Raw genomic sequence first — 68588 nt, forward strand, 5'->3', positions numbered from 1 at the left:
GGGGGTGGCCCTAAAAAAACATAAACCAAACCAAAACAAAAAGAAGCTGCGCCCAGGAGCGCAGGGGTTAACCCTGGCAGAGCTGTAATCACCGTGCAGAATGCAGAACAAATGCCTCCCAGCTGGGGACTAGGCTCTGCTAGGTGGGACTGGCTGCCTGGAGTTCAGGAGGCCCCCTCTCCTCTCCTGCTCTGAGGAACCCCGGCCCCCTGCGTCAGAATCGCAGCTCAGCTGCTCCTTCGACTCACCCTGCAGCCTAGGCAGGCCTGGGGCCTGTGGGAAGAGGCAGTTTCTGGACAGGGAGTCCTCTTCGGAGGTAGGGAGGAAGGGGCAGGGCATGGCAAGAGGGGGACACTTTCCCGACGGGGATGCAGGAATGCCAGTGGCTGCCCACCAGTCTCCAGTGAGGTTTTGGAGTGGGATTCTTGAGCCCAAGGAGTTGGCTTGGTTGCATCTGTGGGCTCCCATCCCAGCTCCTCCCTTGGAAAGATCCATCCTTTCCATCCCAAAGTCTGGCTCAGCTTTTGGTCAGTGTGTGCATCTGCTCACTGACCCATTGACTGGTCTTCTCAGGCCTCTGTCTCTTGAGTGTCCGCTGGTCTATCCACCCTCCCACCACCCACACTCCTATCCCTCCATCTACCCTCCCTTCTTTTTTTTTTTGTCTTTTTGCCTTTTCTAGGGCCGCTTCTGCAGCATAGGCAAGTTCCCAGGCTAGGGGTCTAATCGGAGTTACAGCTGCTGGCCTACCCCACAACCATAGCAATGCTGGATCTGAGCCACATCCGCGACCTACACCATAGGATCCTTATCCCACTGAGCGAGGCCAGGGATCAAACCCACAACCTCATGGTTCCTAGTCAGATTCGTTTCCACTGAGCTGCGACGGGAACTCCATCTATTGTTCCTTCCACCCACTCATTTATCCATCTGTTGACCTGCTATGCACACTTACCCAATCACCTAACTGCTCACTCACTCTTCAGTCTGCTTATACCCCATCCATTATCCATCTACCCCCCCATCCATCCATCTACCCACCCAATGCCTGCCTCTTCCCATCTGTTCCATTCACCCACCCATGTATCTACCCCCACTCTATCCACCCAGCATCCCCTGACCCACCACACACCTGCACCTGTCTACACTCCCACCTGCCCCTCCACGCACTCACCCAATCATTTTCCTGTCCATCCTGTGATGACCTTACATCAACCCACCCCTGGCCTCCGCTGACCAGTGTGAATTCCTGAGTGTATCCTCATCTTTCTCACAGGCACACACCTCCATCAAAGGGTTGCTCTTGGGCAAAACATCTTTTTTTTTTTTTTTTTTTTTGCTATTTCTTGGGCCACTCCCGCGGCATATGGAGGTTCCCAGGCTAGGGGTCGAATCGGAGCTGTAGCCACCTGCCTACGCCAGAGCCACAGCAACGCGGGATCCGAGCTGTGTCTGCAACCTACACCACAGCTCACAGCAACGCCGGATCCTTAACCCACTGAGCAAGGGCAGGGACCGAACCCGCAACCTCATGGTTCCTAGTCGGATTCGTTAACCACTGCGCCACGACGGGAACTCCCAAAACATCTTTGAAGGCTTCTTTGCCATGTCACCCGCTCCTGGAGGCCCTCCTTCGGGGTGAACCTCTCCCCTGCTCCTGGCCCATGCCAGCTTGCTCTCCAATGAGATGGTGATGCCTGAGCTCCCAGCCCATTTGGGGAAAAGGAGTCTTGTCACCCCAACGGAACGGCGAGCACCATGAGAGCAGGGACCTTCCTCCTGGGACCGGCTCCAGGAACACCCTCCATGGGGTGGAGCCCTGGCAAGAGCTCAGACACACCTAGGTATTGCAAAGAGGGGGGCAGCATTGGTTTTTTTTTTGTTCTTTTTTTTAGCCATGCCCTCGGCATGTGGAATTTCCCTGGGCCAGAGAATGAACTCAAGCCACAGCAGTGACCTGAGCTGCAGCAGTGACAATGCTGGATCCTTAACCTGCTGGGCCGCAAGGGAACTCCAGTGTTGGTTTGTGCTTCAGACTAGTTTCCCAGCTTTGGGAGACTGGCAGCAGGCTACCTCCATGTTCTCGCTTCTATGACCCAGCATGCATTTCCAAGTCAAACAAACCCAAGTTCATATCCTGGCTTTGCCTCCCTCTAGCAGAGTGACCTTGGACAAGCCCTTTCCTCACCTGGGCCTCATTTGTGATAAGCTATAAAGTTCCTTACTTAGGAGTTCCCACTGTGGCTCAGTGGTAGCAAATCCAACTAGTATCCATGAAGAGGCAGGTTCGATCCCCGGCCTTGCTCAGTGGGTTAAAGATCTGGTGTTGCCGTGAGCTGTGGTGTAGGTCGCAGACAAGGCTTGGATCCTGTGTTGCTGTGGCTGTGGTGTTGGCCAGCAGCTACAGTTCCAATTCAACCCCTAGCCTGGGAACCTCCGTATGCCTTGGGCCCCCCAAAGCCAAAATAAAAAAATAAATGAAGTTCACCACTGACCCGTAGTTAATGGCCAGTGAAAAGGGGCTATGATTATTACTGTCATTAGAATTTTCCTTGTCCCAGGAGATGATTTCATCTAACACACATTAAGTAAGTGCCCGCTGTGGGCCAGGCCCTGGGCTGGGCACCTTGCGAAGGGGCAGTGGTAAGGAAGGCAGTCCCCGCTCTCAGAGACATGTCTGGTCTGGTGGGGAAGACAGAGGCTAGAAATTGGTGGGGCTAAAAGGCTAAGACAGTGGTCGATGGGGCCAGGGAAGCAGAGGACTGACAGAGGAAGTCCAGGAAGGCTTCCTGGAAGAGGTTGCATTTGAGCTGGCCCTTGTGTCTTGGGGTGAGATTGCCCGTGGTTGGAGCTGGGGAGAGAGCTGGTCTCGAGAGGGTAGGGGATAAGCTGGGAGCATCTCCTGGGCTTTAAATGGGAGAGAGGCCTTGACCACTGGGCTTGAGGCGTGGGAGGTCCCTCTGCGGCATGGCTGAGGCTGGGCCCCTGTCCCTTCCCTGGCAATGGCTGCCCTCCGGTGTCACAGCCCTTGGGGTGCCTAGGGATCTTGTTGGGGTTTCTCACTGGCAGAGACCTACAGTAACTTGGCCCTAAGTTTTTTTTTTTCTTCTGGCTGAACTTGAGGACAGAAATGTGCTCTGAGAGGAGCCAGGGGCTAGAGACCCTTCTGGAAGGGATCTTCAGCCTTTCCTTCCTAGTTCCTGCTCCCTCCTCAGAGCCCCAAGAGCCAGTACTTGGTGGGGAGGTTCAGGGCCTCAGCGGGCTTCTCAAAACACTGAGGCCCAGAGAGGGTAAGACTTGCCGGGGCTGCACAGCGAGTCAGCAGTGGAGCTGGAGTCCTTGGCGGCTGGAGTCCATGGCTGCCTTCTGTGTGGGTGAGCATCTGTTGAGTAGCTTCTGTGTAGCACTGCCAGCCTAACAGGACAAAGTAGACAGACTCACAGAGAGTTAAGGCTCAGGCAGAGCACAAACTTAGCGGGGCTTCCAGGAAGGCTTCCTGGAGGAGGTGGGATGAGTTTCTGCAAAGGCATGTGAAGCTGCACAAACCAGAAAGTGCGAGAGCTGGCCTGGGTACGCTAAGTGTCTGTGTCTGTGTGGGTGGGGGTGGGTAGGTGGCATGGGTGTGTGTGGCATGGGGTGTCAGCTGGAGTGATGACGGTGTTGCCAGGGCATCAGGTCCTGGCCTGGGGCTGGCGAGTGGCTTGGGGGCTGGGTGATGACAGATTCGTCCCGGGCTGTCCCCGCTCAGTCATTTCTCGAGGTGATGCCGGGGTGTCAGTGGGTTCTTGGGTGCCGCAAGGTCAGGATGAGGGTTAATCCCAAGGGTATTTTAGAGGGCGTGACTGTGAGGCCCGTAGGGAGAGCGAGGCTCCCAGAGGCCAGGCAGCTGTCAGGGCCGGAAACGCCTCTGGAATTCCAGGCTCTGGGAAAAGGGCCGGCCGCGTGGAAGAGTTTTCTCAGCCGGAGCCTTCCAGGCCAACTCAGCTCTGGTTCCTTGTTCATTGCTCCGCAGGGAAATGGGGGAGGGGAGACTCCCTCCCCCACTCCCCCCCTGCCCCCGCCCCCAGGCTCCCTTTCTCCTGGAGAACAGGACAAGAAGTTGGACGGGGGCTGAGGAAGGATGTGGGGTCAGTTCCTCCCCCACCCCTGAGGAAGACAGTCAGATGGATGGATGGAGGGGGGAGTGGGGGGTCGGAGGTCCCCGTAGCTGCAGGGGGTGGGGAAGGCGGGCCAAAGGGCCAGGTGGCCCTGTCATCCCAGAGGAGATGGGGCTGGCTTCTTCAGAGCTGGGCTAGGTGGACGGGGACTGGGATGGAAGGGCCGTGCTGGGGAGGTGGTCCTTCGGGACATCTTTGTAAGGAGGGGTGGGTATGGAGAGAGGAGGGGCGGGGGGGGGACAGGAAAAGTGTTTGAGGAGCAGAAACAATGGCCTATTCTCTGCTGTCCAGCCTGGCCTGGGAGATAGGCCGGTGGGCTGGAGGCCAGCCCTGCCTTGCCCTGGTCATCTCCAGCCTCCCCTCCTCCAGCAGAGCCCCGCCCTTGGGGCTTCGCGTGGCCCTGCCTGGGTGGGGTGGGGGCCCCTTCCTCACCCCCACAACCACGGGTGCATGCCTGGATGCATGGGTCTGTTTTCTTCGAACCAAAGCCACTTTGGTGGATGCAGGGCTTTTACGTACACCATCTCCTTTGTGCGGTGGACGCAGCAACGGTGGAGCCCAAAGCACTTCCCACAGCCCGCGGCCCCAGCCTCTGGTCTGTAGCGCTGGGCGTCGAACCCGGCACTCCTGGCTCTGAGTCCTGGGTTCGTCCCATGGCCCCTCTTCCCTGCTTCTTAGCTCCTGGTTTCCTCCTCCCTTTCCTGAAGGATGATAAGAGGAGGATGCTCAGGAGTGAGGCGAGCCGTAATTAAGCGCCTCCTAAGGGCTAGACTCCGGCACTTGAACTTGAGCTCTGGGCTTGCTGCTTTACTGTCTCTAATCTTTTCTCTCTTTTTTTTTTTTTGGTCTTTTTAGGGCCACACATGTGGCACATGGAAATCTGAGTTCGATTTTCTGCATGCTGTGGGCATGGCCAAAAAATAAACAAACAAAATAATGATAATAATAATAATAATTTCTTCCCGAGATGGAGCAGAAATCAACTCCCTATAAGCGCTGCTAAGGGCTCCTCCTTCCACCTCCTAGGACTGCCCCCAAGGTCCCTCTTCCAGATGTCTGCCCAGGAGTCAGAAGACCCGGCTTCACTGAGTCCCAGCTGTAGATCTTGGGTAAGGTCCTTAGCGTCCCTGTGCCTCAGTTTTCTCATCTGTAAAATGGGAGTAATAACGCCGGTGATCAAAGAAGACGGCTGGGAAAGAGGTTTTATAAACACAGGTCGGGGGTGTGAGTCATACTCATCGCAGATGTTCGGGCTCCTGGTACTTTTCTGAGCTGTTTCAGGAACTGAACCATCGCGTCACAGCACACGCACGAAGCACCTCCTTGCCACCGGGCAGCGGGGCACAGCCATTGCCTCTGGACCCAGGAATGCGTCCCCCAGCTCGCAGAGGGGAGTCCCAATGGCCTGCAGAGTTTCTGTGCAGAGTAAGCTTTAGGAATTCATAGACCCTCCGATGACACCCTCATGGGTAGAGTGGAGGGTCTCACCCAGAGAGGTGAAGTCACCTACCTGAGACCCCACAGCACCTCTCTGCAGGGTGATTGACCAATTGATTGTCACCAGGCCATTCCCCAGTCAGGCCCTGCAGGGGTTAACTGGGCTGGGGGCCACTCAGACAAGCAGGAGGGAGGGGCTCATGGGGAGGCAGAGGTGGGGAGTGGGTGGCCCGCCCCCTCTAGGCCTCTGACTCCACCTCGGTGGGCAGCTTGAGCTCCCTCCAGCCTCTTGTTGACTCAGCGGTCCTCTCTCCTGCCAAGGCCTGCTGGCCGGAGCTCCCAAGGGGAGGGTCAGGCTGCATTCTTCTCGGGCTGGAGCCTGAGGGGTGGCTGGCACCTCCTGGTGGAGTCTGTGTGCTGGTTTGTGGGTGCTGGGCCAGATGCTGGGGTGAGGCAGGGGGATGGAGCAAGCCTGGGTACCGGGCTACTTGGGCACGTGGCTCAGTTTGCCATGCCTGAGCTAGGTAATGATCTCAGCAGGCTACTGCCACCATCCTGTGGCCACCCCTGCCTCAGTTTCCCCATCCATGGAATGGATGCCATGATAATAAGCCTGACCAGCCTTGTTTCATAGCTGTTGGGAGGATCAAGAAGAAAACGAGTTTGGCCGGAGTGAACGCCCTTTGTAGTTCAAGGACCCAGGCACGTTGGCTGGCCAGCCAGCCGGGCATTCTTAGGTGGAGTAAGCTGCAGGCATACAGGGGCGGCTCTTAGCTGTGGCAGGAGTCTGCCTGACATCTCTGTCCCCTCCCCGCACCTGACTCTAGCAACAATAACCCCTCCTTCCAAGTGCACAGCTCCAGAGAATTTACCATGATCTCAGGCCACTCCCGCTCCCCTGCCTCAGGGCCTTTGCATCACCATTGCTGCCATTGCTTCTGCCCAGGACACTCTTCCCCCAGGGGAATGACAGGACGCTTCCTCAGAAGCCCACCAGACCACCCATCTAAATTAACTCGCCCCCAACCCCTCATCCCACCAGCAGCCTCCCTTCCCCTCTGTGTCCTTCAAGACTGACCTGACCTTGTTCAGACTGAGGCCCGGGATCATCTTCCCCCAAGAGGTCGGGCTCCGTGAGGGCAGGGACCACGACTACCTCGTTCATCTCCTCGTCTGGAGATGGAGCACAGCTCTCCACAGTAGTTATTATTATTATATCATTATTATTATTTTGGCCACACCCACAGCATGCAGAAATTCCCAGGCCAGGGAACCCAGACCACAGTAATGACCCGAGTGATAACACTGGATCCTTAACCTGCTGAGCCACTAGGGAACTCCCAGGGTAGTCATTATTGTCCCGACTTACAGGGGAGAAGCCTGGGGCTCAGAGAGGCCAAATGAATTGCCTAAGGTCACACAGCCTGGAAGGAGCCATTCGGGGGCTCTTTCCAGAACTGCCTGTATCCTCTGCAGGCCCCATTTCTCACCCCCATGAGCTCCAGCCCATGCCCCCTTCTTTTTTTTTTTTTTTTTTTTTTTTTTTTTTTATGGAAGTTCCCAGGCTAGGGATCGAATCAGAGCTGCAGCTGCTGGTCTACACCATAGCCACCGGATCTGCGCCTGCGACCCCAAGCAGGAACTCCCCAACACTCCTTCTTTGCATAGTAAGTGCTGTTCACCTATCCTTTCTGTGAGATGTAGGGAAAGAGTCTGAAGATTCTTTTGCAGAAAGACTTCACCTCGGAATTCCTGCTGTGGCACAGTGGAAATGAATCCGACTAGGAACCATGAGGTTGTGGATTCGATCCCTGGCCCCGCTCAGTGGGTTAAGGATCCGGTGTTGCCGTGAGCCATGGTATAGTTCTCAGACATGGCTCGGATCCCGTGTTGCTGTGGCTGTGGTATAGGCCGGCAGCTGTAGCTCTGATTTTGCCCTTAGCCTGGGAACCTCCATATGCCGTGGGCGCGGCCCTATAAAAAGAAAAGAGAGATTTCACCTTTGGAAAGATTTGTTTTACAAAAGAAAAGCCACGGGATTTGACATACAGATCCAGTTGCTGCCAAAGCTGGCCGCTGGGCTAAGACCTTGGGCCCAGTGTAAGGGCATAACTCACCCTGCTCAGGCAGGCCCGAAGGCAGAGACGCCCTCCCAGAATTGCATCTAGAAGCCCTCCCAGAATTGCATCGGCAGCTGTGGGGTGGCCGGATGCCCCACCCCCGGGGCCTCTGGGCCCGGCGCCCAGGCCGCAGGCGGATCTGTGGCTGGCACTGCTCTTTCGGTTTGGGGTGGGAACACCGCAGGGATTTTAAAAATAAAGGGCCTTGAGACAGTGGCCTGGCCCGGGCGGCCGTGGGGCGGGCTGGGGGCCAGACAGGGACAATAGGGTGAGGATTCTTGGGGGCTGTCCACTCACAGGAAGCAGCCAGGCCAGGGGAGCCCCCTTTTCCCTGCCCCCCAACAGGGCTGCTCTCCCAGGAACGCTCCCTCCCTGTCTATCCTCAACATCCGTCTCAAATATTTACTGAGCACCTACTATGTGCTAGGCCTCGGTGACAGCGGGGTGGGACCTCCAGCCTCTCTTTCTTCTGACTAGGCTGCTCTCCCCAGAGCAGCCCCCTCCCCCTTGCTCGACCACAGGCAGGATTATGTACTGAGCACCTACTATGTGCCAAGCTTGTTCTGGCCTCTTTCCTTGCAGCCTATCTGCGCTTCTGTGCTCACACTCTCTCGGGCCTCTCCCGCAGGTCGGGGCCATTTCTGTCCGCCTCCCTCTCCTCTGGCTGGGCTAACAGGAAGCAGCCGGAGAGGTCAAGGGACCCTGGGCCTCCAGAGTCCAGCGTCTGCATACACAGGGGCCCGTCTACAGGGAGGGGGGAGATTTCCTGTTTATGAGAATCACAAGGACCCCCAGGGCGGTGCCTTGGACAGGCCTCCCGGGCAGCCCCTCTAGTCTGAACCTTAGTCCCGCCCTGGAGAGGCCCCCAAGCAGCCAGCTCCGACCCAGGCACTGCCCCCGCCCCAGGCTGGGGAGGGCCAGGAGGGAGGAGGAATGAGTCTTTGGAATGGCCTGGAATGTGGGAGTCCAGTGTCCACAGGAAGCATCCCTGGCTCCAGAGCCCAGCCTCCCCCCCCCCCCCCAACTGGGTCTGGGCGCCCCGCCCCCTTCTCCTCCCCTGACCCCGGAGCCCTCCCCGGCTTTGATGGTGGAGGGCCTGAGGGAACCGGGGAGGAGGCAGCCAGATGCCATCCTGCTCTCTCCCCCCGCCCCAGGGGCGGGGGCGGCACAAGGATCCAGCTCTGGCTTGACCAGGCTCTGGCGGCCTCATCTCTCATCTCTGGGTGGCGGTAACTCTTGTCAGCCTCAGCTTGCACCCACTGGGTCTTCCCCTGAGGCCTCCACGGCAGGAGGATGGGGCAGGGCTGCCAGGAGGCTTGGGGCCAGCTGGAGAAAACTGGAAGCAGGGAGTCCCCACTGTTGCTCAGCAGAATCAAACCCAGCTAGTATCCATGAGGACGCAGGTTCCATCCCTGCCCTTGCGCAGTGGGTTAAGGATCTAGTATTGCCACGAGCTGTGGTGTAGGTCGCAGACGCGGCTCAGATCCAGCGTAACTGTGGCTGTGGCGTAGGCTGGCAGCTGCAGCTCCAATTCAACCCCTAGCCTGGGAACGTCCACCTGCTGCACCTGCGGCCCTAAGAAGAAATAAAAGAAGAAAACTGGAACCAAGATGTCACTTTATACCTAGAAGATGTGTCCTTCAGGTCCCAGGAGCTTGCTGGGGGCTGGAAGGAGGGTGGAGCTGGTGCCTAGGGGGCCTGGGGAAGCAAACAGCCCTGCCCTTCTCACCTCCAGGCAGCCCCAGCCAATCCGGCCTGTAGTTGCCCAACAGGAGATACTGATCAAGGGCCCGAGGGTCATGGCCAGCGGAGGAGGCCGGGCAGAGGGAGACCTGCCCTTTTCCTCCTCCCCCACCTAACCCAGAAGGAGGTCAGCGACACTTGTCCCCCGCTCCCCTCCCCCACCCCACCTCCCAGCTCAGAGTACCTGGAGATTGGGCTGCAGGACACTATGTCATTAGTGCTTGAGGCAGTTGTCCCCTAGAGGGCAGTAGGGGCACCGAGGAGCCAGCTAACCCGGAGGAGGCTATCAAGGAGGGCTTCCTGGAGGAGGCCACTCTCAACGTGGAAGCCTAAAATCAGAGATGGATGGGCCTGGCCTGGGAAATGGCTTCATCAAAGGCATTGTATTTCCAGAGAAATGCTAGCGACAGGATGAGCCTGGAAAAAGGTGCGGATGAAGGATGGAGGGGAGGTGTGGGGGGAGTGGACGGGAGGGGTGGGGTGGGGGTGGGGGTGGGATCTTTTGTCTGGGCTTCAAAGCCTGGGCTTTCCTTGGCTCTGGAGCGCCCTCTTTTGCCCCAGGCCAGGAGGCAGAGGGGAGTTGGATGAAGGACGCACTGAGGCTGAGATTCGGAGTCGCTGTGTGGACACGTGAGGGCAAGGGCCTCTCGCTCTGTGAAGCTGCCAGGAAAAGATTGCAGGCTTTCTGACTCCTGAGAGGCCTGGTCTGGGCAGGAGCCTCTAGGCACTTCCCCAAGGCGCTGGGATGGCTTATGGAGGCCCTACTGGGTGGTGAAGACAGTCCTGGCTCTGCCAAGCTCCAGCTCTGTGACCTTGGGCTAGTCATTAACTTCCCTGGCCTCGGTTTCCACCTCTATGAAATGGGGTTAAGGAGAGGACCTGCCTCAGAGGGCTGTTGGTGGATGGAATTAAATCACTGGAGCATCTGGCACTAGTGAGCCTTTAACACCGGCTAAATATTATTGCTAATTGGGAAAAAGAGAAAGTTGGCTTTCTTCCCAAGGACATGTTGACAAGTGGGTGGGTGGAAGGTGTTTTACCAGAAGAGGCTTCAAAACAGATATGATACTCAGCCTCTGGGAATGCCAGGCTTGCCTGATTCAAGAAACCCCCAGGGGCTCCCGTTAAAAATACCAGCTTCCCACCTCCAGACTCTGACCTGGCAGGTCTGGGGTGGGACAGGCCCTGGGATTTGTTAGGAGGCCCCAGGCTTGAACCTTCTACCAGGCAGGTGTGGGGACCATTCCTCTCGGATGACAACAAAGATTCACTCCAAATGCTTTCTTCTCCGGGAAACAATTCCTTCAAAATACCCTTTAAAAAAAAAAAAATTGCTGTTGGAGTTCCCTGGTGACTCAGTGGGTTAAGGACCTGGCATTGCACTGCTGAGGCTCGGGTTGCTGCCGCGGCTCTGTTTTGATCCCTGGTCCGGGAACTTCTGCAGGCCGTGGGCGTGGCCCCAAAAATGGCTCTTTATGGAGTATTCGCTGCCGGTTCTAAATCCTTTCTGTATTGACTCAGACCATCTTCACAATAATCCCGTGATGCTTAGGTACTCAGTGTTGCTCCCATCTTACTGACAGGGAAACTGAGACCTATGGGAGCTAAGAAACCTGTCCAAGGTCACAGGGAACCCTGAGACTTATTAGGAGTCACCATGGGACGGGAACCTGGATGTGAACCCTTAACCATCGGATTGTAGTTTTCCATCTGCCCCAAACCCCTGGACGCTTCTTAAGGTTCCTCTCGGTGTCTCCGGGCAGAGCTGGGTAGCTACACTTTTTGCTTCTTTGTCCTCTTAAGGGTGTGACTTGTTTTTCTTCTTTTTAGGGCCACACCTGTGGCATATGGAAGTTCCCAGGCAAGGGGTCGAATCAGAGCTGCAGCTGCCGGCCTATACTACAGCGAAAGCAATGCCAGATCCGAGCCACATCTGCAACCTACACCACAGCTCAGGGCAACACCAGACCTTTAACCCACTGAGCGGGGCGAGGGATCGAACCCACATACATACTCAAGAATACCAGTCTGGTTCATTACTGCTGTGCCACAATGGAAACTCCTAAGGGTGTGACTCTTGAATCAAGAGATGGCCAGGAGTTCCCGTCGTGGAGCAATGGAAACGAATCAGACTAGGAACTATGAGGTTGCAGGTTGGATCCCTGGCCTCGCTTAGTGGGTTAAGGATCCAGCATTGCTGAGAGCTGTGGTGTAGGTCACAGATGTGACCCGGATCTGGTGTTGCTGTGGCTGTGGCTGTGGCTGTGGCATAGGCTGGCAGCTACAGCTCCGGTTCAACCCCTAGCCTGGGAGCCTCCGCATGCCACAGGTACGACCCTAAAAAGCAAAAAAAAAAAAAAAAAAAAAAAAAGGAGATGGCCAGTCCTTGGCGTTCCCGCTGTGGTGCAGTGGGTTAAGAATCCGACTGTAGTGGCTGGGTTTGTTGTGGAGGCATGGGTTTGATCCCCGGCCCTGTGAGGTGGGTTGAAGGATCTGGTGTTGCCCCAACTGCAGCGTAGGTCACAGCTGAGGATCCGATTCGATCCCTGGCCTGGGAACTTCCATAAGCAGATGCAACAGTTAAAAAAAAAAAAGAAGGCTGGTCCTGCTTCAAACCCCCTTGGGAGGCAGAAAACTGAGATTCAACTTCCTGTGCCCTGCTTATTTCCTGGGGGTGGTCTCCGGTAGTTCCATCTCCCAGAGCGGGTTTCCCTGACCTCTAAATGTGAATGCAGCACCTCCCTGGGTATCATCAATGAGTTGCCAGACTGAGGATGGGAAGGGAATTTGCCACCTGTTGGGGCTGTGGGTTCTTTGGGACCTGGGAGTGGCAGAGGTGGTGGTAGGCTTAGGAGTGCGGACAGCCTAGGAGTTGCGCAGACTCACCCGCACCCAGGGCTCGTCCTTCTCCAAATAGTGCCACCCGGACTCCAGAGGCTGGGAGGCTGTACATGGATGGGAAGGAGATTAATGGGGAGCCTGGTTTCTCTTTTCCCGCCTGACACCCCAACATGCCTTGGCTGGCAGGGGCTCGTGATTCACCAGCTTTGAGCCCTAGTTTCATCAGTAATCAGGAAACACACCACTAGAGAGCCTGGGGCGTTTTCTGGAGAGACTGATGCCCTCCCAGAAACTGGGGTGGGGGGGGGGCTAGGAGGAGGGAGCGTGGGGTGGGGGGAGAGAAGGGAAAAGGCCCCAGAGAATTTGCATAATGTATTCTTTTCTTTGAAAAGGGTGAGAAATCCCCAGGACCTGACATCCTTGGAAACCATTCACTCATTCATTCCAGTTGATTGAACCCCTTACCCTGTGCCAGTCACCCTGGCCTTAGAGAAGTAGAGTGGATTCCTGGTGGGGACGCTCCTGTGTCATTAGCTGATTCCTGCCCAGTGCAGTGAGAGGCGGGTTTACAAATTCAGAACCCACGGAGCCATTAATTTGGGGTTTTGGCAACAATCTGGAAGGTTCTAGCAGTTCTGAGGCGCCTACAGGAGGAATGACAGTGTGGCCTGGGGTCAGATCCTTCTGCTGCTTCTGAATGGTTTCACTCCCATCTGGGCCTCAGTTTTCGCTCCTGTGAACAGGGCACAGCAACGGAGCCTTTCTCCTGGGGTTGTTGGGAGAATTTAAAGGGTTAACACACGTAGCACATAATGCATAACGCATTTAGATCAGCCCATTGGTAGGACAGGGCGTGCCTGGCAGATGGGGAGAGGATTTGCAGGAGAAGGACAAGGCCTGTGCAAAGGCCCAGGGGTGTGCAGCATATGAGCGTGTGGGACACCAGTTCAGTGGGGTGACAGGAGGGGTGGGACATGTGAAGTACTGTCGTTCCCTGTGGACACTCTCCTTAGGGCAGTGGGGAGCTATGGAAGGCTTCTTTTCTTTTTTGGCACATGGAGTTCCTGGGCCAGGGATCAGATCTGAGCCACACTTGTGATCCAGGCCACAGCTGTGGCAACACTGGATCCTTTAACCCACTGCGCTGGGCAGCAGATCAAACCTGTGTCCTGGTGCTGCAGAGACACTGCAGATCCGCAGATCCCATAGCACCACAGTGGGAACTCCGCTATGGAAGGCTTTTTAAATTTTATTTTAATTAAAGTATAGATGATTTGCCATGGGAGACTTTTTTGGGGGAGTCTTTTTTAGGGCTGCACCTGAGGCATATGGAAGTTCCCAGCCTAAGGGTCGAATCAGAGCTGTAGCTGCTGGCCTACATCACAGCAGCTTGGGATCTGAGCCACATCAGTAACTACACCCTCCCTCACAGCAACGCCAGATCCTTAACCCACAGAGCAATGCCAGGGATCGAACCCGAGTCCTCATGCTAGTCGGGTTCATTACAGCCGAGCCATGACGGGAACTCCCTACATTTGGGAAGGCTTCTGAGCAGAAGAGTGACGTGGTGGAGCTGGGCACCAAGGCTAGAGTGGTGATGGGCTGGAGGGCCAGACCCGGGCAGGGGGACCAGCGAGGAGGTGGCACAGGGTCTTGGTGAGACATGGGGAGGCCTGAACTAGGGCAGTAGCCGTGGGGCAGTAGCCGTGGGGACGGAGTGTCCTGGGGGTGAGGGCCAGCTGGGCGGATACATGGTGATGCTGATGACAGATGAGTGAGTAGACACAGTGGGCTGAAGGGAATGGAGGAGTCTGGGGTGCTGGGGGCCACTGATTCTGAATCTACTAACCTACTTAGGAGAGGGTGTTTAAGGAGGGCCTTAAAGGGTGTATAGGAGTCGTCCAGGGGACCCCTAGGGAAAGGCTGCCCAGACAGAGGGCATCAAAGCAGAAGTGTGTAGAGGTGTGACAGCAGTGGGTTTGGTGAAGTTTGGGTTCACAGAGGAAACAGTGGGGTTAGGATTTGGGGGGCCTTGGTGCCACGCATAAGTTATGTGGGAGGAGGTGGAAAGTCAGCTGGCTGAGCAGCTGGAGAATTTAAACACCTCTTTCCTGGGGAGTTCCCCACAGGGCTCAGAGGTTAATGAACCCCACGAGTATCCATGAGGATGCGTGATCCATCCCTGGCCTCCCTCAGTGGGCTAAGGATGCGGCGTTGCCGTGAGCTGTGGTGTAGGTCACAGACTCGGCTCAGATCTGGCATTGCTGTGGGTGTGGTGCGGGCTGGTGGCCACAGCTCCGATTGGATCCCTAGCCTGAGACCCTCCATATGTTGCAGGGGTGGCCCTAAAAAGACTAAATAAATAAATAAATATCTCTATTGGTTTCCTGTGGCTGCTGTAACAAATGACTACACACTGGGTGCCTTCTGGTGTGTGTGTGTGTGTGTGTGTGTGTGTGTGTGTGTGTGTGTAGCTGTGGGTCGGTGTTACCACTCAACACATTACAAGATCCTAAACTGGAATCCCAGTGCGCCAGCTCAGATGGAGAGACTTTCCCCTTTGCTCTTTCTGGGCTCCCAGACCCTCCAGGCCTGCCTCCTCCGGCAGGGATGGGGCTACGCAGTTCACAGTTCCACCCCTTCCACGCCCAGAGCCCAGAAGTGTAAGTACACGTGTGCAAAAGAAGCTGCCTCCCTCCACTCCCTCCTTCCAGAAGCCAACGCCCTCAGAGGCGGGGACCTCGCTGGACCTGTGGAGGGTGAGCGCCACCTTGTGCCCGTTTGGGAGCAGCGCATGTGGGGGCTCCAGCCGGGTCCATGCGGTGCAGACAAGTGGTGCGAGGCGTCCACCTACGGAGCTGTCGGCCAGCCGCTCGGCACGCTCGGTTTTTTGCTGGTCTCAGTGTGAAATCGGGGTTATCGATCCCATTTTCCAGACCAGGAGACTCTGCCTCAGAGAGGCTGTGACTCGCCAAGGTCACACAGACTTTCTTGCTCACCCTCTGACTCCAAAGCCACACTGCAAAAACCAGCCAGGTGCAGGGGGCTGGGGGCAGGACCTGTCCACGTGGGCGGCCGCGCGACTTTTCAGGGTCTTCGTTTGGGCAGCTGTAAGAGGGGCGGGGGCGCACGTGACCCGCCGCCCCCCAGTCCTGGCCCCTTGCAGGGAAACCGAAGAACCCAGCCTTGCGTGGAGGGAGCCTTTGGACTTCGCTGCTTCTCCATGCTTTTCAAACACCGGTCTTTAAAAACAATGTAGGTTTTTATTGTTTTTCTCTAAACATTTTTATATGTGTGAACTATTTAATAGTTTTAAAAATATGCTTACTGGGGAGTTCCCCTTGTGGTGCAGTGGAAACGAAGGATGCCGGTTGGATCCCTGACTTTGCTCAGTGGGTTTAGGATCCAGCATTGCAGCGAGCTGCAGTGTAGGTCGAAGACTTGGCTCTGATCCAGCGTTGCTGTGGCTGTGGCTGTGATGTAGGCCGGCAGCTGCAGCTCCCATTCGACCCCTAGCCTGGGAACCTTCATATGTCATGCGTGTGGCCCTAAAAAGCAAAAATCAATAAAATTAAAAAAAAATGATTACTTGATAAAAATTTTTATGCAGGCTTCCCGTTCCCCCTGAAAGGCAGTAAGCTGATGTTAGTTTCTTCCATTTGTATATTTTTTCTTTTCATTCCACCCGGTGGCAAGCTGAAGTTCCCAGGGTAGGGATGGAACCAGTGCCACAGCAGCGATCCAAACTGCTGCAGTGACAACACTGGATCCTTAACCCTGCTGAGTCACAAGAGAACTCCTCAAACAGAATTTTTTTGCTGTATGTATGTGTTGCAAATATCCCCTCCCACTTTGCGGATTGTCTTTTCACTCTTCTAAATGTGTTTTTTCTTAAAGATAGTTCTTAATTTTAATATAGTCCATTAAATATGATTAGCTCTTTTATTTATGGTTTAAGAAAACTCTGCCTATTTCAAGATCATGAAGACGTTTTCTTGTGCTTTCTTCTAAGTCTTTGCTTTTTTTTTTGTCTTTTTACGGTTGCACCTGTGGCATGCAGCAATGCTGGATCCTTAACCCGCTGAGCAAGGCCAGGGATCAAACCTGCATCCTTATGGATACTAGTCAGGTTCTTTTTTTTTTTTTTTTTTTTTTTTGTCTCTTGTCCTTTTTCAGAGCCGCGCCCACGCCATATGGAGATTCCCAGGCTAGGGGTTTAATCAGAGCTGTAGCCATGGACCTATGCCACAGCCACAGCAATGCCAGATCTGAGCCGAGTCTGAGACCTATACCACAGCTCACGGCAACACCGGATCCTTAACACACTGAGCGAGGCCAGGGATGGAACCCAAAACCTCATGGTTCCTAGTCAGATTTGTTAACCACTGAGCCACGAAGGGAACTCCACTAGTCAGGTTCTGAACCTGCTGAGCCACAGTGGGAACTCCCTAAGTCTTTACTACTTTATTCTTTCGCATTCAGGTCTGGGATTTACTTGTATTTATTGTGCGGGCTGGGGTTATGTTAGGCTGAGAAACGGGCGCGTACCGCTTACTTCCTGAAACCTCTTACTTTACATGGCAGAGTGTTTGCTGATGTGATTAAGTTGACATCCTGAGATAGAAAGATTATCCTGGATTATCTATTTGGGCCCTAAATACAAGCACATAAGTCTTAAAAGAGGAAGGCAGAGGGAGATTACACACACACACACACACACACACACACACACACACACACACACGCCCTTATGAAGATGGAACAAAGAGATTCTCCCCTCACACCCCCACCGAGAATTTTTATCTCGTTGACCCAGCACCGTTTACTGAAAAAGATCGCCGCCCTGCAGTGTCATATGTGTGGGATTGTTTCTGGACTCTCTGCTGTTCCATGAGTCTGTTTGTCTATTCTTTTTTGGTTTTTGTTTTTGTCCTTTAGGGCCACACCTTTGGCATATGAAGGTTCCCAGGCTAGGGGTTTAATTGGAGCTGCAGCCGCAGGCCCACACCAGAGCCACAGCAACTTGGGATCCGAGCCGAGTCTGCAACCTACACCACAGCTCATGGCAACGCCAGATCCTCAACCTGCTGAGCGAGGCCAGGGTTTGAACCTGCAGCCTCATGGTTCCTAGTTGGATTCGTTAACCACTGAGCCATGACGGGAACTGTTTGTCTATTGTACCAATGCCACACTGTTTAAATTCCTGTCCTTCCAATAGTTCTTCATGTCTGGTATAGTAAGTTCTCTGGTTTTGTCCTTTATGGTGTTTTATAGAAATGGTATTTCCTTTATATCTCCATATGTATTTTATTTTATTTTTTTGGCCACACTTGTGGCATGCGTAAGTTCCAGGGCCAGGGATTGAATCCGTGTGCCACAGCAGTGACAATGTCAGATCCTTAATTTGCTGAGCCACCAGGAAATTGCATATGCATTTTAGAATCAGCTTGTTTGAGTTCCCACCATGCACAGCTGGTTAAGGATCTGGTATTGCTGTGGCTGTGGCATAGGTCATAGCTATAGCTCAGATTTGATTCCTGGCACAGGAACTTCCATGTGCTGTGAATACAGCAAAAAAAAAAAAAAAAAAAAAAAAAGAATAAGGTTGTTAACTTCAGAGAAAAAAATCAGATTCAATCTCTTTGAGATTGCACTGAATATGTAATTTGAGAAGAGTCAATATGTTTATAATCTTGAGGCTTCTAGTCCATGAAAATGGCATATCCTTAGTTTATTTAAATCTTATTAATTTCATGCTATGTTGTTATTTAAAAATTGAGATATAATTCACAAACCATAAAATTCACCCATCTAAAATGTGCAATTTGGGAGTTCCCATTGTGGCTCAGTGGTAACGAACCCAACTAATATCCATGAGGATTTGGGTTCAATCCCTGGCCCCACTCAGTGGGTTAAGGATTCAGCATTGACATGAGTTGTGGTATAGGTTGCAGATGTAGCTTGGATCCTGAGTTCCTGGGGCTGTGGCATAGGTTGGCAGCTGCAGCTCCAATTTGACTCCTAGCCTGGGAACTTCCATATGCTGTGGGTTCAATCCTAAAAAGAAAAAAAAAATGCACAATTTAGTGGGGGTTTTTGGTATACTTACAAAGTTGTACAATTGTCACCACTATCTAATTCCAGAATATTTTTATCACTCCCCAAAGAAACTCCATGCCCATTAGCAGTCACGCTCTATGAGCCCTCCCCCTAGACCTTGGCAACCACTAGTTACTTTTTGTCTCTATGGATTTACCTATTCTGGACTTTTAACATAAATAGGATCATAAAAAATGTGTTTCAATTCACTTAGCACCATGTTTTCAAAGTTCATCACATTGGAGGATGCATCAGCACTTCATTCCTTTTTTATAGCTGAATAATATTCCACTGTCTGGATATGCACCTTTTGCTCATCCACTCATCAATTGATGGGCACTTGGGTTGTTTTCCTTTTGAGGCTGTTGTGAATAGTGCTGCTGGATTTCCTGTCATCGCTCAGAGAAAACGAATCTGACTAGTATCCGTGAGGACGCAGGTTCGATCCCTGACCTCACTCAGTGGGTTAAGGATCCGGTGTTACGGTGAGCTGTGGTGTAGGTCGAAGATGTGGCTCGGATCTGGCATTGCGGTGACTGTGGTATAGGCCAGCGACTGTAGCTCTGATTGGACTCCTAACCTGGGAATCTTCATAGGCTGCAAGTGCGGCTCAAAGAAAAAATAAGAAAGAAAGAAAGAAAAAAAAGAATTCATGTTTACAGATGCTGCTGTGACCATCATGTGTACGTTTTGTGTGGGCATATGTTTCCAGTTCTCATGGGTATTTTATACCTAGGAGTGAAATGGCTGGGTCATGTGCTAACTCTCATTTAACTATTTCAGGAACCACTAAACTGTTTTCCACAGCAGCTGCCCCGTTGTTACGTTCCTACCAGCCACGTGAAAGGGTTCTGATTTCTCCGCAGCCTGGCCAACACTTGTTATTTTTTGTCATTTTCATGACATCCAACCTAGTCGGTGTGAAATGGGCTCTCCCTGTGGCTCCTATTTCAGTTTCCTAATGACTAACGCACAGTAATATTTTACAATTTTCAGTGAGGGCTTCCACCACTCTTGTTTGCTTTCTTCCTAGGAAGTTGATGTTTTTGATGCTCCTATAGATGGCTTCGTTTTTTATTTTATTTTGATTTTTAAATTTTTTATTACTCAGTGAATTTATTACATTTATAGGTGTACAGTTTTACCATCACAATCCAATTTTATAGGATTTCCATCCCACACCCCCAGCGCATCCCCGCACCCCGCAAACTGTCTCCTTCGGAAATCGTAAGTTTTTCAAAGTCCGTGAGTCAGTATCTGTTCTGCAAAGATGTTCATTGCGTCTTTTTTTTCAGATTCCACATGTCAGTGAAAGCATTGGATGTTGCTGTCTCATTGTATGACTGACTTGACTTAGCACGATAATTTCTAGGTCCTTCCATGTTGCTAAACATGCCGTTATTCTGTTCCTTTTAATGGCCGAGTCATATTCCACTGTGTATATGTGCCACATCTTCTTGATCCACTCCTCTGTCAATGGACATTTAGGTTGTTTTGATGTCTTGGCTATTGGAAATAGTGCTGCAATGAACAGTGGAGTACATGTGTCTTTTTGAGTCATGGTTTTCTCTGGATAGATGCCCAGGAGTGCGGATTGCTGGATGACATCGTAGTTCTATTTTTAGTTTTCTGCGGAATCTCCATACTGTTTTCCACAGTGGTTGCACCAATTTACAATCCCACCAACAGTGTCATAGGGCTTCATTTTTTAAAAAATAGATTTTATTTTTTTCCAGCAGTTTTAAGGTCACAGCAAAATTGAGTGGAAGTACTGAGACTTCTCCCATATCCCCTGTCCTCACAGGAACAGCTCACCCTATATCAGCACCCCACTGGGGCTGGCTTTTGTTTGGTTTTTGTCTTTTCTTTTTGCGCATCCCCGCAGCACCTGGGCGTTCCCAGGCCAGGGATCAAACCCCTGCCATAGAAGTGACTGGAACCGGAGTTCCCCATCATGGCTCAGGGGTTAACGAATCTGACTAGGAACCATGAGGTTGCAGGTTCGATCCCTGGCCTTGCTCAGCGGGTTAAGGATCTGGAGTTGCCGTGAGCTGCGGTGTATGTTGCAGACGTGGCTCGGATCCCGAGTTGCTGTGGCTCTGGTGTAGGCCAGCAGCTACAGCTCTGATTAGACCCCTAGTCTGGGAACCTCCATATGCCACGGGAGCGGTCCTAGAAAAGGCAAAAAGACAAAAAAAAAAAAAAAAAAAAAAAAGAAGTGACTGGAACCAAAGCAGGGATAACACCAGTTCCTTAACTTGCTGAACTACCAGGGAACTCCAATACCCCATTGTTTTAATCAGTGAAACTACAATGACATATTATCACTCTATGGGTTTTGACAAATGTCCAGTGACATAATCCAGCATTATTGTACTGCACAGAGTGATCTCATTGCCCTAAAAATCCTCTGTGCTCTGCCTGGCCATCCCTCCTCCCCTCCAACCATTGATCATTTTGTTTTCTCTATAGTGTTTTTTCATTTTTTTTTTTTTTTTTCCTTTTAGGGCTGAACTTGCAGCATATGGAAGTTCCCAGACTAGGGGTCGAATCAGAGCTGTAGCTGCCAACCTACGGCCCCAGCCACATGGATTCCAGATTCGAGATGAGTCTGTGAGCTACACCACAGCTCACGGCCATGCCGGATTCTTAACCCACTGAGCGAGACCAGGGATGGAACCCACATCCTCATGGATACTAGTTGGGTTCATTATGGCTGAGCTACAGCGGGAACTCCCAGTCTCCGTAGTTTTGCCTTTTCCAGAATGTCACATAGTTAGAATCATACAGTGTGTAACCTTTCCAGATCATCTCCTTTCCCTTAGTGGGATGCATTTAAGTTCCTTCCTTGTCTTTCCATGACTCGATAGCTCATTTCTTTGGGGCGCCGAATAATATTCCATTGTCTGGAGGCACCACGGTTTATTTGTCTGTTTGCCTACTGAAGGACATGGTGGGTGCTTCTAAATGTTGGAAATTATAAATACAGCTACGTAAATATCCATGTGCAGGTGTTTGTGTGGACTTCAGTTTTCAACACATTTGGATAAACATGAAGGAGTGAGTGGTTGCTGGATCATTAAGTAAGCTTAATTTGGTAAAACTGCCAAACTAGGAGTACCCGTCGTGGTGCAGCAGAAACGAATCTGACTAGGAAAGGAACCATGAGGTTGGGGTTTGATCCCTGGCCTTGCTCGGTGGGTTAAGGATCCGGTGTGGCCATGGGCTGTGGTGTAGGTCGCAGATGCGGCTCTGCTCCAGCATTGCTGTGGCTGTGGCATAGGCCGGCCGCTGCAGCTCCGATTGGACCCCTAGCCTGGGAACCTCCATGTGCCACAGGTGTGGACCTAAAAGGACAAAAGACAAAAAAAAAAAAAAAAAAAAAAAAAAAAGAAAAAGAAAAAAAGAGAGAAAGAAACTGCCAACCTGTCTCCCAGAGTGGCTGTACCCCTGTTTCATCCCCAAGGGCAATGAGTGACAGTTCCCGTGGCTTCATATCCTCAGCAGCATTTGGTGTCATCAGTGTTTGGATTTTGGCCATTTTAATAGGTTCTTGGTAGCCTTTCATTGTTGTTTTAATTTGCAATTCCCTGTGACACAGGATGTTGGGCATCCTTTCATATGCTTATTTACTATCTGTACATTTTCCTTAAGGGTGTGTTCAGATGTTTTGCTCCTTTATTAGTCAAGGTTGTTCATTTTTCTTCTTTCTTTTATTTGTTTTTTTCTTTTTCAGGCTCGGGATCCGAGCTGTGTCTGTGACCTACACCACAGCTCACGGCAACCCCAGATCCTTAACCCACTGAGCAAGGCCAGGGATCGAACCTGCAACCCCACGGATCCTAGTCGGATTCGTTAACCACCGCACCACAACGGGAACTCCTATCAGATATAACTTTTAAATATTTTCTCCCAGTCTCTGGTTATCATCTCATGCTCTTGACAGTGTCTTTTGCAGAACACAACTTTTTGTTGTTGTTGTTGTTGTTATCCTCTTTTTTGGCTGCCCAATGGGAAATGGAGTTTCCCAGCCAGGAATCAGATCTTCGCCACAATTGCGACCTATGCTGCAGTTGTGGCAACACTGGATCCGCACTGTGCCAGGCTGGGGATCGAACCTGCTTCCTAGGATGGCAGAGAGGCTGCTGATCCTGTTGTGCCACAGCAGGAACACCACAAGTTTTTGATTTTAATAAACTCCAGCTTTTCAATTACTCTTTTGTGAATTGTGCCTTTGGTGTCGTATGGAAAAAGTCATCACCAAACCCAAGGTCGCCTACATTTTCTCTTATGTTATCTTCTATGACTTTAATGCTTTTGGTTTCAAAATGTTGTTTTAGGAGTTCCTGTCGCGGCTCACGAACCCGACTAGTATCCACAAGGATGCTGGTTCGATCCCTGGCCTTTCCCGGTGGGTTAAGGATCCAGTGTTGCCGTGAGCCGTGGTGTAGGTCTGACACCATTCAGATCCTGCATTGCTGTGGCTGTGGTGTGGACTGGCAGCTCCACCTCCGATTCGACCCCTAGCCTGGGAGTGTCCCTATGCTGCCAGTGCAGCCCTAAAAAGACAAAAAAAAAAAAAAAGTTGTTTTATAGGTGTAGCCAGTGGAGAGAAATAGAGCTAATTTTGTATAACGACACCAATTTCTAGTGACTTCACCACCTCCTGGATGTGAATCTAACAGAAATGCATACATACGTTTATCAGGAGACGGGCATGTGAATATCTGCAGCAGCGGTATTTGCAACAGCACCCAAACAGGCACTACCCAGATGCCCATTAAACAGCATATTCACCCAACAAAATACTGTTCAGTAATGTGACTGGATGGTCTACACATACACAACATCTACAAAGGCACGTACCTCTATGGAAGAATCTCACTGACGTGGTGAATGAAAGATTCCAGAGACAAGAGCAGGTGCTGGATGATTCCATTTCTGTGAAGAACAGAAATAGGCAAAACAGATGGTGACAGAGGGCAGAAGAGCCCTGGAGACGGTCTGTGTCTTGATGGGGGTGATGGTCACCTGTTTGGTCAAAATCCATTGAGCTCCCACTTAAGATCTGGGCACCTTATGGTGCTTCATACCAAAGTAGGTTTTTTTTTTCCTTTTTCTTTTTAGGGCCACATTTGGGGCATATGGAGGTTCCCAGGCTAGGGGTCATATCGGAGCTGTAGCCTCCAGCCTACACCACAGCCACAGCAATGTGCGATTTGAGCCAAGTCTGTGACCTGCACCACAGCTCACGGCAACCCTGGATCCTCAACCCACTGAGCGAGGTCAGAGATCGAACCTCTGTCCTCATGGTTACTTGTTGGATTCATTTCTGCTGAGCCAAGACGGGAACTCCCCGAAGTAAGTGTTTTTTTTTGTTTTGTTTTGTTTTTGTTTTTGTTTTTTTTTGTCTTTTTGCCATTTCTGGGGCCGCTGCCATTCCAGAGCCACAGCAACACGGGATCCGAGCCGTGTCTGCAACCTACACCACAGCTCACGGCAACGCCGGATCGTCAACCCACTGAGCAAGGGCAGGGACCGAACCCGCAACCTCATGATTCCTGGTCGGATTCATTAACCACTGTGCCACGATGGGAACTCCCCCCGAAGTAAGTTTTTAAAAAAGCTTTTTAAAAAGGTCCAGGCAGGGGGTGCCCACTGTGGCTCAGCAATAACAAACCTGACCAGTATCCATGAGGACGCAGCTTCAATCCCCGTCCTCACTCAGTGGGTTAAGGATCTAGTGTTGCCGTGAGCTGTGGTGTAGGTTGCAGACCTGACTCGGATCTGGCATTGCTGTGGCTGTGGCATAGGCCAGCGGCTATACCTCTGATTCAACCCCTAGCCTGGGAATCTCCATATGCTGGGGGTGCAGACCTAATAAGACATTAAAAAAAAATTTCAAACATACCGTCACTCAAATCAGGACACCTTGGTCCAGCTGCAGTCACCACTGTGACAGAATACATTTTTGAGAATGTCTGGCACAGTGTTTTTCACTCCAAAATGCTCTTCCAAAACTTTGCCACCCCTCCATTGAGAGGGACAGTCCATTCCCCTCTGCCATTTCCAATCTGGGTGAGCCTGTGACTGCTTTGAGCAGTAGCGTGTAACAGAAGTGACTCTGGCTGACTTCCAAGGCCAGGTCATAAAGGGCCATAGATTCCTCTGGCTCTCTTTGAACGTGCCATGTGGGATGCTGGCTGCCCCAATGCCATGATGCTTGGAGACCATGCAGGGAGAGCAAAGTGCCTGAGGAGCCCAGCTGCCCAGCCTCTAGCTGCCCTCTGATCCCAAGTGGTGCAGAGTGAGCAGAGACGAGCCACCCAACAGCAGTTTCATGAGCTACATACATAAATGGGGGTTGTCACTACATCCAATAGGTGACTGGAACATCTGGTGACTTTATTCCCCAGGGCTTTCTCCAGGCCCTCTCTCTGCTGCTCACCTAGCTGCACCTGCATACCCTCAGTTCCCTACAGCAAGAGCAAGCTCCCGGTCTGTGACCCGGGCATTTGCTCCACTCTTTCAGACCCAGCTTCTGCCCTGCCTCTTCCAGGAAGCCTTTCTGTTTGCACATGTCGGGCAGCATTTGTAGGCCAGCTGACAGTGGGAGATGGTGACAATAAGGGACAATGACTGTGCAGGGGCAGAGGGGAAATGGGAAATGTCTGTACCTTCTGCTCAGTTTTGCCCTCCCTTCCTTCCTCCCTCCCTTCCTTCATTTTTGTTTTCAAGGCTGCACCCAAGGCAGGTGGAGGTTCCCAGGCTAGGGGTCAAATCGGAGCCATAGCCGCCAGCCTGCACCAGAGCCCCAGCAACCTCAGATGGGAGCAGCACGTGCAGCTCACGGCAACACCGGATCCTTAACCCACTGATCAAATCCACGTCCTCATGGATACTAGTCGGATTCTTAACCCTCTGAGCCACAACAGGAACTCCTGGAAGTCCCCCTTTCTACAGGGTGGACAGAGAAACCTTGCAGAGGAGGGCAGGTGAGCAGGAATGGAAGGACATGGAGGAGTCAGTTATAAGAAAAGGGAAAGGGAGTTCCCGCTGCGGCTCAGAGGAAGTGAATCTGACTAGTATCCATGAGGACGCAGGTTTGATCCCTGGCCTCGCTCAGTGGGTTAAGGATCCAGCATTGCCGTGAGCTGTGGTATTGGTCACAGATGTGGCTCATATCCCAAGTTGCTGTGGCTGTGGTGTTGGCTGGAGGCCACAGCTCCGATTGGACCCCTAGCCCGGGAATCTCCATATGCTGTGGGTGTGGTCCTAAAAAGACAAGGGAAAAAAAGAAAGAAAGAAAGAAAAGGGAAAGGAAAAGCATTCCTGCTAGAGGGGGTGGGACCAGCGCAGAGGTTTCCATGGAGTCCAAATCTGGGAGCGGGGCAGGATGTTCCCGGGAGACAGAGCTCTTGTGAAAGGCAACAGCCATCACTGTGCTGAGCACCTACTAGAGGTGAAACTGACCAGGGTCCTGTGAGTTTCCTGGGCCCGAAAGCCTTTCAAAGTCCCCCATTTCTTATTTTGGGGGAATATACTTCAGCCTCCGCGACCTTCCCTGAGTTCCAAAAGGCAGGTTCAAACAGTTGCTAATCAGGGAAGGGGGTGGGGGGATGAGAGACCAGAGAGGAGCAGTCAAGAAACAATAGTGCAGGAGTTCCCGTCGTCACCGTGGTGCAGCGGAAAACAAATCCGACTAGGAGCCATGAGATCGCAGGTTCGATCCCTGCCTCCCTCAGTGGAGTAAGAATCTGGTGTTGCCGTGAGTTGTGGTGTAGGTCGCAGAGGTGGCTTGGATCTGGCGTGGCTGTGGCTGTGGCTGTGGCCGGCAGCTGCAGCACGGATGGGACTCCTAGCTTGGGAACTTCCATACGCTGCGAGTGCGGACAAAAAAGAAAAAAGAAAAGAAAAAGAAACAATAGTGCAGCTTTGGGGCAGGGTCCTGGTGCCTCCTCAAAGAATGTAGAGAACAATCACAATATCTTTGGAGTCTTCCACAGACGTAAACCCCCAACAAATGGAAGATGTTAATGAGGCCGTCTTTATCCCTGAAAGAAGACCCCCAGACCACTGAACACCAGCTTCAAAAACAATGCAAGCTTGCCTCTACCCTGATCCTTATCTGGGGCCCTATTTTTCACTTCCAACACCATAAAACCACCTCCCATTCTCTCCTAAGTGGGGACACAGTCTTTAAGGCATGAGCCTGCTGTGACCCCCCCCTTTGCCTGGCAAAGCAATAAAACTATTTTTTCTCCTTCACCTAAAACTCTGTCTCTGAGTTTCTATTTGGCCCCCGTGAGCAGAGGCCGAGTTCTGGCAACACAGGCAGGAGACTTTATGTGTATTAACTTATTTCATCCTCAGAATAGCCTGATTCCTTTGGTACTGTTCTTCCATCCAACCCATTTTACAGATAAGGAGACTGAGGCACCGTGAGGGGGTTTGAATGCCTGCTGCGGGTCTGTTTCATCAGGCCACCCCTCCTGCACAGGTGGGGAAAGGGAGGCCACGAAAGGAGCTTCTGGCTCTCCAAGGTCCAGTAAGAAATGAGAGGCCGAGTTGGATTTAAACCTGGTTTTCTGGTCCACACCAAGGCTGTTCATTCTCCCAAGAGCGAGTGGAAGTCAAAAGGTTCCTGGTTGGGCCAGTGGCCTTATCTGAGCCTTGGCTTCCTCACCAGGCCTGGGATAGTCACAGGCCTCCCCCTCACCCCCCCGGCTTGCATGACTCGGAGGCATCTGGCGCCCTGCTTGGATCTGAGCTCTTTCTGTGATGCACAGGTCTGAGCTTTCTCTGTGAACATTGAACGCCAGTGGGGTGATTATTCACCAGCCTTCCGGGCAGAACCACCCCCGCAACTCACCTCCTCCCTTGGGCTGGGGTCTGAGTCACAGGGACAACTACGGTGAGTGGTGAGCAGGACTGGTGGCACGGAACCATGCAAGTCCCAGCAGGTGAGGGGAATGAGGGGCCCTTTGGGAACAGAAGGTGAGATTTCCTGCCCCCGGACCTTGGCACTAGCTGTTCCTTCCGCCTGCACTACCCTTTCTTCTCTGGCGCCTTCCTCAGCTTTAGTTTTTGTTTTGGGTTTTTGTTTTTGTTTTTCTTTTTCAGACACCCCTGTAGCATATGGAAGTTCCAGGGTCAGGGATGGAATCCAAGCCGAAGCTGTGAACTACGCCACAGCTGCAGCAATGCTGGATCCTTAACCTACCGTGCCAGGACAGGGATCGAACTGGTGCCTCTACAGAGACAAGCCAGATCATTAACTCACCGTGCTACAGTGGGAACTCCTCAGCTTTTGTTTTTAATGCCCCTGAGCAGAGGATGCCTCTCTTTCTGCTTCAAGCAACTTACCCAAAGTGGCTGGCCCAGGGCTCCAAAGAGGGCTGAGCACCAGACTGGGCAGAGACCTGTGCTGGCAGGCAGGCCCGGGGGGCAGGGAAGGAGGGTCACGGGACATGGCAGACATCCCTCCCACCCCCCAGGCCCACTCTGGTTCCACATGTTTGTTCAGATTTTTAAGGAGCTAATTTTGGAAAAACCTTCGTACAAAACATGTCCCCTACACAATAAGGGTTCAAACGTGTTTGCTATTGTTGTCATTGAGTACCAATTTTGTGCCAAGCTCATTACCTAAAGTCATTCTTTTCATGCCTACAGCTGTTATTGTCTCCACTGCCTGGGGTCATGACCTCACTGAAGTGGCAGGGCTGGAATTTGAACCCGGGTCTGCAGGATCCTGCCTTTGGTCCAGGCAGGAGGCAGAGGAAGGCATGCTAGCCAGTGGGGCCCCAGTGACTCACAGCTGGCAGGTCCCCCGGCCCGCCCTTTCCTACTGACTCAGCCCAGGCGATTCCACAGGTCTTTCTCTGGAATTTGGGGCTCGAGGCAGCCAGTGAGTGATCTGAGCAGCTATCTCCTTGGGGACGCGCCCCCTGCTAAGTTGGCAGGCGGCTCCGGTTCCCACGGCAGCCCTCTGCCTCGTCCTGAAGCCTCCTCCGGGCCTCCACCTTCTCTCAGGAGGAGGGCCGGCAACTTGCCAGGATGGATCTCTCCCCTCTGGTTATCTTGTGGTGCAGGGGGGCAACTCGAGGCAGAGAGGATGGATGATGTGGCTGGTGGTACCGCCGCAAGGGGAGGAGAGCTGGGCTGGAGAAGCCAAGTTTCAATTTCTGGCTGCTTCCTCTGTCTTTTTCCAGTCCAGCCCTGGACCTCCTGAATGGGGCCCCTTCGCGGCCAGCCCGGCTCCCAACCCCAGGGACCCCAAGGTCAGGCAGGCACAAATCTCTCTGTAATTGCCCTGAGTTGGGATGAGGGCGAGCGGCCTTTCTCCTCGGCTGCTGCCAAGGCCTCTGAGTGTAGTCATGGGGGGAAGAGAAGGTGGGGACCCAGCCACCCCTTCTCCCTCTGGCCCTTGTGGAGGCTCCAGCTCCATCACGTGGCTCTTGCTGGTCTCTGCCTTGGGGGGGCTCTGCCTTGGGGAATCTGGGGCTCACCCAGGCCACTGAAGCCTCAGGCTCAGTTCCTCCAATTTCTGTAAAATGATCATCTTCCTCCAACCCCAGTTTTTTAAAGATGTAATTGATAGACAACATTGTATTTTTTTGTTGCTGTTGTCTTTTTTGCCATTTCTTGGGCAGCTCTCGCGGCATCTGGAGGTTCCCAGGCTAGGGGTCTAGTCAGAGCTGTAGCCACCGGCCTACACCACAGCCACAGCAACACCAGATGCGAGCCACGTCTGCGACCTACCCCACAGCTCACGGCAACGCCAGATCCTTAACCCCCTGAGTGAGGCCAGGGATCGAACCTGCAACCTTGTGGCTCCTCGGTAGGTTCATTAACCACTGAGCCACGACAGGAACTCCAGCCCTAGCACTTCTTTTTCTTGTACCTGGAAGTTTATACATCTTGACTCCCTTCATCCGTTTCCCCATCCCCACCGGCCTTCCCCAACTCCTCCCCGGGCAGTCACCAATTTGTCCTGTTTTCCATAAATTCTTTTTTTTTTGGGGGGGGAATCTGCATATAAGTGAGATCAAACAGTACTTGTCTTTTTCTGTCTGATTTATTTCTCTTAGTGTCATGTGCTCCAGGTTGCCATGTTGTTGCAAACGGCAGGATTTCCTTCTTCTTCTTTTCTTTTTTTTTAATTTTAATTTTAATTTTTTTTGTCTTTCTGCCTTTTCTAGGGCTGCTCCCTTGACGTATGGAGGGTCCCAGGCTAGGGGTCTAGTCAGAGCTGTAGATGCCGGCCTACGCCACAGCCACAGCAACGCAGGATCCGAGCCGTGTCTGCGACCTACACCACAGCTCACGGCAAGGCTGGATCCTTAACCCATTGAGCAAGGCCAGGGACCGAACCCGCAACCCCAAGGTTCCTAGTCGGATTCATTAACCACCGCGCCACGACGGACACTCCATCTTCTTTTCCTTTTAGGGCTGCACCTGCAGCACATGGAAGTTCCCAGGCTAGGGGTCGAATCAGAGCTGTAGCTTCCAGCCTACACCACAGCCATGGCAATGCCAGACCTGAGCTGTGCCTACAACCTATGCCACAGCTTGTGGCAACACCAGACCCTTGACCACTGAGTGAGGCCAGGGGTCAAAGCCACAACCTCATGAATTTTGGATTTTTTTTTTTTTTTTTTTTGGTCTTTTTAGGGCCATCCCTGCAGCACATGGAAGTTCCCAGGCTAGGGGTCAAGTCGGAGCTACAGCTGCCAGCGTACACCACAGCCACAGCAACGTGGGATCCAAGCCACGTCTGTGACCTACAACACAGCTCACAGCAACGCTTCATCCTTAACCCACTGAGCGAGGCCAGGGATCGAACCTGTGTTCATATGGATGCTAGTCGGTTTCGTTAACTGCCGAGCCACGATGGAACATCTATGTTGGATTCCTAACCCACTGAGCCACAGCAGGAACTCCCCCTTCTTTTTTACAGCTCATGAAAGGTGAGAGTCTGAAAGATCCTTCTGGCCCAGACTCCTGTGACTGGCCACAAAAGACTCCCCAGCCTCCCCGTTCCTTCCCCTTCCCCACAGACTCAGTCCTGGGGAAATGGGTACCCCTGGCCTACAGCACAGAGCTGCCCTAGGGGCACGCTGGGCAGTGGGAGAGAAAGAGACAATTGAGCCTGTGCATTTAGCAGGACTCTGTACCCAGGCTGTGCTAGGCCCTCAGATGAAGGGTAGAGAAAAGTTAAATAGTGACTTGCCCAGGATGACAGGTGAGTGTTGTCTTGGGATTTGAACCCCGGGCAATCTGGCTCTGGTGTCATTCAGCCCACTAAAAAGGATTCTCCCCAGAGCCAGGTCCATTCACCAATCTCTTACTGAACACGGAGCTGCGAGCCAGGTCCTGTGCCGGGACCTGTGCTGGGTGCTGTCAGGTCCTGTGCCAGGACCTGTGCTGGGTGCTGTCAGGTCCTGTGCCGGGATCGGTGCTGGGTGCTGTCAGGTCCTGTGCTGGGCACTGCAGCATACCCACCAATGTGACCCAGACCCTACTCTTGGCCAAGAGATGGCCAGCCAAGGTGACATCGGTCTGGGGGCTGGGGTGGGGGAGCCCCCACATTCCCAGTCTAGCAGGAGAGAGCTCAAGGCTCCAGTTCCTGGAATGCAGAGGCTGCTGAAGGGGAACAGAGAAGGTGCCGGGGGCACAGGCCTTCCTGAAGGAGTGAATGAGCAAGTGGATGCCTGCCTCTGAGGGTTCTGAGGCTGGTTTTGGGGAGACAATAATAATCCAGGACAGTTGACCCTTGAACGATGTGGAGGTGGGGGCACTGAACCCCGGGCCGTTGAAAAAAATCTACTTAAAACTTTACAGTCGGCCTTCTGTACCCCAAGTCCTGCATCTTTGGATTTGACCAATCAAGGATCATATGGCACATATTTATAGGAAAAAAAATCTACATGTAAATGGACCATGCAGCTCAAACCCATGTTGTTCAAGGGCCCGTTGTATTACTGCTGATGAAAGGGAACGCCTTGACCGTGACCTGGATGCCTTCTGCTCTGACTCCTTCCCCTGCCCCCATGCCTTCTCCAGTCTCCTGTCCTCCTCCACTCTTCATCCGCCCTGTTCTGGAACATCCCAGCCCACTCCTGCTGACCAGGACATTTCTGTTTTGGAACAGGAGCAGGCGACAAAACAGGGATTGGTTTGTGATTCGGGGACATGCTTTGCTATGAAGCTGGAAGAGGCCTGACTGCCCAGTGACCACTTGACAAAGGACGGAACCGTAGCTCTGAGGCAGTCTCTGCCCAAGGGAATCATTACACCCATTTTACAGATGTGGAAATCCAGAGGGGAAGGAATGTGTCCAGAGACCCAAGTAAAGTCAAATGCAGGCCCTAAGGCACTTTCTCTACTCCTAGACAGTCTTCCTCCAGGTGTGGCTGGAATGACTCACCCCCTGCCTTTTGCAGACAAGGAAATTGAGGCTTAGAAGAAGAGCATTCGTGCCAGTGAGCCTGGGTGAAGACCCGGGGCCCCTGAGGTCTAGCCCCTCTCTCCCTGCTGCAGTTCCTGCCTGCCTGGCATGACTGTAGAGAGAGGATGAATGCAGCAGAACCCGCAAAAGGACACTCGTGCAGGTGATGCTTTATTGCACGTGTTTGCTCTGGGTGACAGGATGCCCAGGGACAGGAGATGAACCAGGGGCTCTGCTTTGCGGGGAGGTGGGTGTATCCCCACTTGTCTCCCACCTGGCTGGATGCCCACTGTGGGCGAGTGTGTGTGTGTGTGTGTAACTGCATGTGACTAGGTGAGCCTGCCCCCCAGTGAGACTTCTCTGTCTACTTACTGCCGGCCGCTTGCTGTCTGTGCCTTATCTCCAGGCCCAGCTTTGGCTTCTCGATGAGAAAATAATTAACCACAGGAGCATTTTCTGTGGCCTTCATCTCATTCTCCTGGCCAAGTTCAAAGTATTCACAATGAATAGATCTGCTGGTGGGAGGAGCACAGGAGGCCAAGGGCAACCGGGGCTGTTGGGAGGTAGGCCTGCCATGTGCCCGGGCTCAGAGTCTGGGTGAGGAGAAAGATGGGCCAGGGGCTGGGCCCTGGCCTGGTCCCACTGCTTCCTCGTTGTGCAAATTAGGGCAAGTTCCTTGCCCTATTGGGCCTCTGGTTCCCCCTCTGTGAACTGAGGAATTTGCACCAGAATTCAGTACTTCCAAAGCATTTCCCCCTGATGTAAACAGATGATCTCCAAAGCAAAACAAACACACAAGAAATGGTTAATTCAGTTTGGGAAAGGGCACTACGATATATAAAATTAAACCAGCTTCTCTACTGCAGGGCTTTTCAGGGACTTCCTTGGTTGAAAACTTTTCTTTCTTTGGATACGTAACACGAATGCACATGGCATGTAATTCAGACGGTGCAGAAGGAGCTTGGGGAGCTCACACCTCCCTCTTTCCTGTGCCGGCTCTGCCCCTCTGCTCTTCACTTGCAGCAGGGCCCCACTGGCAGTTTCTACTGCATGGAGAGATGGTATCATATGTGCCAGCAGATATGGGTGTCCGTTTTATAGTGGTCAGTGACCACAAGTTTCCCAAGGCGGGAGGGTGGAGCATGGATGCAGCATTTCTCACACTTGGACCACAGAACCACTCCCAGGCATTTCTGGGTCCAGTGTTTAGAGGAACAACCTTTGGAACACGGGTTCCTGGTCTTCATGTTCTAAAATGAGACTTTATACAGGAGGGGAGCTGGCGGTGGTGCCCTGAGAGATCAGACTCTCATCTCGGAGAAGGCAGCCATAACCTCTGTCTTTTTCTGCCCAGCCGGCGGCTGCTCTTTAGCTTTGGGAAAGGGGCCAGAGCTGGTAGCCCATATGGGGACACTGAGGCAGAGAGGGCAAGCGCCCCCCCCCCACCCCAGGTCTGGAGCAGGTCAGAGGCCCTCTGGGATCAAGATCTCCTGCTCCCAGGCAGTGCTCTCACATCAAGGGCCTCAATAGGCCCACAGCTCGGCTGGGCCCTAGAAGGGCTCTGGTCCCTGGGGATTGTTCTCGAAAGCGTGGGAGCCCTGCCCCACACTGCATGGTCACTTCCTGAGAGACCTAGCAGGTAGGATTGTGATCGGGTGTGCGGCACCTGCACAGGGTTGGTGTGCTGTGTAGGTTGTGTGGGACCTCTGAACAATGAGTACCGTGTGCTGGTGTGATGCGTGTGCCGGTGCGACGTGTGTGCTGCCTGGTGTGATACTGTGTGCCAGTGTGATCAGTGTGCCGCGCCCGTGCTGATGTTTCGTGTGCGCCTTGTGGCCGCCTGCCAGCTGCAGGCCAAGGTCGGTGCCAGGTGCCATGTGCCAGCGGCCGGCCAGACACCGAGTGCGCGCTGGGGGCTCGGGGGCCAATGCCGCGTGCCCGGTGCGCGCGCGCGTGCGCGAGCGGGAAAAGGTGTGCGGCGGCGCGCGGGAGGCTGTGAGCGTGCGTGGCCCCGCAGCTCCGCCCCGTCCCGAGGCCGGGCAGGTGTGGGCGGGCCGCTTGGACCCCGCCGAGTCCCGGCAGGGAGAGCCGGCGGGAAACAGGAAGCAGGGGGAGGCGCGCGGCGGCCGGACGGCGGGGAGCCTGGCGTGCGGGCGGACGAGCGGGTGGCTGTGCGGCCGGACGCTGGCCCGGCCGGGGCGGCGATGTCCGGAGGCCCGGGCAGTCCCGGCGGCCACGGGGCCGGGGGCGGGGCTGGGGGCGCCGCGGACCCCGCCCCGCTGCGCCGGCGGAGCCGCCGCCCGAGCGCCGACCCGGGAGTTCGAGGCGGCGGCGGAGTGCGGGGTGAGTCCCGGGGCTGCGGGGGGCCGGGCAGCCGCCCCGGCGGACGGGGCGCAGGAGGGGGGGTCCGGCGGCGCCGGGCAGCTCGTCCTGCAGGCGACGCCCGGAGCTGTGATCGGCCCGCGCACCCCGCCCCGGGCGCCGGCGCTGACCCCCGCGCGCCTCTGGCCCGCAGACCCCGAGGACGCGGCCATGCCAGGAGGGGCCGAGGCGGGGGAGACCGAAGAGGAGGCCGGGGGCGGCTCAGGGTCCGAGGCGGAGGAGGACGCGCTGTGGGAGCGGATCGAGGGCGTCCGGCACCGGCTGACGCGCGCCCTCAACCCGGCCAAGCTCACGCCGTATCTGCGCCAATGCCGGGTCATCGACGAGCAAGACGAGGAAGAGGTGCTGAGCACCTACCGCTTCCCGTGCCGCGTCAACCGCACCGGTGAGCCGTGCAGGGCGCGCGGGGTCGGGCCTGAGCGGGCGGGGCCCCACCTTCCCTGGGGCCTTGTTCAGAGCGGACCGGCCGGGTGAGGGGGTTGGTGTGCCCACTATCCTAGCTCCAGAACCACCGTTATGACCCAGCGTGTCCGCGGTGCCCGCACCACGTCTGGAGTTTTCTGCCACTTCCTGGGCCCACCTTAGAGCAACGGGTTGGCTGTAGTTGCCAGTGCAGGCTGGGCTTGGGACCTCGCGGTCACAGCTGGTGGACTTGGCATCTATCCTGTGTCCTTTGATCTCTCGTGTTCTCTCTAAGCCCCCCCCCCCCACACCTTCTGTGCGCCAGACACTCCTTGGAGAGTTATTTTTCTTCAAGGGCTCAAAACTCATGTCGGCCTTTTGAGGGTGTCCTCTTCCAGAGGTTCTGCCTTTAAACCAGAGCTGGCAAAGGAATGAGGGTCTAATGGTGGAATTTCAGGCATTGGCCAGCGAGGGAAGTATTCGACTTTGTGTTTGTAGGTGGGGCTGCTGTTGAAGAGCTGGGCTCTTTGCTGGCCCTGTATCTTTGTGTGCATGGGGCGGGGGCTGCAGGAGTTGTTGAAGCACAGGTGCCACTGGGGCTGGGGTGGGTCCTGCCTGACTCTCCTGGCTGTGGCAGAGGGCTCTCCCCTGATGTGTTGAGACAGGCCCCTGTATGTGTCACTGGTTCAAAAAAATCTGGGCAACGTGGGCCCTGGAATATTGGGGGATGGAGAGGGAAGAAAGCTAGGCATTGGGGGGAGCCCTCATCTTAACCTTTGGGGACAACCCCCCCCTCCCCAGGGCGCCTAATGGACATTTTGCGCTGCCGAGGGAAGAGGGGCTACGAGGCCTTCCTGGAAGCCCTGGAGTTCTACTACCCCGAGCACTTCACGCTGCTCACGGGCCAAGAGCCTGCCCAGCGCTGCTCCATGATCCTTGGTAAGTGGGTCCCCAGTGGGTGCCAGAGTCTCGGACGCCCCTGCAGAGAATTCCTTACCCTGTCCCTGTCAGGGAGGCTCTCCCGTTATCCCCGATGAACAGATGGGGAGACTGAGGCACAGAGAGAACCGAAAGGGTTTGCTCAAGGCTGAATATGGGATTGGGAATCTAATGCAGCTGTAGTTCGAATCCAGAGCCCACACGCTTAATGTGGCTCTCGCTCCCTGACATTGTTCTCAGACACGCACGTGTCAGGCGTATCCCAGTGAACAGTTTCGTCTGTGAAAAATTCAGACGCGCCAGGAGACCTTAGAATGAATAGGAAAGATATTTGCTTCTCCCTTCAGCCCTGCTCTGCTTGTAACAGTTCGGCAAGTCTCCTTTCTCTTTGTACTTAGGCGTGCGCATGCACACACCCCCACCCACACATACACACTCACAGGAGATCATCTTACATGTCTTGCACTGTATCTTGCTTTTTCTCAGAACAACTGATTTTTGTGATTCTTCCACACCTGTTAGACTGGTTTTCAATGACTTCTTGGTGTTCTTCAGTGATGTGCCACAGTCCGTTCACCTGGCTCCTGTTGATGGACAGCTAAGCTGGTTCTAGTTTGCACCATTACAGTGTCGGGACCGTCTTTCTGGGTGCATCTTTGTGCAAATGTGTGTCTCAGGAGGAGAGCTTCTGAGAAGTCCGATTTCTTAGAGAATGTGTGTTTTAAAAGTTGAGTCACTGTGCGTTCCTCCAGCAGTGTAGGAGCGCCCATTTTACCTTGGGGACACTGAAAAAGCATTTTTGCCGTCAGAAGTGTCAAGAATAATATGCTGTTGTTTTAATTGTGTACTTTGTTGAGAGCTGTTCATAGCTTACTAGTGAGTAAACCTTAGACAAATGGCTTGACATTTCTGTGCCTCAGCTTTTGTGTCTCTAAAATGGGTGCAATAGGAGTTCCCGTCATAGCTTAGTGGTTAACAAATCCGACTAGGAACCATGAGGTTGCGGGTTCCATCCCTGGCCTTGCTCAGTGGGTTAAGGATCTGGTGTGCTGTGAGCTGTGGTGTAGGTTGCAGATGCGGCTCAGATCCCGCGTTGTTGTGGCTGTGGTGTAGGCTGGCAGCTACAGCTCCAATTAGACCCCTAGCCTGGGAACCTCCATATGCCATGGAAGCAGCCCTAGAAATGGCAAAAAGACAAAAATAAATAAATAACAATAAAAAAATAAAATGGGTGCAATAAATAGTACCTTACCTGTTATTGTGAAGATAAAATGAATTAGCATATGTATCTAGACCAAAGAACAAAGTCAAATGTTAGTGGTACTTTTATAGTTGTTGTTATGGCTAGTGAGTTGGAATGTATTTTCCTATGTATATTTACCAGCCATTTTTGTTTTGGGATTTGCCTGTGGATGGTTTTTGCCCATATTTTCATTTGGTCATTTGCTTATTTATTTGTAGAATCTCTTTATATATTGTGGCTCTGCATCCTTTGTTGTATTTTCTTCCACTCTGTTGCTGGTTTTTTGTTGTTGTTGTTGATTGTTTTTTAACGTTGTTACATCTCTAATCGTTCAGAAATCTCTTACAGCTCTTGGATTTTGTGCCTTGTTCAGGGAGGCCTTCCTCATCCCCAAATCATAAAAGTAAATTCCAGTATGTCCTTCTCGTGTTTTTCCGGTTTGGGATTTTCTGTGCAGTCTGCTGTCCCCTAGGGTTTCATCCGCCTGACCTGACTTTTCTCTCTCCCACCCCTGGCAGATGAGGAGGGGCCCGAGGGCCTGACCCAGTTCCTGATGACGGAGGTGCGGCGGCTGCGGGAGGCTCGCAAGAGCCAGCTGCAGCGGGAGCAGCAGCTGCAGGCCCGGGGCCGGGCGCTGGAGGAGGAGCGGGCAGGGCTGGAGCAGCGGTTGCGGGAGCAACAGCAGGCGCAGGAGCGCTGCCAGCGGCTGCGGGAGGACTGGGAGGCGGGGAGCCTGGAGCTGCTGCGGCTTAAGGACGAGAACTACATGATCGCTATGCGCCTGGCACAGCTCAGCGAGGAGAAGAACTCGGCCGTGCTGCGAAGCCGGGACTTGCAGTTGGCGGTAAGCTCTGGGGAGGCAGGCGGGTGCTGTGGGGAAAGGGCAGTTTTGCAAAACATGATGGTACCTGGTAGCCAGTGGGTGCTTCAGAGCCACCATCTGCTGGCTCTTGGACCATGGGCAAGTCCCTTCTCCACGCTGGGCCTCAGTTTTCTCATCTGTAACATGGGGATGTTGATGGCACTTATTTTGTTGAGTGATGACTGTGCTGTCTCAACTGGGAGTGATTTTCCTCCCCCAGGAACATTGGCCATGACCGGAAACATATTTTTGGTTGTCACAACCAAGAGGGTGCCATTGGCATCTAGTGGGTAGAGGCCAGGGATGCTGCTGCACATCCTAATTGCACAGGACAGCCCCACAACCAAGAATTGTCTTGTCCCGAATGTCAGCAAGTGCTGCGGCAGAGAACCCTGGGTTACGAGGATTCCTTGAGTTGATGATACAGAATTTGGAGGACCCTTTGTGGTTCAGTAGGTTGCGAACCTGACTAATATCCATGAGGATGCGGGTTCGATCCCTGGCCTTGCCCAGTGGGTTAAGGATCTGGTATGGTTGTAACATGTGGTGTAGGTCGCCGACACGGCTCGGATCTGATGTTGCTGTGGCTGTGGTGGAGGCCGGCAGCTGCAGCTCTCATATGACCCCTAGCCTGGGAACCTCCATATGTTGCAGGTGCAGCCCTAAAAAGAAAAGGAAAAAAAAAAAAAAAGCCAAAAAACAAAACAAAGAATTTAAGCCATGTCCAGTGCCTGGGATAGAGTTAGTGCTCAAAATCTGTATTGTCATTAGCCGTCTTTGTGGGTATTATTATTATCAAGGGCTGCCCTGTGGTACACAGGTGACACACCTCATGCCATGTAATCTCACTAAGGCACCGTGCACCAGCTTCTCATTTTGAAATACAGACACAGGCTTTGAGCGTAAAGGGAGTTGCTCAAGGTCGCAAGCGGGAAGTGGCACAGCCTGGATTCGAACCATGATGCTGTCCTGCTTGCTGCCGTCCAGGTGACATCTCACCCCATTCGTTCCATCCGCGAGTGAGGCTGGGCCTCTTACAGGCTGAGAAACGGAGCCTCTTTCTGTTGGTTTCTTACTGGGACTCACAGGGGGATAGGATAAAGCTGGCATTTCACTGCCACGGAGCCTTGTGCCAGGGCTTTCACAGGGACCCGGGCACACGGCAGCCTCTCCCCAGCAACACTGTGTGACGTTCCACAGGGGGATTCTGACTGTGGGATTTGAAGCCCCTGACCCCATAGCCTCAGCTGTGGCTGGGCCACTGTAAGGGGTGACAAGTGCCTGTGGGCAGTGGGTGGGGGCTCACTGGTGGGCTGGAGCCTGTGACTGGCGTGCTAGGGGGTTGAGGTCTGGGGACGTGGGTCCTGATCGGGAGTGCTGAGGCCACAGGTTGATGGGCCCAGGCTGCCAGGTCCGCTCCGTTTCCTCAACCTTGAAGCAGGTGGTCATGGATACAGATGACATCACAGCCTTACAGCACCTTCTGTGCCTCAGGCACAGTCCTCCTTCACTCCTTTAATTTCCCTGCAACTCCGCTGGGGTAGGGGTTGGGGGGCTGTTATTATCCCCATTTATGGATGAGGAAACTGAGGTGCAGAGAGGTTGGTTGGAGCACTTTCCAAGAGTTCTAAGATTGAGCATTTCTTTTTTTTGGCCTTTTTTTTTTCCCCCTTTTTTTGGCTTTTTAGGGCCACACCTGTGATATATGGAGGTTCCCAGGCCAGGGGTCCAATCAGAGCTACAGCCGGCCACAGCCATAGCCTCGCCAGATCTGAGCTGTATCTGCGACCTACACCACAGCTCACAGTAGCTCAACCCACTGAGAAAGGCCGGGGGTCAAACCTGCATCCTCATGCATCCTAGTGAAATTTGTTTCCGCTGCACCACAACAGGAACTCTGTGCATTAAAAAAAAAAATTTTTTTTTTATGAAATTGTAGTTGGTTTGCAATGTTCTGTCAATTTCTGCTGTACAGCATAGTGACCCAGTCATACATATATATAGATCGAGCATATCTGAGTTTGCTCTGGGCACTGCTAGGGTGGGGTGGGTGGCCGGTGGGGAGAGCCTGCTCAGAGAGGACAGCGTGATGGCCCCCGCACCCCGGGTGTTGGCGGGGACTGTGGCTGGCACAGTTTGGCTCACCTTGGGGCTTGGTGTGATGGTGAGTTGGGTCCCCTGAAGTGGCAGATGCGTACCTGTGACTGGGGGGATGTCCTGCATGTGTGCAGCTGTCTGGGGTCTCCTGGGGCTGGTGAGGGGGACAAAGAAGAGGCAGAGGTGCCTCTGTGTGTCTGCACATCAGCTGAAGGTGCACATACTATGGCTCTGTGGGTACCACAGCCTGCCAGTAGGCAGACAATGGCTGCTTTTTCCCACTTTAGAAGGCAGAGAGGAATTCCTTTCGTGGCTCAGTGGTTAACGAATCTGACTAGGAACCATGAGGTTGAGGGTTTGATCCCTGGCCTTGCTTAGTGGGTTAAGGATCCAGTGTTGCCATGAGCTGTGGTGTAGGTCGCAGATGTGGCTCGGATCCCACGTTGCTGTGGCTCTGGCGTAGGCTGGTGGCTACAGTTCGGATTAGACACCTAGCCTGGGAACCTCCATATGCTGCAGAAGCGGCCCTGGAAAAGGCAAAAAGACCAAAAAAAAAAAAAAAAAAGAGGGTAAGGAAAGACATGCAATTAATAGATAGGATTTTCTTTAAACGTAGCTACTGTAAAGTTGCCTTAACTTATGGGAGTTTTTCTGCCACAAATTAACAAAGGCTTTGCAGATGGAAACGAACAGAGCCGCTTGGCAGCTTGGGTCCCCGCCCCCCAGGGACAGGTGTGTGGTAGCTGTGATTTAATACTGTGTTTTATAAGGTGCAAATTTAATGAGCTGGTATTTCCAAGCAACATAAACTTAAAGGAACGAACGCTATAATTTTGCGCTAAGTGGGTTTGTACGCGAGGATTAAGCGCATCTGTTTCCTGGCGTTTGGCGGAGACTCCCAGGTGCCCTGTTCCCCGAGCGCATCGTGGGGGGAGCCTGCTGGCCGCGGGTCTGGCGGGAGGCCGTGGTCTGTGGCTGCGCTTTGCTGCAGAGGGTGCGACCGCATATGCCCTTGTGACAGGCTGTCTCTCTCTGACGGTTCACAAAGCATGTTTTGTGAGGGGAAAGGAATGCGAGACTCATGAATTTCTTGCTGCGTCCTTTGCGGAGGAGGAGTGGACTATTAATTCATGGAACTACCCGTCCAGCCTCCAGACCCGTGTGTGTGTGTGTGTGTGTGTGTGTGTGTGTGGTGGGGCTGTGCCATGCCAGGCCCTGGGGGGATGGGGGGGGGCTGCAGGGCCTTTCTGTGGGAGTCCAGGGCACTCCCAGGGCACCAGACATCGGCCTGCCTGGATGTCGCTCCAGAGGTCACCATGCCCTTTTTCCAACAATGACTTCATTTTGCGCCTGTCACCTGCTGCCCCTTTTGTCACTGTCCACCAGCCATCTCAGACCCCGCATGAGTTTAAGAAATCGCTCTGGCTGAGTATGCTCATAATCCAGCAAACCGGCTGTGCCGATCTGCTCTCTGCCAGGTGGCCCCCATCCAGTCGCCTACCCAAAACCCCTGGCCAGCTTCTGGCTGCCCACACTGAACCAGCAAGTGGTTGGGGTCCTGGGATTTTATGTAAAGCTGGAAAGATAGGAGTTCCTGGTGTGGCTCAGCGGGTTAAGAACCCAACACAGCAGCTCTGAGGATGCGGGTTTGATTCCTGGCCTTGCTCCGTGGGTTAAGGACCTGACATTTCTGCGAGCTGCGGCAGAGGGCACAGATGCGGCTTGGATCCCGAGTTGCCTGGGAACTTCCATACGCTGCAGCCCTAAAAAGAGGAAAAAAAAAAAAAAAAAAGAAAGAAAGAAAACAATAAAGCTGTAAAGACAACCACTGTCACACCCCCAGCATCTCTGCCGTTTAAAGGCCTCTGCCCACCTGCTGTCTTGTTTGCCTCTTTCAATGATTTGGGGAGGCAGGTGGTGGAGCGGGGGGATTGAAGGAACCCATTTTACTGATGGGGACACTGAGGCCCGGAGGGTAGGTGACTCTGCTCAGGTCGACAGAGGGTGAAGTGGTATAATCTTCCCAAGTGGAGGCCCTGGCAGGAATATCTTTAAGAGAGGGTCGGACTCACATCTTACGTTGAGTGGGGAGGCTGGGTGTGAGGGGGGGCCACCCTGGCTCTTGGGTTGGGTGGGACCCTCAAAACCATCCACCTCCTTCTTCACCGGGAGGTGAGGAGTGGGGTGCCGACTTGCCCAAGGCCACTCTGAGTTAGAGGCAGTGCTGGGCCTGGCCCCTGGGGCCTCCCGTGCTTGGTGCAGCCTCGCCACCTCAGTGGTGCTGCTCCTGGGCTCGGCTGCCTGTGCTCGGTGTCAGAATTGCCGAACAGACGCGTGTGTTGTGATGCAGCCCATCCACCCCCGAGTCCCTGAGGCAGATTCCCCTGGGCAGGTGGCTTGGCTTTGCTGCCTCCCTTCTGCTTTGTAGTTGTCTTCACACATGTCCGGGGGGTGTGGGCAGGAAGGATGCCTGCTCCGGCCCCTCTGGGAATCAGGGGGAGGCCCCCAGGGGTGAGGGAGCAGGGCCTCTCCCCTCTGGCCTGGCGGATGCTCCCTCCCGGGGCTGACCTCTGTCCTGGGCCCCAGGTGGATCAGCTCAAGCTCAAGGTGAGCCGGCTGGAGGAAGAGTGCCTGCTGCTGCGAAGGGCCAGGGGGCCACTCCCTGGGGCGGAGGAGAAGGAGAAGGAGCCCGATAGCACGGACCTCGTCTCTGAGCTGCGTGCCGAGAACCAGCGGCTGGCGGCGTCGCTGCAGGAGCTGCAGGAGGGCCTGCAGCAGGTATGGGGACAGTGCGGGGGTGGAGGCTGGGCATGGGGGAGTCAGACCTCCTTCTACTCACTCGTCCTCCGGAAGCCTGGAGAGAGGGGGCACATCCCAAATCTGAGATGGGGACGGAATCCTGGCCGGTCTCTGGTCTTAAGCTCTGAGCAGAGGGCCCTCTGTGCTCACTCAGCTCGCCTTGGGTGTTCCGTTTAGGGTCTGCAGGTGGCCCCAGGAAGCCTCTGAACTCCCTGAAACTGTGCATCCGATTTTGTATGTGAGCATTTTTCTGGGGAGAGGGCTCCCAGCTTTTCTTGGGTTTGTAGAGAAGTCTGACCCTGGAAAGGTTGAGACCTCTGAGGTCTGGGTGGCCCCAGGGCTGGCTTGGTGTCCTGTGGCAGGTCAGTGGCAGTGTGGGCCCGCCTCCTGGCCATTGTGCCTCCCAGGAGGTCAGGGAGGGAGCCAGGGCTCTGGAGGAGTTCATAGGCTTGGGGGTGCCTGGTTGGGGTGCAGGTCTGGGGGCCGGCTCTAGGGCTCATGGTCCACCTGCCTGGGCCAGGCTCAGCCTTTGCGAAGACCCCGTGTCAGGGTGGGGGGAAGCGGCCTTGGGAATGGAGCCCCTCTGCCATCCTGAGCAGCCGGTAGCGGCCAGAGCAAGAGAGAACAGGCCTGGTTCTTGCCGAGGAGTCAGATCCCGGTCCAGCTTGTCCGAGCACGCCCTCATCCCCTTACCTCATTTGTACCCCACATGCTCCCCGGAGGGTGGGCAGGGCTGCTGGGGCCACACCCAGTCTGCAGAAGGGGAAGCCACAGGCCAGAGAGGCCAAGGCCCTTGGCCAAGGTGGCAGAGCTGAGAGGGGTGGGGCTGAGGGTTGTGAGTTCCCCTTACGCCCACCATCCTCAGGGTGGGTCCTGAGCCGGCGACCAAGGCAGCCCTGAACTCTGACCCCCCCCCCCAGGAGGTGAGCCGGCCGGGGGCCCCCGGCTCAGAGCGCATCCTCCTGGACATCCTGGAGCACGACTGGCGGGAGGCGCAGGACAGCAGGCAGGAGCTGTGCCAGAAGCTCCACGCCGTGCAGGGGGAGCTGCAGTGGGCCGAGGAGCTGCGGGACAAGGTGATGGCTCTGTGCTCCCCCTCCCCCACCGTGTGCCTCCTCGCTGACAGCCTGGGGAGGATCTTGGGGACGGGACGGGGGTGGGCATCCCCGGTTCACAGCCAGCCTTAGCTGAGCATCTGCTGTGTGCCAGGTCCCGTTCTAAGAACGGCGCATCCGTTCGTTCTCAGATGTATTTTGAGATCCATGGGTGAGCAGAACAAGGGGAGGGTGACCCCTAGCAGGGGAGACAAACAGGACGCCGCACGCATAACCCTCAATCTGTTGCAGGGGGATAAGTGCTTTGTAAGAGACAGAGCAGGGTAAGGGGGAGATTGCAGCGCAAGTGGGGAGGCTGGGCTTGGCCGGGACGGGGTCATTATCCCCATTTCACAGATGGGGCAGCTGAGGCCCGGTGAGGTGATGTCAGTCAGTGGCCCAAGCTGCCCAGCTGGGGAGGCAGACGCTCGTTACTGGGGCTCAGGCCTCTCTTCCTGGACCTGCTGGGCACCTGCTGGTTAGCTGCCTCTGGCCCCCAGCCCTGGCGTCTGACCCAGGCATGTCCCTCCCCTGGCCCCCCACCCCCGTGCCTCCCCACAGTACCTGCAGGAGATGGAAGACCTGGGGCTAAAGCACCGAACGCTGCAGAAGGACTGTGACCTGTATAAGCACCGCATGGCCACCGTCCTGGCCCAGCTGGAGGAGATCGAGAAGGAGCGGGACCAGGTGAGCCGGGCCTGCGGGGTACCCGGCCTTGGTTCTCATCCAGGGAACGATGCGGAGAGGCAGGCGGGACTGGAATTTTATTTTATTTATTTATTTTTTTTAACTTTTTTTTTTTTAATATTTATTTATTTATTTTTGTCTTTTTGCTATTTCTTTGGGCCGCTCCCGCGGCATATGGAGGTTCCCAGACTAGGGGTCAAATCAGAGCTGTAGCCCCCGGCCTAGTCCAGAGCCACAGCAACGCGGGATCCGAGCCGTGTCTGCAACCTACACCACAGCTCACGGCAACGCCGGATCGTTAACCCACTGAGCAAGGTCAGGGATCGAACCCGCAACCTCATGGTTCCTAGTCGGATTCGTTAACCACTGCGCCACGACGGGAACTCCCTGGGACTGGAATTTTAGATACGAACAGTGCACTTGTCTTTTTAGGATGGGGTAAGAAGGCCAGAGTTCCTACGGTGGCTCAGCAGGTTTAGGTCCCAATGTAGTCTCTGTGAGGATGTGGGCTTGATCCCTGGCCTCGCTCTGGGTTAAGGATCCGGTGTTAAGGATCCGGTGTTGTGGTGTAGGTCGAAGAAGTGGCTTGGATCCAGTATTGTGGTGGCTGTGGTGTAGGCTGGCGGCTGCAGCTCCAATCAGTCCCCTGGCCTGGAAACTTCCATATGCTGCAAGTGCGGCCTGAGAAAGAAAAAAGAAACAGACACAGGACCTGAGTGCTCGAGATATGCCAGCCCTGTCCCCTGAGCACACCCACCTCACTGGGCTCCTGGGACAGTTACAGAAGTTGGTCCTGGCGGCTTCATATCTGAATCCCTTGTTCTCCCCCACGTCAAGGGCAAGGCCTACGCAGGGGAGGTGCTTACAAGTATTTGCTGATGAAATTCTCACAGGTTCTGGCTCCTTGGCCCTGGGTACCATGGTCCTTTCGCCTGAGGCCATGGAGTGGGCTGAGGACGCTGGGCCACTTCCTCCAGGCCCCCAACCCCTTTGTGTGAGTCTCCCCATGCAGTGCGGTGGGCAGGGGGTTTTGTCCTTGGACCGTGTTTGAATCCCACTAGAGGCCTTGAAATCTGCACGCGAGAATGGGCCTTGTGCAAATGCACATCTGAGGCTCCACCCCCAGCCATTCCGGTGTGGATTGTCTGGGGGGCAGGGGGGGTCACCCGGCTGCTCCCAGCCCGTGGGTCTCTGGCCCAAGCCCTCTCTGAGGCAATGGGTGGCAGGACCCTGCCATGGACCCAGCTTGCAGGGATCCTGGGTTCCCCTGTAGGGAAAAGTGCTTTGGTTGAAATGGACTGAGTTTGAACCCTGGAGGCCAGGAATAAAGCCCCCTGCATGCAGTAGGTCCCACGGAAAGGTTTTAAGTTGTTTTGGGGAAATGGGACGAGTCTGCAGCTCAGTTCCTGCTGGCTCGATGTCGCCGTCTGTAAAGTGATGATAACGAAAGAATCTCGAACTCGGAGTGTTAGTGCGAAGATTAAATGAGCTGATGGTTAGCTCAGGGCCCAGCATGCAAGAAGTGCTTAATAAATGCTGGCTGCTGTTCCTGTTGCCACCCCCTCATCTGAGAAGTCAGAGGCCAGGAGAGCCACATGGCTCCTTCGGCTGCCGGCCCCAGCACCCTCTCGGCCCGCTCTCACCAGGCCATCCAGAGCCGAGACCGGATCCAGCTGCAGTACTCCCAGAGCCTCATTGAGAAGGACCAGTACCGGAAGCAGGTCCGGGGCCTGGAGGCCGAGCGGGACGAGCTGTTGACCACGCTCACCAGCCTGGAGGGGGCCAAGGCCCTGCTGGAGGTGCAGCTGCAGCGGGTCCAGGGCGGCCCCTACCTCAAGGTGAGCAAGGTCAGGAGTCCAAGCCGGAGCTCTTGGTCAGAGTTGGGAACATGGAAGACCTGGTAAGAGACCTCAGCAGGGGGCGGGGACATGGGGGACCCCTTGGGAGTCCTCAGCTGGGCTTGGGGAGGTGCAGGCTCTAGGAGGAAATAATATGTGGGTCCTGGTTGGAGCCCTTACCCTCAGTCAAGGTCATGCCGGTCTTGGAGGGACCATTGATACAGCTTGGGTGGGTGTGGCTTGGTGCATCGGGAAACAGGACAAGAACGTGGGCGTCTTTGAGTTTCTGGGGTGGCACCTGGGGCAGAAGAGTAGCTTGAATGAAGCCTGTCTTAGCATACACTCGGAGAAGCTTCTCAAGAGCCTGCAAGCATCTTAGAATGTGAAACATGGACCTTAGAAGTCCCTTAGAGACCGGCTAGCCCAGTTCTTTCATCACACAGGGCCCAGAGAGGGTCGGAGGCCTGCCCAAGATCACACAGCCGGCCAGCAGTGGAAATGAGCTCCCAGACCCCTTATAAACCAGACGCTAGCTCTTGGCCCTCTGCTGGGAGCCCTGCCTTTTCCTATCCTGGGTTTGCTTAAAGATGACCAATCAGGCAGGAGTTTAATGCCTGGAGAAAGAACAAAGGAAGGATGAATCTGTGCTTTCTGACTTTTTAAAACCCTCAGTGGCTTTCTGGATATAAGCCAAAGCCCCTTACCATGCCCTAGAAGCCCTTCGGGGTGATCCTCCCACCCCCCCACCTCCAGCCTGGGTTTGTTTAATCTCAGCCGTTTAATTCCAGGAATGTACCACAGTCCTGCCCCAGGGCCTTTGCGTGTACTGTTCCATCTGCGTAGACGATCCCCTGACCCCAACTTTATTTAACACCTCCTTACCCTAGAGTTCTCAGTTCCAGCCACACTTTCTGTGGAAACTACTCTGATGCCCCTGGCTCGGTGGGGCCTTTGGGTGCCTTCCCCACCCTGGGTACCTTCCTTCCCGGCGCTCTTGGCAGCTGGGCCTTATTTCCTCCATCTGTCTGCTTGTTTACAGTTTGTCCCCTCCGCTAGGCTGTGAGCTGCATGAGGACAGGGCTCCAGCCCCCTCCTTCCCCTCCGCGTCCCTGGCATGCAGTGGGCGTTGGGAGAATGGCTGGGCCTGGCCCCGGCCCAGCGCTGCTGACCTCTCCCCGCCCTCTTCCTCTCGCAGGCCTGTGCCTCGTCCCATTCCCTGTGCTCCAACCTCAGCAGCACCTGGAGCCTGAGCGAGTTCCCCTCCCCGCTGGGAGGCCCAGAAGCAGCTGGGGAGGCGGCTGCCGTGGGGGGATCTGAGCCTCACGCCTCGGTAAGACACCTGCCCTGGCCCAGGTATGGGGGGTAGGAATGGCCGCGGTATCGTTACTGATGTGTAGAGTGCTTTCCAGTTGGCTGATGGTTCTGTTTCACATGAGAGGAAATCGAGGCCCATGAAGGCCAAATGCCCTATCTATTTATTTTATTTATTTATTTTTAGGGCCGCACCCATGACATATGGAAGTTCCCAGGCTAGGGCTTGATGGGAGCTATAGCTGCCGGTCTACACCACAGCCACAGCAACTTGGGATCTGAGCTGAGTCTGCAACCTACACCATAGCACATGGCAACGCCGGATCTTTAACCCACTGAGTGAGGCCAGGGATCGAACCCGTGTCCTCATGACATAGTCAGATTCATTTCTGCTGCACCACAGGGGTAACTCCCAAGGGCCCTATTTAAACTCAAGCAGAGCCAGCTCAGTGCTGGGCCTGGGCCTGGGCACTAGGAGACCCGGGCGGGGGCGGGGAACCACTCACACATCGTCGCCTCGCCGAGCGCACTCCCCCACCCTGGACCTGAGTTTCCATCTGTGTAATGGGCACAAACCAGGTACATCGGGTTGTGGCCCTGCACCGTGGGGGTGACCAGGTCCCACTGTGGCCTTGCAGGAGGAGGCCACGGACAGCGAGAAGGAGATCAACCGGCTCTCCATCCTGCCCTTCCCCCCCAGTGCCGGCTCCATCCTCCGCCGGCAGCGAGAGGAGGACCCTGCACCCCCTAAGAGGTAACAGGCTGGGGACAGCGCAGCAGGGCCCAGGGAGGTGGCGCTATCTCCCAAAACAGCCCCCTCCCTCCCAGGATCCCGATGCCAGAGCCAGGTTCAGGTTGTCACCTCCCTTTACTGCCCTGACATGGCCGGAGCGCTGGACATTCAGGTCTCAGCAGTCATAGGCGTGACCAAGGTCAGGAGTTAAGGTCAAAGGGCAGAGTGGGCTCAGTCCCTGCTGGGCACCCCGATATGAGAGTCCCTGGAGGTCAAGCCTCAAAGATCCTCAATCCAGGGGGAATCCTCGGTGGCTCAGGACTAGGAGACACAGAGAAAGTTCCAGGGCCGAGGACCTCAGGCCAGAAAGTCAGGCTGCAGGTTGCAGCAGCAGAAAATGGGGGCTGAGAAATGGGGGTCACTGGTGGCAAGTCCAAGGGCGGGGGACCTCCCACCTCCTGGTGGGCGCCCCCTGGCACAGTCTTGATTGGATGAATGAGCCCCCCGGGACGGGTGTGCGATGGGGTGGCCACGGTTTAGTGTGGGAGGCAGATCGCAGAGCCATGAACAGCAGAGGTGGAAAGTGGGGCTGAGAGGAGGGGTGAGACGTCAGGGCAGGCTTCTGGGAGGAGGTGGCATTAAAGGACAGGCCCAGGCATTCTAGGGGGAAGGACATGGGGCAGAGGTCAGGATGGTGGCTTCTTGTCCTGTAAGTTTCGGGGACTGGATGGTGCGAGTGCCCTGGGTCTAGCCTGCATGTGTTTGGGGGTCGAGGGCCTTTTGGTGGCCCCAGGGCGGTGGGCAGGAGCAGGGGTGGGGCCAAATGCCCACTGGACTCAGCGCGGGCACCGCCTGCCCTCTCTCTGCCAGGTCCTTCAGCAGCATGTCTGACATCACAGGTAAAGGCGGGGGACCCCGTGGGGAGGGCTCATCTGGGAGTGACCCGAGACCTGTGCGGCCTGCTCTGCTCTCAGCCTGTGTCCCCCTCCCTGAGGCTTTGCTGTCCCCTCGCCGGACAGGGGGGCTGTGCTCAGGAGGCCCCTGGGGGAGTTGGTTCACACTGATCCTGCCCCAGTCCTTTCTCCCGGTCCTGGCTGGGCCATATGGGGCTCTTCAACTCCAGCCCACCCTCCACCCTCCACCCTCTTCCAGGAAACCCAAGGGTCATTCTTGGCCCCGGCCCAGCTCTGAGCCCAGTGGGTCCACTGTGTTCCTGGGGCCTCTGGGCCCTGGGCCTTCCCTGGGCTTGGGGGGCTCAACCCTTCCTTGTGGACCCCGGCTCCTCCCCACTGCTCAGCCGGGCACCCCTGAACCTTGCTGCTCTCCCCAGGGAGTGTGACGCTGAAGCCCTGGTCCCCAGGCCTCTCCTCTTCCTCATCCTCCGATAGCGTGTGGCCTTTGGGAAAGCCAGATGGCCTTCTGGCCCGAGGCTGTGGCCTGGATCTTCTCAACAGGTACCACAGCCCCCTGGAGCGGGTGGAGCCGGGGGTGCTGGTTCAGAAGGGCGAGCGGGGCGAGGTGGGGGAGGGGAGCTGCTAGCAGCAAAGCCTTTGCCTCACGCAGCTGTCAGACTCCGAAGGTCTTTGGACCGAGGCAGACGTGGGATTCCTATACTGTCCCCAGGGCTCATGTTCTTGGGCTGGTCACCTCACCTCCCTGGGCCTCAGTTTCCTCATCGGCCCAAGGGGCACAGGGATGGCTTCTGCAGGTGGCATTTGGAGGTTTAGGACCTGTGGCAGTGAGGCGGGTGCCAGGCAGATGAGAGCTGTTACTGGTACTGGCGCTCTGCTTGCCTGGCCGCCTGGCTTGGAGCGCCCAGCAAGGCTGAGCCTCCCGGCAAAGCTTCCCCCTGAGGCTGGGCTGGGCCCCCTGCAGCTGGGCTGGCCCCAGGCCCACAGCTGGAGTCACGAACCGCACTGGCTCAGAGCGCGCTGCAGGCCGTGTGCTCTGTCCATTCTGGTGCCTGTGTGGCCTCCTTGGTCAAGCCTGTGAGTGATCTCAGGGGGGTGGGCGATGGAGGAGGCCAGTCTGCGAATGTGGCCTTTGAACTCGGCCAGGGAGAGAGCAAGCAGGGAGAGCCACTGGGTGACGTGGAGAGAGCAGGGGCTGTCCCCGGAAGGGCCTGGAGTCTGGTGGTGACTGGATCGCGACGGTGGGGGAGGGGGAAAGCCGAACGTGGAGGTCAGGGCAGGCCTTGTGAGTCAGACTGGGCAAGTGTGGACTTTGGCTGATGCACCCTGGGAAGCCTGGGTTGCGGGGGTAGTGGGCGGGGGCGCGGGGGGCTTAGCTTTTACTCTCTGCAAGGCCGGCTGCTGGCTGCCTATCGCATTCCCTCTGTCCTGGGAGGCAGGCGTTATTAGGATCACCTCTGTTTTATAGAGGAAGAAACCAAAGCTCAGAGAGGTTAAGTGACTTGCCCAGGGTCACACAGCTGTGATGTGCCAAGGCCCAGGTCCAGGGTGACCTGATCAGATTTGGGCTTTGGAGAGGGCATAGGAAGCCCGGCTGTCAGAGCCGGAATGTGGGGGTGCTGGTGACAGAGGCCAGCTTACACAAGAAATCAGGGCAGAGAAGAACCAGGGGCCGCCTGCCTTCTGGAAGCGGCTTGGCCAGGCCCCTGCCCCCACTCTCAACCTCCGGCACAGGGCCCAGTGCGACATTGTTTCTCGCTGTACAGGACGTGCTTCTGGGGGAAGGGGCGGAGGTGCCTCCCTTCCTGCCTGCCTCGGCCCTTCCTCCCTTCCTCCCCTCCGGCCTGCAGCAGGGGTCCTGGCCGCTGTCCAGGGGGGCACCGGGATGCAGCAGAGGGAGCTGGAGGTTCTGTGGCCCAGGCTCCACCTGGGCCCCAGGATCACATGGAGCCACCGCTGCTGCAGTTCCTGGGAGGAGGGAGAGGGGGAGAAGAACACGGATTGGGGTGGGGCAGGGGTGGAGAGAGAGCAGGGTGGAGCGATGGGAGGTTAGGGTCGTGCGGGACCCACTGGGCTGGGGAGCGCTGTTCGCGTGTGCGCTCAGAGCCCTGGTGGTGGGGGCAGGGTTACAGCTCAGAGCACGGCGGGGAAGAGCAGAGCCAGCTGAAGTCCCAGCTCTGGCACTGGCTACTCTGGGGCCTTGGGCAAGCCACTGAATTTCCCAGTGCCTCAGTTTCCTGCTCTGTAAAATGGGTCATAGTGGCACCTGTCCCCCGGGGCCCTTGCGGGCAGCTGGTGTTCTAATTAGAGGGCTTAGGACAGTGCCTGGCTTGCAGAGAGGGGGAAATTAGCTATCGTTAACTGTTCCTGTTGTGGCTTAATCTTCAGAGTAGGTCCTGCAAGCTTCCTGTTTTTAGCCCCGTTATACAGATGAGGAAACTGAGGCCCAGAGCATCAGGAATTCGTCCCATGGCCACTTGGCGGTGGAGCTGGGGACTTCATGGTCCCTTCCTCCCACCGAAGCTCCTTGAAGCTACTTTACCCTCTCTGCCATGTTGAGCGCTTGCTGCGTGCTGGGCATTTCAGCCCTCTGCCTGGCCCTGCCCCTCTTGGCTTCCTGGGCCTTGGGGCAGGGCTGGGTGAGGGACATGGGCATGCTGGGGCAGGCTGGAGGATAGACAGGCAGGTGGCAAAGCGCTGAGTGGTGGTGGGGGCCACTGGGAGAATATCAGGGTGCTGCCACCCGGGCAGCACTGGTCACATAGACTCAGGATCTCTGGCACAAGGGTCCCTGCACAGGGCGGGTCTGGATAGATCATTGCAGGTCTCTACCACCCACCAGCTGTGTAACCCTCGTCAAGTTATAACATCCCCGGGCCTCAGTTTTCTTCTCCAACATGCGAGGAGTAACAGATGGCTTCCATAGCACTGGGAAGATTCAGTGAGATAATCTGTATGAGATGCTCAACTTGCAGCTTCATAGGTTCCTACCTGCCTAGGAATGTTCCCACAGTGCCCTGGGGTGGAGCAACATTCATCCAGGTCCTTGCAGCCTTGCCCACCCTGGGTTGGCAGCAGGGGGTGGTATGGCCGTGTGGCTGTCGCTCCCAGGGTGGGTTGGGAGGCGAGAGATTGCCCAGGCTCTGCCTCGGCCCCCTCTCCAGCCGGGGCACACCTGCTGACCTTGGCCTCTCCCCTTCCCCAGGACCACGGTCTCACTTGTCTCAGTCTCACTATTTCTTTTTTTTTCTTTCCTTTTTTTGTCTTTCTGCCTTTTCTAGGGCCACTTGCGTGGCATATGGAGGTTCCTAGGCTAGGGGTCGAATTGGAGCTGTGGCCGTTGGCCCACACCAGAGCCACAGCAATGCGGGATCCGAGCCGTGTCTGCGACAGACACCACAGCTCATGGCAATGCTGGATCCTTAACCCACTGAGCAAGGGCAGGGATCGAACCCGCAACCTCATGGTTGCTTGTCGGTTTCGTTAACCACTGCACCACGACGGGAACTCCTCAGTCTCACTATTTCTCATCCAGGGGCAGGGAGAGCCCTGCCGTGATGGGGATGTGGTGACCCTGCCTTAACTGATTCTCACTGCCCACGAGAGGAAGGTCAAGGCACAGGCTTCATTCTGTGCCTTCACATGCTGGCTCCAGCTTGCCGTTTCTGGGAGCTGTTTCCCAGGATGTCTAATTAGTTAGTTAGAGCAAAGAGCTTAGCATGGTATGGGGCACATAGGAAGCAGCCAGTAAGTATTTGTCGCTCTTTGTATTGCTGGTATTGCTATTGCTGTTGTTAAATTCTTCCACACTGTATCCTATATCCTGTCTTCCACTCTTTCAGACATGCCAGCCCTTCAGACTGGACCCCTGTCCTCTCTGTCGATTCCCAAAGTGCTTCTATTCTTTACCGCGATGTCACCCCGCGGCTGCTTCCCCTGGGAAGCCCCTCCCCTTTGTGCTCCCTCTCTGATCCCCCCTCCCCAGACCGTGAGCATCACAAGTTTTTATTAGTCATCTGCTATGTGCCAGACACTGTGTTTGGGGTAGGATCTGGAGCTGCACAGGATAGCTGGCTGATACTCTTTCTGAGGGAGGAAGCAAATGGGAAAATACAAAAGCCCTGAGCTCTGGCAGGAAGCTCTGCCTCACAGAGTGTGGGAGTCGGGGAGGGAGAGGTCGCTTTGGACCTGAGCGCTGTCGCATGAGCAGAATTTGCCAGGCAGAGGAGGGGAAGCTCATTCCAGCAGGTGGTCTGGGTGGGATGCATGGCGTCCTTGGGGCAGTCACTGTGGTTCTCCAAGAATGTTGAACTGAATCAAAATGCGGACTGAACACTCATTCCCATCTCCTTTCTCTCTTCTCAGATCTCTGGCTATCCGAGTGTCTGGCTGGAGCCCCCCGGGGGGACCCGAGCCCCAGGACAAGGGCCCAGATGGCCTGTCATTCCTCGGGGACAGCTGGTCCGGGGCCGTGGTGCGGAGGGTGCTCTCTGGGCCAGGGTCTGCGGGGGTGGAACCGAGAGAGGTGAGGTCCGCCTCTTTGAGCGGGGGGCGGAGTCAGTGCCTTCTCTGGGGCTGGACGCCGTTTGATTGGTGGATCTAGGTCACTGGGCGGAGTTTCTGGGCAGGGGCCAAAACCGAGGGGCGGGCCCAATGACTGGGGGCTGGAAGCCCCGCCTTATCCAGTAAATGAAATCTGATTGGACAGGAGCTGGGCGATGGGGCGGGCTGCCTGCACCTGGACCGACCCCCATTCTTACACGTGGGAAAGACCTGGCTGAGCCAGGCTGGGTGGGCCGGCCTGTTGCTGGAAACAGGGTCTGACCGGGCACGCACCTTGTGAGGTGGGGGCATGTGAATTTTGAGACGTGGTCACCCCCACGCCCCGTGTTCTCCAGTCCCCGGCTTTCTCGGGAAGCGGTGGAAAGCTCATTTCCCTCCCTGCCTGGTTTTCTCCAGACAAGGGCAGAGGCTGCTGGCCTGGAGGGGGCAGGCCTGGAGGGCGAGGCCCAGCAGAGAACCTTGCGGTGGAACCAGACGTCCACACCCCCGCTCCTGATGGACTTCAAGGGTAAGCCTGGCCTGGGACGAGGGACTGAGGACTCGGATGTCCTACAAGGTCAGAACTGAGGGCCCAAGAGGGGGCTCACCCAGCCTGTGGTGGGGGTGGGACCGTCGAGGCTCTAGAGGGCTCGCTTGGTCTCCTGACTGCTGGCAGTGCCCTTCACTCCTGCGCTGCTTCCTCCTGGCTGGTCGTCTCTTCTTGTGCCCTTCTTCTGTCTTGTCCTCTGTGAACAGCTTACAGCAACAGGGAGCACTGGATAGAAGTCCAGAGACCTGGGTTCAGGCCCCGGTTCTGTCCCTAGTGAGCTTGGGGGTCCTCTCTGGATCTCATAGTCTCATTTTAAGAAGGGGAAGGTGGGGTCCTGGCTGCCAGGCCTCAGGAGGGTCTCTCTGAGGCTGATCCCTGACTTTTCCCTTCACTTGTCCTCTCTGCTCTGTCCCTGCCCAGCCTGCCAGTCCTTCCATGAAGCCCTGGACTCCTGGGTGAAGGGGCCAGGGGCCGAGCCCTTCTACATTCGAGCCAACCTCACCCTGCCCGAGCGGGCTGACCCACATGCCCTGTGCGTGAAAGCCCAGGAGATCCTGCGGCTAGTGGACCCGGCGTACAAGCGACGGCAGGAGTGGTTCTGCACACGGGTGGATCCCCTCACGCTGCGGGACCTGGACCGGGGCACTGTGCCCAATTATCAGAGGTGACACAGCCGGCAGGTGTGGGAGCCGAACCTGGGATGGGAGACTCTTTCTCCTTCTGCTGTCCCTCACCATCTCTGGGACAGGATGGAGAGCTGGAGGAGAGGGGGTGAGGGGCTCCCCTTCTCCCTACAATCGCATGACATGCCCCCCGCCCCGCCCCCTACAGAGCCCAGCAGCTCCTAGAAGTTCAGGAAAAATGCCTCCCCTCCAGCAGACACCGGGGGCCCCGCAGTAATGTAAGCAGGGCTGGGGGGCAGGGCGAGGGTCCGGGGAGGGGGTGCCCAGGTGCGGTCCAGAGGCAGAAGACAGGGTTGATTCTCTGGCAGCAGCTGGCGGGTGGGGGGGCGCCCAGACTCGGCTGCTCCTCTTGGTGAACCCCTCCCCCAGATTTGGTTGACCCTCCTCCATGTGCCCCCAAAGCAGACAGCAGGGCTCCCCGTCCTGGGAGTTGAGAGGAGGAAGGGATAATGTGCCCAGTGCCCAGGAGCATGCGTGGCACACAGTGAGCCCCTAAGGGGACAACAGTCACACTCCCTTCCCTAATGCCTGGGCCATGGCCGGGCTGGGCGAGGGTCCCCGCTGTACACCTGGGCCGCGTGAGGCTCAGGGAGGTTCAGTATTTCAAGAGACCATGACGCCAGCGAGATGGCGAAGAGCTTGGGCTCCAGAACCAGGCTGCCTGGATTTGCATCCCAGCTCTGCTCCTTCTCAGCCAGCTGACCGTGGACAACCACCTGCCCCTCCCTCGAGGCTCTGTGTCCTCCTCTGCAAAATAGAGGGATTAGGCTGCCTGTCGAGTGGGTTTGTGTACTTGGGGTCTAGTGAGTGTTTGTCGCATTGTGGGTCTTCAACACCTGTCAGCTGTTGGTATGCTTAGCGCTGTCATTATGGGTTTCATAGTTTTCCTACTCAAGGTTGCATTGCTAATTCATTGGAAGAGACTCCAAAGTTTGTCTTTTATGTTTTATTAAGGTCCTCTGGGCCTCAGTTTTCCCATCTGTAAAGGGGGCATAGACGCAAGGCTCCTCTAGCTCTAACTGGCTCTGCCAGGCTTGCCTCCGTGGGTCCTTGGTGGTGGTCACCCTTCCCTGTCTTGGGGGCTGTACCGGGCCTGGTGGGGACAGGGGAAGGCCTGGCAGGGAGGAGGGCTCTTGTGCTGAGCGTGGGATGGAGCTGAGTTCTCAGGTGCCCCTCTCTCCCTCCCCGCTCCTCAGCTGAAGAAGCGAGCCCTGGACCAACTGCGGCTGGTGAAGCCCAAGCATGGGGGGAGTCCTGCTGGGGACTCCCCGGAGCAGCTGCTGCTGGAGCCCTGCTCAGGTGCGTGCTCAGGTGCGTGCTCAGGTGCGTGCACAGGTGTGAAGGTGTGGCCCGTGCTGCTCACGGTGTCCAGGAGTGTGCACATCTGAGTGTCCTTTGGTCTGGGTGGTCCCTTTGGCCTGGAAGGGCCTGTTGGGAGGGTTCTGATGGGGGACAGGGCCCACCCCAGGGGTCTAGTGGGAGATGGGTCCCCCAGGTTGAGGGTGCTGATCAGGGAGGCACGTGTCCAGTGTGACTGTGGGTCTGTGAGTTTGGGGCGTGTGTGAGCACAGGCCTGTTCTTGTCTGGCAAAGCATGCATAGTGGTGCCTCTTGCCTGTGTGTGGTGGCGGGACCATGGCAGCCACAGAGGCAGGATCACGGGATAGGGCCTGGGGGAGTCCAGGGGAGGGAACAGCAATTCTTTTTGTGTGTGTGCGCCCTTTTTAGGGCCACACCCGCGGCATATGGAAGTTTCCATGCTAGGAGTCGAATCAGAGCTACAGTTGCCGGCCTGCACCGCAGCCACAGCAACGCGGGATCTGAGCCTTGCTGCGACCTATACCACAGCTCGTGGCAACGCTGGATCCTCGACCCACTGAGCGAGGTCGGGGATCGAACCCACATCCTCCTGGTTCCTAGTCAGGTTCGTTAACGCCTGAGCCATGAAGGGAGCTCCGGGAATAGCAGTTCTGAGGGGAAGGAGGAGAGCGTGGTGAGGGAAGCCTTCCTGGAAGCGAGGTTGTTTGAACTGGGGCCTTCAGGGATGAAGAGGAGTTTGTGCCAGGCAGAGGGCACAGCTTGTGCCAAGGCTCAGAGGCGTGGCTGGCTGTGGTGTGTTTGGACACTGAGTACAGCGAATGTGTATCGGGCGCTAACTCTGTCACATGTTGTGGCACATGGGTGCCGTGGAGCACATGCCTGGGGCCCTGCCCATCTGGGGACCTGGGAAAGCGGGACCCGGCTCTGAAAAGGAGCGTTCACTGGGCCGCCCCAGGGCAGACAAGGGCCCTGAGATTCCAGCTGTCGAGCTGCGCGGCAGGAGCTGCGCAGAGTCTGTTGTTGGCGGGGGTGCACTGGCTCACCGCCTCTCCAGGCTCTGGCAGGGCTGGGTCACCCCTGTGGAGGATGTGGCCACCTTCCTGAGAGCTGGGGGAAGTCACTGCTGCGTTGAAAGCAGGGGAGTTGACAGGATCCGACTTCAGTGTGCAAGTCTCTCTCCCAGCTGCTGAGAGGAGAATGGCCTGTAGGGGGCAAGAGTGAGGCAGAGGATTGGGGAGGAGCGATGGTGCCAGCGAGGGAGGGGGAAGCCCCGAAGCAAGACTTAGGAAGGGGGGTGTTGAGAGGAGGCACTGGGGTTCTGAGTGTCGAGGGGCCTGGCCGCCTTTGCCACGAGGAGCTGGGGCCCTGCCTGCGCCCTCATTTCATCCACACGCCCTCCCCTGCCCAGAGCCAGAGCGGAGCCTCAAGCCCTACAGCCTGGTGCGGCCCCTGCTGGTGTCTGCCCTGCGGCCTGTGGTGCTCTTGCCCGAGTGCCTGGCACCCCGGCTCATCCGCAACCTCCTAGACCTGCCCAGCTCCCGGCTGGACTTTCAAGTGTGCCCTGCGGGTGAGCTTGTGCCCCGGGAGAGGGAAGGGCTGGGTGGCAGCCTGGAGCAGCCAGGCCCACTGGCCCTTCGTTCCCGCCTCTCCCTGCTCTGCAGAAAGCCTCTCTGGGGAGGAACAGTGCACACTGTCAGCGCCTGGAGCCCCCAAGGCCCGGCCTGCCACCCCTGGGCTGGGCAGCAGGATCCGTGCCATCCAGGAGTCTGTTGGGAAGGTAGGTGCTTGGGTGGGGGTGGGGGGTGGGGGGTGGGAGGGTGCGAGGCGGGGGAGGAGGGTCACCCTGGGGAGGGGGAAGGAGAGGGGGAGGGGGAAGGGCCGTCCTCTGGGCCCCAAGAGCAGAGTCTGGGTGCAGCCTGTGCCAATCACGTGCAGAGTGACCCTGGGCAAGTGCCTGTCCTTCCGTGGGCCTGTTTCCTTACCATGAAGTGGGTGGGCTGGCCCAGTCGACCTCATGCGGGTGGGTGACCGGGGAGAGTCTGCCTGATGCATGGTTCGTCCTGGTCTTCAAACGTGTCGCTTGCCTGGGAGCTGGCCGCGGCTGCAGGGGGTGGGGTCAGCGCCATCTGTCCAAAGGGGAGGCTGAGATCCAGCGGACCTCTTTCCTCGGGTCTGGAACCCTCCCTTCCAGTTCTTGCCCTGTGGCCAAGGTCCCTCTGGCTAGGGAAGCCGGACCCCGTAGGGGGCTGTGCCCTGGGGCTGAGTCAGGGGACGGGGAGATTAGGGTCTCCAGCCTGGGAGTAAAATGTAGCTTTGACTCCCGAGAAGAAGCACTGCCTGTTGGAGCTGGGTGCTCGGGGAGTGCGGGAGCTGGTCCAGAATGAGATCTACCCCATCGTCATCCATGTGGAGGTGACGGAGAAGAATGTTCGGGAAGTCAGGTGAGATGGGCCGGGAGGGTGGGAAGGACCCTGCTGCCTCCTCTTTAGACGCCTGTTTCTGTCTCTTTCTCTTCTCCACCTCTTTGGTTGCCTTCTGTCTCTCGCTCTGTCTCCCTCGGTCCATCCCCCGTCTCCGGCTCGCCCTGTCTCGTCTGGCTTGTCTCTCTCTGTCTCAATGTCTGTCTTTGTCTCCCACCCTGACCACCGCCCACTCTCCTCTCTCAGCAGGGCTCTGCTGGGCCGGCCCGGCTGGCGGGACTCGGAGCTGCTGCGGCAGTGCCGGGGCTCGGAGCAGGTGCTCTGGGGGCTGCCCTGCTCCTGGGTGCAGGTGCCCGCCCATGAGTGGGGCCACTCGGAGGAGCTGGCCAAAGTGGTGCGCGGCCGCATCCTGCAGGAGCAGGCCCGCCTCGTGTGGGTGGAGCGCGGCAGAGGCTGCAGCAGCAACAGCAGCGAGGCCTGAGGGGCCCCTGCGGATGCCCGTGCCTTCCTCACGCCCTTCAGAAGCCACCAGCAGGGACCTTGGTGTCTGGGACCTAGACCCTGGGACACTCGACATGGGGCCCCTGGCTCTGGGCTCTCTCCCTGCAAGAGCCCCTGGGGCAGGGCTTCCTCCCACCCCTGCACCTGCTGCTGTGGGCCTTCCCGTGGTCGCGTGTCTCCACGGACCCATTCCGCGGGTCTCACACACATAGCTGTGTTCTTTCGCTGCTCACTTCGGAGGTCTATTCTCAGCCCTGTGCACTGGTTTGCACGTGAAAGTTCTCACGGGGCAGGCTCGCGTCTGCCCTGCCCCCAGCACACGTGGTCTCCCGGCTCCACGGCCCCTGCTGTTCACAGGAGCCCCGAGCCCCGTCGTGCGGGACGCCTCCCCGTCCAGCTCACGTTCCTTGTACATACCTCCATGGGGGCATCGTGGCTTCCCCAGGCCGCTGTCACCCTTCGTGTCTTCCTGGCACACGTGCGTCTGTGGTTCTCCCCTGTGTAAATGTCCTGCCCCCCCCACCCCCCTGACACTGGGGCACTAACCCATGTGTGTTCTTGGTGAGCACACCAGCGCCTGCACCCCGCCCTGCCCTGCCTCTAGGAGGGATGAGTGGGGAGGGGGCCGGCCACTCCGATACCAGAATGTACAGCTCGTGAATTTTTAACGGGCCTTTTTCACTCAGAAGCTGCACATGATAGAACATTAAACAGTTTGTCATAGAAGCTGGTGGGCTTTTGCTTGCTCGCATCCCTGGCCTGGGGCCCCCTTCTCCTCCCCCCACTTGTTGTCCCCCCTAGTTTAGGCTGGTACCACCTTTCAGGTCCCCGCTCGTCCATGGGGAGGGTCAGATTTCGCTCCTGACTCATCCCAGAGCTGCCTGCCATCTGTGCTGGCATCACCTTACCTGCCCCTGAATGACCGGAGGAGGCCCCACAGATGGGCCACCCTGCACTTGCCCCTGCCTATGTTTGATCATCAAAGGGGTGTCCCCTGGAGCTGGGGGCACCGAGCCAGCAGGGTGTCATTGTAGGCTTGAGGGGCCCGGCTGCTGAGTCCAGGGGACTAAGAACAAATGCTCGGTGTACTGTTAGGTCCCTGAGACTGCCTCACCAGAGAGGATGGTCACCTTCAATGGGAGAAATCCCGGTGGGCTTCCTGCAGGAGGTGCTGATTGAGCTTGGGGTGTGGGATTCCTTTCTTCAAGAAGCACTTATTGGACTTATGTCCCTGTGTGTTGTTCTTGGTCAGCCCTTGACTCTCCTTAGTCACAGTAAGGAACTTGGGCAGGCCCTTGGGAGGTTTTGGGGGAGTGGGCGTATTAGGTAGAGGGAACCTCAGGAGCAAAGGCTCAGAGGCAAAAAATGAGTTGAGTTTGGCCACCCAGGTAGTGGTAGGAAAAGAAGCTGGGAAGTCCAAGTCCGGGGGGTGGATGCTGCTTAAATTTGAGGTCTGGCTCAGACACCATCTCCATGAAGCCTGCCTGATTGTTCCAGTCCTTAGGAATTCTCCAGACCATGCCATGCTCTGCCTTGTGCCATGATGGTGGGTCTCTGTGGGTGACTGTGGGCTCTCTGGCCATGGAGACTGGGTCGTGCTCATCTGGGTAAACAAACCTCCCCACTTCCTTGCTGTGTGCCTGACCCCGTGCTTGGTCTGTGGACACACGAGTCTGAAGATGCAGGAACGAAGTGGCTGGTCCCATGTTAGGCGCCCTTTCCAGAGGGTGGAAAATCCTACCAATCCTTGAATCTTCACCAAGTCTTTTTATATCTCTTAAATTTTTATTTATTTTATGGCGGTTCCCGTGGCATATGGAAGTTCCCAGGCCAGGGCTTGAATCTGAGCCGCAACTGTGACCTACGCCAAATCCCACTCCTGAATAGACCGGAGCTGCTGCAGTCAGATTCCTTTTTTTTTTTTTTTTTTTTTTTTTTTGGTCTTTTGTTGTTGTTGTTGTTGCTATTTCTTGGGCCGCTCCCGCGGCATATGGAGGTTCCCAGGCTAGGGGTTGAATCGGAGCTGTAGCCACCGGCCTACGCCAGAGCCACAGCAACACGGGATCCGAGCCGCGTCTGCAACCTACACCACAGCTCACGGCAACGCCGGATCGTTAACCCACTGAGCAAGGGCAGGGATCGAACCCGCAACCTCATGGTTCCTAGTCGGATTCGTTAACCACTGCGCCACGACGGGAACTCCCTGCAGTCAGATTCTTAACCTATTGAGCCACAGTGGAAACTCTTCACCAAGTCTTTTTTTTTTTCTTTTTTTCTTTTGATCCCCATTTTACAAATGAAAGTAAAGTTCAGAGAGGTGAGGTAACCTGCCCAGAGTCGCAGAGCTAGGGAGTGGCCCAGTCAGGATTTGAACCCTGGTCTGTGTGGCATGAAGCATAGGATCATCCCTTGGTGATGCCATCCTGAGAAGATGGGCTGTGAAGGGGCCTGGCACAGGGCTGGCCCACGGAAGGGTGATTCCAAGGGTGGGTTTTCCTTCTCCCTCCACACTGAAATGCAGGGTTGGGCCGCACCATTCACCAGCCATCTGGTACTTTTCTGTGTGTAATTAACACATGTGGATTGAGCTCCTACCACGTGCACTGTTCTAGGCACTGGGGATTCAGTGACTAAAAAGAAATCCCTGTCCTGATATTCTGTGGGGAAGACAGACAGTAAACGAGTGAAAGCTACCGGGTATTGGAAGATTAAAAGCGCACGGAGGGAACACAGCAGAAAAAGGGACCTGGGAAATAGAGGCTGTTGCTGGGAAGGAGAGAGGAGAAGGGATTGCAATTTAAATAAAGTGGCCTGGAAAGGCCTCACCAAGAGGACATGTGTGTGGACTTGAAGGAGGCGAGGGGGTGAGATGTGTGGCTCTCTAGGGAGAGGCCTAGGCAGGAACAGCATGTGCAAAGGTCCTGAGGTGGGTGTGTCTCCGAACTGGCCAGAAGCCCACTGGGTCTGAAGGAAGGGAGCAAGGGGAGGATAGTAGGAGGTGGGGTTGGAGGTAACAGACCCCCTCTGCCATGGGGCATATAGGCTGGTGTCTGACTTTTGGCTTGTGTTCTGAGGGAGATGCCAGGGCAGGGGTCTGGTGGAGGGAGGACAAGAGGTGAGCGACCTATGAAACAAGACAGAAGTGGTAGCTAGAGAAGATCCTCTGTCCACTGGCGGCTGAGAGAGAGGCAGCAATAAAGACTGCTGGGCGACAGGAGTGCCGGGGGCCACAGCAGGACAGTCGCCCTCAGGGGCCTCCTGTGCCCCTTGAGGGCAGAGACCTGGGCTCCACCTGGCTCTGCGGCCAAGCTGCTGGATCATCTCAGATCATGCTGAGCCTTATGTGCTCAGCCACGAACTGGAAACAACCATTCTAGTGCTGTCCTGAAGACCCAAGGAACTGAGCTAACTGCTGTGGGAGCCGCAGAGCCTGGAAGGCTTCCTGGAGGAGGGAACCCTGGAGCGAAGCCTTAAAGTCCAAATAGAATTAAGCCTGGTGGAGGGAACGTGTGTGGGGATGCAGGAGGTGGGGGGAGAGCATCCTGGAAGAGGAGCAGCAGGAGCAAAAGCTGGGCCCCGGGGCGCCAGAAGAGGGTATTGAATGAGCTGAGCCAACCGTCTCTGGGGAGTGGGAAGGCCGGAGGGCCCCTCCCTTCCATCCGGGCTTGGAGGGGTGGTGGTTATCGGTCCCGCCCCCGCCCCTGCAGCAGCTGGCAGAGCCAGGGCTGTCCCTTCAGCGGATGCATCTTTTTCAGCCACCTCTGGGCTCCCCTGGGCCGGCCCCGCCCCCGGGCTGCGTGGGAGGCGGGGGCGGGACCAGGCGCCCCGGAGCCGCCGGCTGGGCGGCCGCGGAGCAGGTGGAGGCTGGCAGCGGCCCGGCTGCCATGGCTCAGCCTCCGGGCGGAGAGCACCAGGTCCCACCTCTCCCCTCCTGGCCTGCCCGCCATGCCTGCCAGACCTTTGCCTTTGCAGGGGCTCCCGCCTGACCAGCCTCTCCTCCTCCTCTGCTAGGGATCTGGGGGCTGAGCCGTCTGGGGTTCTGGGCCAATGCAGTGCCGGCCCCTCCGGGGCCTGGCGGGAGCCCTCCTCACCCTTCTGTGCATGGGGCTCCTGTCCCTACGGTACCATTCCAGCCTGTCCTCGCAGGGGGTGCGGGAGACCCCCAGGCTGAGCCCGCCAAGCCCTCGGCCCCCTTCTGAGCTGCAGCTGCACGATGTTTTCATCGCCGTCAAGACAACGCGGGCCTTCCACCGCTCCCGCCTGGAGCTGCTGCTCGACACGTGGGTCTCCAGGACCAGGGAACAGGTGACACGCGGGCAACTGTGGGCTGCAGGAGTGGCCCCGGGTGTGAGGGACTCACAGAGACCTTTCCACCGAGCTGGGGTCCCTGGCGGCCTGGAGGGAGAAGCTGCTTGGCCACCTGCCTCGCCTGGGCTGTCTTCCTGCTGCTCCCCTTCCTCCCAGGATGCGGGGCTGCTGTGGCCCTGACTGTGCCCCTCGCTGGCCCCGGAGCCAGATGCTCCTTGGGCCCACTGCTGTTTCTTTCTGGGTAGAGGCTGGGCTCCCTGGTTCCCACATGTCCCTTCTTGGAGGGGTCCCTCTATTGGCTGGTGGTTCTGGCCCAGCCTGGCTTAGGGGCGATAGTGGGTGTCAGGCAGCTGTGGCAGAGGCTTCTGAGAGGTCCCGACTCTGACACGTGCCCGGGCCATGTTGCCTCCAGATGAGCCCTGGGTGCTGTGCTTCTGCCTTGGCCATGAGGGTGGAGCACAGGGGCTGAGCCACCGAGGAGGGGACAGTCTAGGTGCAGCCTGTTTGAGAAGAGAGGTGAGCAGGGCATCTTTTAGGATTCCTGAGTTCCCTGCCCCCACACCTCTGCTGCCCAGGATGTGCCCAGGCGGTGGCACCTCACCTCCTGTGCTCCATTTCCTGTGGGGCAGTTTCCGAGACAGGGCGTGTGCTCCGATGCTGGTGGCGGGGCATTGGTGGGCAAGAGGACGGAGCAGAGGGCTGCCCGGCAAGGGGGACTGTGTGTGTGTGTGTGTGTGTGTGTGCGCGCGTGCTCACATGCAGAGAGCCAGAGTATTAGTGTTGGACATACAATGACAAGGGGCGTGCATGTGACAGGGGTGCATGGCTTATGTCTTTCTGGGGAGGCAGCTCTGTCAACCTGAGTCCCTTCTGGCTCTTCTTCTCCGCCCACCCAGTGTCCCCCTCAAGCAAAGCCAGTGATTTGGGGGTGCTGGGGAGCCATCTCTTGGGGAGGTGGAGGGGCAGAGTCACACAGATGCGCATGCGTGTACACACACACACACACACACACACACACACACACACAAACCCCGTGTCCCCACTTTGGCAGCTGGCTCAGAGGGAGGAAGTGACTGAGCCTTTGGAGGAGGCTGGGGGCTCCTGGAGACCAAGGAGGAGGGGGAGGTGGTGCCTGGAGGAGGCCAGGGCCCCCTGGGGAGGGAACAGCCCTGCTCTGATTTCCTGGCCCAAAGTCCTAGCACCCTGGATTAACCCTTTCCTTGCCGGGTCCCCAGCACCCCAGGCTCTTCCCTGGTGCTCCGCGCCACTTCTCCTCTTGGGGCGATTCTGGTTCCGCTTGCGGAAGCTGCTGAGCCCGGCCCTCCCCACAGACCTTCCTGTTTATGGTGCCGCGTTGTGTGTACCCGGGAGCGTGGCCTCACGTGGTCTGAGGCCCTTTCCTGTCTTGTCGTGATCACCCTGGTGGTGCCCCGGCTCTGGATGAGGGAACCGAGGCTGAAAGGAGGAAGTGCTTTGCCGGCGTCACCTGAAGGCCTCCTGCTCTACCGAGACCCAGGGTCCCAGAGTTGCCTCCTCACTTGTGCCTCTGGCCTGGGGGTCTGGGCCCAGCAGAATCAGGATGGCGGAGAAGCAGCAAGCTGCTCAATCCCAGATGCTACGCAGGCGGCCTCAGGGGAGTCCCTGCCAGCTGCTCAGCATCGAAGGGACAGAGTATCAGGTGCATCGTCTGTTTAACCCTCACAACGACCCGAGTGCTGGGTACGGATATTCCCATTTTACGGATGAGGACACTAGCAAGGTTAAACAGGAGTGGATGAGTTCACTCAACTGCACACTCCCGCTCCCCCGCCCCTGCCCCTAACGCAAGGGGCAGAGTCTCGAGATCTTGTCTCTGAAGGCAGAGTTGAGAAAGGGAAGAGGAGTTCCCTTCATGGCTCACGAACGCGACTAGGATCCATGAGGGGGTGGGTTCAATCCCTGACCTCGCTCAGGGGGTTAAGGATCCAGCATTGCCATGAATTGTGGTGTAGGTCGCAGACGCGGCTTGGATCCCGCATGGCTGTGGCTGTGGTGTGGGTTGGCAGCTGTAGTTCCGATTTGACTCCTAGCCTGGGAACTTCCCTATGCCACGGATGCAGCCCTAAACAGAAAAAATTAAATTTAATTTTAAAAAAATGGGGGGGGGGAGATACTCAAACAGAGGAAAAGGAGAGGAGACAGGGGGACCCCCTATCACCATGCATCTGGCCCCCCTTGGTCTCCACCCTTCGGCTCGTCTCTCCCTGTGACCTTGGCCAAGGCCTTTCCCCCTTTAGCCCTGTTGCCTCATCTGTAGGGAGGGTCTCGGAGCCTCTCTCAGCTCTGCCATCCGGAGCGGGGCTGAGCTGGTTAACTCCAGGGCTGGGCACCCGCCCCAGCTGGTTAAGGGCAGCCGGGTGGCAGGTGGGCCTTTGTGGCAATGGGCTGGGGCTCATGGGAGGCCTTTGTCCCAGGCAAAGGGGGTGGGCTTGGGGGAAGGCACGTTTTGTGATCCAGGGGAGCCTTTCTCTTCCCTGCAGTCCTCGAGGGCAGGGGGAGAGCAGCAAGGGCCCCTCCTCTCCCCTCCCCTGCAGCAGATGGCCCCCAGCCACCCCCTCCCCTGACCCCAGCAGGCTGTCTGTCTCTTTGTTTCCCTGCAAAGTTTTAACCATTGTCGGGGGGGCCTCCTTAAACAAATCAAATGCAACCCTCCGCTCAGAGGAAACTCTGCCCATTGCTCTGTGCCAACCTCAGGATTCCGGGGGACCACCAGCCTCATGCGTCCTTCCCAGCCCCCAGGCCCTGCTGGGGACCCCTCCTTGCCCCCTTCCCCCACCACTGATTCATTCACAGGCATTCCCTGGCCCATTTGGCCCAGGCTCCCAACTTGAGAGAGTTCCACTATCTGGTGGCTCTTTGGTGGCAAAAGTTTGCCAGGGAGAAGGGCAAGAAAGGTCTGACTTAAGGCTCCCTCGGGGGGCTATGTTGAAAACAGACTTGGGGTGGGGCGGGCAGCACTCGGAGAGCAGGGCGAAGGTGACTGCAGCAAAGGGGCCGGGGTGGGGGGGGATGAGGGTGGGCTGGACCGGGGCTGGCCGTGAGGGCTGGGGGAGGAGTTGCACCCCAGGTAGTTTGAAAACTGAGTGGACAGAAGTTGCTGACAGACCGGATATGGGTGTGAGAGAAAGAGAGGAGGCACGGTGACTCCAAGGTGGGCATCCCAGCAAGATGGAGAAGAGCGAGTGGCACCCAGGTCCGGGGGCGCTTGGGTGATCAGTGTTCACATGCTGAGTCTGAGGCCCCCGGGGAAGAAGTCTGGCTGCCGTGGGAGCTGAACGCGGGGAGAGGTCCAGGTCCGTGGGTTCAAATCTTGCCAAGTGCACAGCCCTGGTCCATCGCTTAGCCACCATTTTGCCACCTGTCAAGGGGATGGATCATAACACCTGTGTGGTGGCTTATTGAAGTCTGGGGGGGCCAGGCAGGCGACAGCTGTGGGTGGGGTGCCTCTCCAACCTGGGAGGCGCATAAGGGCCCCTGACACTTGCACAGGGAATTTGTGCGACTGTGAAAGTCGGGACCATCTCCCTAAGTGGTTCGCTGCCCTAGAGTGGGTCTGTCTCCTGACCAAGTGTTTGGGGTTGTGTGTGTGTGATTGTGGGGGGGGCCAAGTGGTACTATATAATGTGTGTGTTGGGGAGGCTTGTCTTTTTCGGTCTGCATCTGCGGCATATGGAGGTTCCCAGGCTAGGGGTCGAATTGGAGCTGCAGCTGCTGGCCTACACTAGAGCCACAGCAACGCCAGACCCAAGCTGTGTCTGCAGCCTACGCCACAGCTCTCAGCAACACGGGATCCTTAACCCACTGAGCGAGGCCAGGGATCAAACCAGCATCCTCGTGGATACTAGTCGGGTTCATTACCACTGAGGCACAACGGAGCTCCAAGTGCGTGTGTGTGTTTGAAGAAAGTGTGATTCTGCCAAGGGTGTGTGAGTCTGGCAGGGTCCCTGTGGATGCCGGTCTGTTAAGCGGCTGAGTGTGAGACCCTGAAGGGGCTAGTGTACACGCTGAAGTTGTGTGTCTACAAAAACTGGGTTGTGTGTGTTGTATTGGGCAGGGTCGGGAAGCCGAGAAAGTCCTGTGGTCCTAAAGCAGTATGTGACTCTGAGAGGGGTGTGTGTACGTATGGAGGACAGAAGTCAGCTGTGTATGTGTCGCCCTGAACTTGGCTGTGATGGGCTGTGGGCTGGCCTGGGACGCCCCTTGCCCGACCCCAGCCCTGACTCCTTTCTCCTTCCTAGACGTTCATCTTCACCGACAGCCTGGATAAAGGCCTCCGGGAAAGACTGGGTAACTCTGGGTGGGGAGCCCGTGGCGGTTGTCAGGGAAAGCTGGGGTGGCTGTCCCCTGGCCTGGGGAGTCCCCAGGGAAACTTTGGCAGATGGGGATGCCCCCTTTGCCCAGGAGGGGAGCAGTCTTCTTCCCTGGAGAGGGGTATGGGTGTGGGGACGGGCTGTGTTGGACAAGGCTCTGAAGACCTGGGTCCCAGCCTGGCCTCCTGTCCATTAGCTCTGGGGTCCTGGACACTTCAGCCCTCCCTGACCTCAGTTTTCCCATGTGTCAAATGGGAGTGGCCAGACTGCTCCAGGCTTTCTGAGGCCCTGCCTTGCTCTGTATTCTCGCCCGCGCAGGGCTGTGGGGAGGAGCTGGCCAGGGGCCCCTGACTTATCCTCGCTTCTCCAGGGTCCCACCTCGTGGTCACCAACTGCTCCGCAGAGCACAGCCACCCAGCCCTGTCCTGCAAGATGGCTGCTGAGTTTGATGCCTTCTTGGCCAGCGGGCTGAGGTGAGTTCAGCTTGGTCTCTGGGGGCAGGTGTGAAATTTGCCTCAGGTCAGTTCCTAAACAGGGCTCTGGGTCAAAAAAGCCAAGTCCTCTGGGTTCTGTGAATGCAGTCCTGTAGGGCCTGCTGGGGTCTGTGCAGACCGTCTGGGTTCAAATCCTGCCGTTCACTGCCTTTGCGACCTTGGACAGGTGTCTTCACCTTCCTGAGCCTTGGTCTCCACCTGTGAAGTGGGCACAGCTTCCTCTTGGGCTGACACGAGATGCTGCCCGGCACAGAGCAGGTGCCTTAAATATTAGCCG

At 56.1% G+C, this 68588-nt stretch overlaps 2 protein-coding genes across 36 annotated transcripts in view; both read left to right on the forward strand.

Annotated features, from left to right (window-relative positions):
- The first annotated feature begins 27296 nt into the window (after positions 1 to 27296).
- Positions 27297 to 59886, forward strand: CARD10 (caspase recruitment domain family member 10). 34 transcript variants are annotated; one of them, XM_085025011.1, is made up of 23 exons: positions 27297 to 27360; positions 31551 to 31748; positions 31843 to 32010; positions 34363 to 34614; positions 35433 to 35570; positions 37332 to 37657; positions 42359 to 42550; positions 43492 to 43647; positions 44227 to 44352; positions 45999 to 46190; positions 47386 to 47520; positions 48140 to 48255; positions 49105 to 49133; positions 49565 to 49688; positions 53511 to 53670; positions 54105 to 54216; positions 54658 to 54901; positions 55069 to 55138; positions 56117 to 56219; positions 57648 to 57806; positions 57901 to 58016; positions 58568 to 58680; positions 58909 to 59886. In XM_085025011.1, the coding sequence occupies exons 3-23, from the start codon at positions 31977 to 31979 to the stop codon at positions 59138 to 59140; spliced, it is 3129 nt and encodes a 1042-aa protein (XP_084881137.1). In that variant the 5' UTR covers positions 27297 to 27360; positions 31551 to 31748; positions 31843 to 31976; the 3' UTR covers positions 59141 to 59886. The 34 variants fall into 34 exon arrangements, 29 of the variants coding, with proteins under 29 accessions (XP_084881137.1, XP_084881134.1, XP_084881138.1 ...); XM_085025008.1 differs by having other exon boundaries at positions 27297 to 27394; positions 31551 to 32010; positions 58565 to 58680; positions 58906 to 59886; XM_085025012.1 differs by having other exon boundaries at positions 27297 to 27394; positions 31551 to 32010.
- A 3129-nt stretch (positions 59887 to 63015) lies between these two features.
- MFNG (MFNG O-fucosylpeptide 3-beta-N-acetylglucosaminyltransferase) overlaps positions 63016 to 68588 on the forward strand; it is a 14643-nt gene continuing 9070 nt past the window's right edge. For both annotated transcript variants that reach the window (XM_021091517.2, XM_085025026.1), the window contains exons 1-3: positions 63016 to 63465; positions 67746 to 67794; positions 68188 to 68290. In XM_021091517.2, coding sequence (XP_020947176.2) covers positions 63208 to 63465; positions 67746 to 67794; positions 68188 to 68290 — 410 coding nt within the window. In that variant the 5' untranslated portion in view covers positions 63016 to 63207. The remainder of the gene's footprint in view (positions 63466 to 67745; positions 67795 to 68187; positions 68291 to 68588) is intronic.

Source organism: Sus scrofa, chromosome 5 (genome assembly GCF_054392235.1).
Source record: "Sus scrofa isolate SSC_HxYL_T2T_F1_AM1 chromosome 5, Sscrofa_HxYL_maternal_Yorkshire_Landrace_v2.0, whole genome shotgun sequence".
Lineage (NCBI taxonomy): Eukaryota > Metazoa > Chordata > Mammalia > Artiodactyla > Suidae > Sus > Sus scrofa.

Coding starts and splice junctions, on each gene's coding strand:
- CARD10 (XM_021091509.2), top strand. CDS start 34,052: ATGTCCGGAGGCCCGGGCAGTCCCGGCGGCCACGGGGCCGGGGGCGGG. Junction 34,191..34,362: donor AGGCGGCGGCGGAGTGCGGG/GTGAGTCCCGGG, acceptor TCTGGCCCGCAG/ACCCCGAGGACGCGGCCATG. Junction 54,217..54,657: donor GCTCCTGATGGACTTCAAGG/GTAAGCCTGGCC, acceptor GTCCCTGCCCAG/CCTGCCAGTCCTTCCATGAA.